We start from the raw sequence: 65596 nt of genomic DNA on the forward strand, positions 1-65596 counted from the left end.
TTATTTCTGTTCAATAGTAATGCCTGGGATGTCAATGGAGAGGGATTCAGTGATGGTAATGTAATTAAATGTCAAATGAAGATTGTTAGATTCTCCCTTGTTGGAGATGGTAATTGCCTGGCACTTGTGAGGCACAAACTTGCCTCTTATTAACTAAAGCAGGTGTTCTCCTGGTCTTGCAGCATAGGCAGCTTCAGAGGATTTTTAAATTGAACTGATCATTGAGAAAAAATCCTCATCATGTCCTGGATTTGAATTGATTAGCTTCCAACTGCCACAATCATTTTCTTCGGTGTTAGGTATGACTGTAACCAAAGATGAGTTTTCCTTCTTTTCCGATTTATTTCAATCTTCCTAGGACTCCTTGCTACTATATTAATTTAAATACTGCCTTACTGATGAGGGCAAGATGATTAGGGGGTTAGATAGGGTTGACAGTGTGAACCTTTTCCCGCGTATGGAGTCGGGTATTACAAGGGGGCATAGCTTTAAATTAAGGGGTGGTAGGTATAGGACAGACGTTAGGGGTAGGTTCTTTACTCAGCGAGTCGTGAGTTCATGGAATGCCCTGCCAGTAGCAGTGGTGGACTCTCCCTCTTTATGGGCATTTAAGTGGGCATTGGATAGGCATATGGAAGATAGTGGGCTAGTGTAGGTTAGGTGGGCTTGGATCGGCGCAACATCGAGGGCCAAAGGGCCTGTACTGCGCTGTATTCTTCTATGTTCTATCTATGTACTATGTTCTAAATCATCTCGCAGACAGACAATCACTTATGGTGGGAATGCAAAATTGCATCGAATGCATCCTACTGAATCTCAGCATCTTTTCAAACTAGGAGCCTAAGATCTAATTAAGACCTAGGAATTCTCTTGTGAGCAGCATTAAATCTTGTTGATGGATTGGCATCTCCTATACACTTACGGTGTCAATAAACCAGGCTTTGCATTTGCATTATGGAACTTTCTATCTCTCATATCCATTAAGTGATGACTTAGTCACAGTAAAGTGGTAAACGTGTGTTATAACTTACGCAGTCTTAATGGCTCGATTTCTGTTATCCCACTACCAGGATACAGGAAAACTAGCAAAGCAGCATTCTATTTAAATGACAGGAGATTGCAGAGTCTGATGTAGAGAGGTTTAGGTGTCCTGATACATAAAAGTATGCAGGTGCAGCAGGTAATTGGGAAGGCAAATTGAAAGATCAGTGTTTATTAGAAGGGGAATTGAATATAAAGGTTGGAATGTTTTGCTACATTAGTCAAGCTATATCTGAAGTACTGTTTAGGTCTCCTCATTTGTAAAAAGTTGCAACTTGTTTGAAGTGGTTCAGAAAAGGTTTACGGGACTCATTCCTAGAGCGTAGGGCTTATCTCACGATGAAATGTTAAACGGACTGAACTGGAAACCATTTGGCGTTTGGAGAAATGATCTATTGAAACAAACAAGAACTTCATTTGAGGGGATATGATAATTGGGTACGGGACAATGTTTTCTCTTGTGAAAGAGGCAAGAGGTTGGGGGCACTGTTAGAAGCTCTTCCCTTTAAAGATAAGACATTTCTTTCTCTCAGAAGGTTGTGAATCAGCAGTAGGTTCTTTCCAGTAAGTAATGGAGATCAGGCCTTTGATCTTATTCAAGTCTGAGGGAGTGAAGAATTATGTCGATTAGAGAGTAGATCAGAGTTGAGGCCCCAAACAGAATAGTCATGATCTTTTCAAAAATAGTGGACAGGTTCAAAGGGTCAAAAGCCCTACTCCTAAATCAAATATTCCCATGTAACAATGGTCAGAAATTGAATCTTAGACATGGTCAGGGTTTGGGCAGTCCTAATATTTCAGCAGGTGAAAACATTAATAAGAATTTTAACTTGTAAATATTTGTTCTTGCTTTAGATGGTTTGGTTAAACTTTTAGTTGTGGCATTTAACCAGTTTAACTTTGTTGAACTTTTAACTCACGTGAAAGCTTAATATTGCCTTCTATGGTTTGCTTTAATTGTGATGATTGAATTTGATTGTTCCCTGCTAATTTTGTGTTTAATTCTACATTAGCATAATACAATTAACAAGGGCAGTGTGAATGCCTGATTGTATTTTATAGTTAACATGCGTGAATTAGAAAGAATCAGGACAACGTTTATCTGTTAATTTACACATAGGTACAGACACAAAACTTATTAGTAAGATAACGGATGGGTTGGAGGAAATCTTAAGGCAGTAATGCAATTAGTCAATTCCATTGATTTCAAAACTAACACAAAAATAAAAATTTGAGTTTATAAAAATTTGGAAAGTCTAACTGAGTTTGAATGTTTGCATTCCCCTCCTACGTATGTTTTGGTTTATACAACATTGTCTTCTTGGAAATTAAAAGTGACTCATCAATCTAAAGCTCCTCCAAGCTCAATGTGCAACGGAAAGTGCACATTGTAATTATTCTTATATTGGCAAGCATAATTTATCAATCAGAAATCAGCCAAAGGGTTTTACTGTGCAAGTGCTTTTTTTTGTAGAGATTTAGTTGGTAGCTCTGGGGTCATACTGAATACCATAAGTATTGAAAGAAACCTGATGTCATATTTAGGTGAGATTCCAAACACACTTTCATATCATCAAATAGATTGTGTATTTTTATTTCCAAAACATCACCCGACTGACCTTACCTCAGCTCATAAGCTGCATACACTCTCATCCACGCCTTTGTTAATTCTAGATTTTGAACTAGATTACACCAATGGATTCTCAGCCAGTCTTCCATGTTCTGCACCCCCTCTGCCACCATACATTTGAGGTAATACAATACTCTCCTGTCTATCTCCTATCTCTCGTTAAATACCAATCACTCATTGCTGCTATGCTCCCAATTACGATTGGGTGGCATGGTCACTCAGTGGTTAGCACTGCAACCTCACAGTGCCAGGAACCTGGGTTTGATTCCAGTCTTAGGTAATTGTGTGAGGTTTGCACATTCTCCCATATCTGTGTGCGTTTCTGCCAGGTGCTCTGGTTCCCTCCCACAGTCCAAAGCTGTGCAGCTTAGATTAGACAGTGTGGAAACAGGCCGTTCGGCCCAACAAGTCCACACTGACCCTTCGAAGAGCAACCTACCCAGACCCATTCCCCTACATTTACCCTGACTAATGCACCTAACATTACAGGCAATTTAGTATGGCCAATTCACCTGACCTGCATATCTTTGGACTGTGGGAGGAAACCCACGCAGACACAGGGAGAATGTGCAAACTCCACACAGACAGTTGTCCAAGGCGGGAATTGAACCCAGGTCCCTCACGCTGTGAGGCAGCAGTGCTAACCATTGAGCCACCGTGCCAGCTAAATTGCCTTGAGAGTGTTTGGGAATGTGTAGCCCAGGTGGATTAGTTATGGTAATGCAAGTTTAAGGGGCTAGGGTGGAATGGTCTTTGGAGGGTTGGTGTAGACTTGATGGGCTGCATGGCCTCTTTTCACATTGTAGGGAATCTATGATTCTAAGTGTTATCTCAATTTCCAAATTTTCATCCTTGATTTCAAATCCCTCTGTGGCTTGGTGCCTTCCTGTTCTGCAATCTCTTTCAGACCCACAATCTCTGGGACAACTGGATTCCTTTAATACTGCATCTTCCGACTTCTCTGATTTTAAATACTGCATTATTGGTTTCTGTGCTTTCAACTTCCTGGGTCCTTTCCACATCACTGGGCCTACAAAATGGGAAAAATAATTCTGGAAGAAATATAAATGTAAATAGGATTGATAGGTCAGGGTTTTGAGAAGTCAAAACTATAGGCTGGACACTGCTGACTCAAGTAAGTGCAGAGGTAGAAATTTTGATGCATGTATTTATCAATTCTGCTGTAAGCCACCCTGTGACCTCTCAGCAATGATTTCACATGCAGGGGGATCTGTACTTATCCTGAGCCCATCCAGAGTAAAAAGTGATCACTGCCAGATCCATAATGCCCTGAAATACTTGCCCTCTTCCAATTCTGCTTTCTAAAGCATTGGCAATTTCTTTACTCAACTATTGGTGGCTATGTCTTCAGCTGCTGAGGTGTGCTAAAGTTCTGGAATTCCCTCGCTAAATACTCTCTAACTCTTTATCCCTCCCCACTCCTTCAAAGTCATGCTTTGGCTGTCCTTTTTGATACCTATTCTGATGAAAAGCCTTCGATTTGTCTGTCTCCACAGATGCTGCTGAGCATTTCTAGCATTTTTTTTTAATGTCAGATTTCCAGCATCTGCAGTTTGGAAAATTTAAATCTTCTAAATTACATGGTTTGCTTTGCTTTTTCTGTTTCTAACAGCTGTTCTCTTGGTCATCCAGGTGGAACAAATATAGAAAAGCAGAAACGTATATCCTCAGTGAATGGCTTTCTCCAATACTAAAGGTAAATTCACACCAGATCACAGAGCCACTTCATCATTAGAGGAGGTGAATGATGGTGGTTTAACCTGAGAATCACCATGCTTCAGATGGAGGGGTGGTTAAGAAGGAGAGCCCTTCATAATAATCTCAGTGGGAATGGGAATTGAACCCATGGTGTTGGCAATACTTTGCATTGTAAACCAACAAAAATGGCCAAAAAGGATGGCACTGACAAAGCACAGCCAGTCAGGCAGCATCTGAGGAGCAGGAGATTCGACGTTTTGGGCATAAGCCCTTTATCAGGAATATGGTGGGTGGGTGTAAGAAGGATGAGAGATAAATAGGAAGATGGGGATGGGGTGGGGGGGAGGTACCTGGGAAGGCAATAGCTAGATGGAGGTAGGGAGTGATGGTGTTAGGTTGGAGGGGAGGGTGGAGCAGATAGATGGGAAGGAAGATGGACAGTTCAAGAGGGCGGTCTGAGTTGGAGAGTTGGATTTGGGATCTCTCATTGCACCCCCTCAGGTCGTCTCCTCTGCCTTGAAACTCTTCAGCCATGTCCTGAAGCAGACTCACTACCACAGCCATGTCTCCTTCCTCAACACCTGCTGACACAACCCCCACCTCATCCCAGATCTAACCCTCCAACTTGGCACCGCCTTCTTAAACTGTCCTACCAGTCCATCTTCCTTCCCACCTGTCTGTTCTACCCTGGGAAGAGGGGGAGGGGGTTGGGGGGGGGGGAAAGTAGCTGGAAGACAATAGGTGGATGGAGGTGGGGGCTAATATTGTTAGCGTTGGCGAGGGTAGAGCGGATGGGTGGGAAGGAAGATGGACAGGTAGGACAGGTCAAGAGGGCGGTGCCAAGTTGGAGGGTTGGATCTGGGATGAGGTGGCAGGAGGGGAGATTTGGAAACTAGTGAAGTCGATGTTGATGCTGTGTGGTTGAAGGGTCCAAAGGCAGAAGTGAGGCTTTCTTCTTCCAATTGTCAGGTGGCTTAGATTTGGCAGTGGAGGAAACCAACTGAGCTAACCAAACCCCCTCCAATTCTACAACAATTGAGTTTGATATTTCTTCTACACTTGGAATATTTCTGTACTGCTCAATCCCAATTGTAAAGAGGTGACAGCATACAACAACCTTTTAAACAGTATGATAAAATTGATAACTAGTCGGTTGTCCGCATTAAACTTTCTTTGAAATTGCATTTGATTAAAGAAACAAACCATAATGGTTTGAAACGTTAATTATACTGTAAAAATGGCTAAGTATATAGAGGGTAGGATCTTACTTAAATATCATACATCTATTATTGTTCGGATTAGATTGACCTGAAATCTGATGACCCAGATTGTCATTCTCTTCCAGGCCTACACATGGGACAATGTCAGGGCACTATATTGAGTGTTCCTGACCCCAAGTCACAACATTGCAAGGGATAGACAGGAGCAGACAAAACAGCGACTGAGCCTGCCCTATCATTCCATTACATTAGGTCTTAGCTGATCTTAGGATCAACTTTCCCACCTGCTTCCTATAGCATCTGATTCCCTGAAAGACCAAAGATTTGTCTATCCCAGCCTTAGATATATTCAGTGATGGAGCATCCACAGCATTGGGAATTCCAAAGACACACAGCCCATTGAGTGAAGAAAATCTTCCTTATTTCAATCCTTTCTTTTAGAACATAGAGAGTAGAATATGGAAAGGACCCCTCAGCCAAAGATGTTGTGCTGAACATGAAGCCAAATGAAACTAATACTTTCTGCCAGCCCTTGGTCCATATCCCTCCTTTCCTTGCATATTCAAATACTGATCTAAAAGTCCCTTAAACACCCCTATTGTATCTGCCTCCTCCACCATCTCTGGCTGTGCGTTCCAGACTCTTGCTACTTTGTGTAGAAACATCTCCTCTGAACTTTTTCCCTCTCACCTTAAAGGCATGTTCCCTAGTTTTAGACATTTCAACTCTAGGAATAAAGATTCTGACTGTCAACTCTATGTATCTCATAATTTTATAGACTTCTATTAAGTCTCCTATCAGCCTCTGGTGCTCCAGAAAAAACAATCAAAGATTTTCTTGCCTCTCTTTACAGCTCATACCCTCTCATCCAGGCAGTATCTTGCACACTCTCCAAAGGCCCCCTATCCTTCCTGTGATGTAGTGACCAGAATTGAATACAATACTCTAAGTATGGCTTAACCAAATACTTAAAAAGCTGCAACATGACATCTTGACTCTTGTACTCAATTCCCTGACCAAGAAAGGCAAGCATATCATGATTGTCCCCTTATCCTGAGTATATGTCACCATGTTGTGGATTCCCAAGCATGTGGAAGCAACCTCTACCCTTTCCGACTCCTTCAGTTAAGTTTCAATGTAATCACCTCCCGTTCTTCTAAAGTCCAGAGACCCAATTTACTCTCATCAGCCAACCCTCGCGTGATAGGGACCAGTCTGGTGAGCCTACACTGTCCTTCCTCTAATGCAGGTACATTCTTTCTGAACTATGGAGACAAAACTGTATGCAGTATTTCAGGTGTCACCTCACATAAGCAATTTACAGGTGTGGCAAGATTTCTTTATTTCTGTACTCTGGCAATAAAGACCAACGCGTTACTATGCTGTGGTTGCATGCTTCTTTCCTTTGTTCATCAAGTCTTTCAAAACAGCAACACTTGCAACTTACATGACTTTTAAAAATATTTAGCTTTTCTATTCTTACAACCAAAGTACATAATCACACTCTCCCACATTATACACATCTGGCTACATGCTGCCCCATTCACTTAACCCATCTTCGTCTCGCAGCCACTCTATCTCCTTTTCACAGCCTACACTTCTCCCTCATTTCGTATTGTCAGCAAACCTACCTGCAATACTTATGTTCTCCTGTCACAGTGTAAGTAAATAGATTGTCAATAGCAGAGTCATAAATGAATTAGGCAAAACGGAGAACTGCAGATGCTGGAAATCAGAAGCCTTCATTCCTGATGAAGGGCTTTTGCCCAAAATGTCGATTTTTCCTGCTCCTCATATGCTGCCTGACCTGCTGGGCTTTTCCAGCACTACTCTAATCTAGAGTCATAAATGAGTACTCATTCTAGACTAACAACTTTGATTGACATTTCTGAGTCATCATCAAAGAATCCCTACAGTGTAGAAACAAGACATTTGGCTCAACAAGTCCACACCAACACTCCAAAGAGTAACCCACCCAGACCTAGTCCCCTACCCTATTACTCTACATTTTTCCCTGATTAATGCACGTATCCTACACATCCTTGAACACAATGGGCAATTTAGCATGGTCAATTCACCTAAACTGCACATCTTTGGATTGTGGGAGGAAACCGGAGCACCTGGAAGAAACCCCTGCAGACGCGGAGAGACTGTACAAACTCCACAAAGACAGTTGCCCAAGGCTGGAAAAGAACCCAGGTCCCTGGTGCTGTGAGGCAGCAGTGCTAACCACTGAGGAAAACAACAGGCTACTGGCTGGCAGAGAGTCACTGTGATTGACAGCTACGTGGATAGAGACTGCATCTCTTAGATTTAAAGAGCTGAGCAACTCACAGAGGGCCAATAAGTCTTTCTTCGTCACAGAGCTGCCGGTGATTTATCTCCCTATTTGTATTTTTAAAGCCTGAACCAGTTTACCTCCACTAAGTGGACTTTGAGTCCACATTTAGAGAGAAATCAAGTTTCATTTGTTTTGCCCTGAATACCTAGCCTACATGTGAGAATACATAATCTCATTGTGTCACAACGCATACAGTTTATTTGTGTATTTTCAGATCCAGAGTCTGTTCCTCATCTCACTGAAACAATTGTTTAGTTTTCTTTCCACAGAGACAGAAGAATTCAATTGGACCAAGCTATTCTTTAACTAAATATTTGACAACTTAAGGTACACTTTGGAATGTAGGGGACAAGAGGTCACTAACCGGCAATGAAAAGCTCGATAGAATGTCTACAAGGCCAAGAATTGTGACGATCTGAGTGAATTTAGTGTCTGTAGATATTGGGACTGGGTAGATCATGTTAACTTTCCTTTATTGATCAGAGTATTGAGTACAGGAGTTGGGAGGTCTGTTGCAGCTGTACAGGACATTGGTTAGGCCACTGTTGGAATATTGCGTGCAATTCTGGACTCCTTCCTATCAGAATGATGTTGTGAAACTTGAATGGGTTCAGAAAAGATTTACAAGGATGTTGCCAGGTTGGAGGATTTGAGCTACAGGGAGAGGTTGAATAGGCTAAGGCTGTTTTCCCTAGAGTGTCAGAGGCCCTGGGGTGACCTTACAGAGGTTTATAAAATCATGAGGGGCATGGATAGGATAAATAGACAAAGTCTTTTCCCTGGGGGCGAAGAGTCCAGAACTAGAGGGCATAGGTTTAGGGTGAGAGGGGGAAGATATAAAAGAGATCTAAGGGGCAACCTTTTCACGCAGAGGGTGGTACGGGTATGGAATGAGCTGTGGTGGAGGCTGGTATAATTGCAACATTTAAGGGGCATTTAGATGGGTATATGAATAGGAAGGGTTTGGAGGGATGTGGGCCGGGTGCTGGCAGGTGGGACTAGATTGGATTGGGATATCTGGTCGGCATGGACGAGTTGGACCAAAGGGTCTGTTTCCGTGTTGTACATCTCTATGACTCTATGACTATGACTCTAACTATGAGGTTCTTTATTGGGGTTGTTAAACTAGGCCAATCAGGAAAGTGTTGGCTGACCAATGTAAGCAGGGGATTTAGAATGTCCTCAGCTGAGGACTGACTCCGAGCTGGTTGGCCACAGCCAATGTATTGTACACAAGTAAATAAAGTATGACTTGGTGACAAGACCCAGCCTCTCTGCAGTTACTTCAGTGTCCAACAACATTAGCACCACTTCTTTTTTGGGGCCATCTTTGGATCTTGACTTTGTTGTGCTAAAAGTCTAGTTTCCCAGATCCTCACATTTCTTAGCAAACCACAAGTCTTGGTTTCCAGGGTTGAACTAGCCCTATCAGTTATAGGTGGAGTGTATGACTTTTGGAAAACAAGTCCCATTTCCCACCTGACGATTTACATCAAGAATGCACACAGTTCTTTGCAAGTGCAAATTAAAAATGTATCTGTTTAGCAGAATTTTGACATTTACAGTTCAATGACAAAATGTTGTAGACATTACAAAATCTTTATACACCTACACATTGTGAAATGCCACAGGAAATTTGCAGGTAACAATAAGAAAAATAAAAACTTGTTTTGAATTCATGAGTCACTCTTATTCAACAACAGAGGCCTAAACAGACCACCGGACCATATATCCAGGAGCATAATTGCGTTTGTTCAAAGAAATATAAAATAATGATGCAAAAACTAAAGTGAAAACTATCAAAGCAATTAAATTCCATGCATTATTTTAACTTGCTTTCAAAGTTGGAAATAGCTTATTAATATTCTTGGAAAATGTTGCTGCTCACTGAGCTCTCTCTTCTGGATTCAATCTTAATAGAATCTGTAGACGCTCATCAACATTACATTGAAAAGGCTGGAGTTATTTCCTCCAGAGAAGAAAAAGCTGAGAGGTGTTGAAAAAACATGAAAAGACTCAGTATAGATGTAGCAAAGATGTTTTTACTTGTGAGGGAGCCCAAAGCTAAGCCTCATACATAAAAAAAAACACACTAAGAAATTCAGGAGAAATGTCTTTACTCTGAGATGAGCTGCTAAGTGAGACCTGCTGTCTCAAGAAGAGGCTGAGATAAAGAGAAATGCTCAGGAGTCAGCAATCTTTTTTTACCTGAAGAGACTGTTCAAAAACATTTGCCTCATGTAAAACCGATTGGGAGCTGCAAGCTGTAGCATTTCTGAAACAAATCCTCGGCAAATTGTCAATCTTTCTGGTTAAGATGTATAAATCGCATTGATAGTAAAAAAAATCAGATCGACCTAACTATGAACTATTGTGCCTTTTGTTTTTTTCCTTTATTTCAGTAGTTACCATTAAAAAAAATTGAGATGTGTAGAATCCCATTTTTAGCTGTTGATTCTCATGAAAAAATAATTTCTAAAAGCACATTCAGAATAATTTATCATCTACAACTATATTGAAAACAATAATACTTGACACTACATAAGGTATTATCTATAACCACAGTGTAGCTATATAACTCAAAGTAGGTTTATTTAAAATATCATAATGCTTCCATTAAAATGATTTGATTGTACAATGCAGCATAATGATTAACCTTTCATCCCGACAATGATAAAACAGCTTTTACTTTTTTGACTATTTTTATGCTAACGTAATCCAATTGGAAAAGATTGGAAGCTGCAAATTGAATGTTAAAGAACCACATGCAATGCTTGTGTCACAAGTTGCAGACTTGGGGGAAGCTAGATAATTACATGAGGGAGGAATAAATAGAGAAGCTATGATGAGAAGCAGACTCTTGCATAATATATAGTTTATCACTAGCATTACCTGAGTGACTAACTAAGAGTAGAGGAGATGATAGTATTATGCAGTGCAATGGGATTTTATGAGCGATGTGTGAAGTTAAGATTTCTTACATTCATCATTACACAAATTATAAGTTGAACAATACTTTGGAAGGACTGCACTGTCAAAAGAGCTATCTTTGAGGTATCAAACTATCTACCCTGAGGTGGACATATTTCAAAGAACAGAAGTGGAGTTCTCCCTAGTTTTCTGGCTAACAGCCATCAATCAACACCACAGAAACAGATTACTTTATAATTTAATATGTTGTTTTTGTGGAATCTGAAATGAATTGTGGGTGGTAGGGTGCCGCAGTGGTTGGCACTGCTGCCTCACAGTGCAAAGGACCTGGGTTTGATTCTAGCCTCGGGCAACTGTCTGTATGTTCTCCCCGTGTCTGTGTGGGTTTCCTCTGGGTGCTCCAGTTTCCTCCCACAGTGCAAAGCTGTGCAGGTCAGGTGAATTGGCCATGCTAAATTGCTCATAGAGTTCAGGGATGTGTGGGTTAGGTGCATTAGTCAAGGTAAATGTCGAGTAATAAGGTAAGGGAATGGTCTGGGTGGGTTACTCTTCGGAGGGTCAGTGTGGACTTGTTGGGCCAAAAGGCTTGTTTCCACATTGTAGGGATTCTGTGATTAATTCAAATTAACTACTCTGTTTCCTGCAGTAAGACAGGTTCTCAACTTCAAAACTGTCAAATTGGTTGGAATGTCCTACAGCGATGAAAGGCACTATTTAATTATCATTTCACGGTGTGGCAGTAATTCTCAGTTGAATTATGTAGGTAATAAATGGGGCACATTCAGTAACACCTTTATTATTGTGCCACACTGGTGATTGGTCCCCAGGAGAGGACAGAGGGGAATCAGAGACACATTTTTGAAAGCAATTGAAAGTTGACTGAGCTAGAAAGAAGAAGAGGCTTGCTATCAGCACATGTATCCCATGAGAGAATTTTTTTTAAAAAGGTGATTACAAATGGAATGGGGTGTGTCAATGTAATAAAACAAATGATCTCCACCAGAGTGCTCCATAGAATATTGCTCTTCCCATTTACAACCTAGGTAAATGAACTAATGTTCCTTCCAAACTACATAACTGTTAACCAACCTGAAAGCTCCTTTGCAAGCCAAGCATGAATTAGCTGCAATGAATGATAGTGTTTAAGACATCATAGAAATCCTACAGTGCAGAAAGAGGCTATTCAGCCCACACCTACTCTCCCAAGAACATTCTCCCACCCCCACCCCACCCTACATTTTGCTAGGGTTAATCCACCTAATCTGTCCATCTTTGGACTGTGGTAGGGAAACCAGTGCAACTAGAGGAAACCCGCACAGACACAGGGAGAATGTGCAAACCCCACTCAGACAGTCACCTGAGGCTGGATTTGAACCTGGGTCCCAGGCACCGTGAGGCAGCAGTGCAACCTACCACTCACACATGCTGTAGTAATAATTAGTAGCCACATTGGAAAAAAAATTGGAGGCCAGTTGTAAGGACAATGGTTTAGGTTAGAAATAACATTTGAATATTAGCAAGGGTTCCCTCAACAGGAATAGAGCAAACAAAACCAAAACGGATCTGAAAGGGTTAGAGCTTCCAAATGTCAAATGACATAAATGAGAATAGTGAATAGAAATAATCAATGTCAACAGAAAAAATGTGATTCTGCTATAGGACTTAAAAGAAAAAGAGATTATTGTGGGTTTTTGTAAGATTTCTCACTGCAGCTGACAGCAGAGTTCGTAACAGAAGGAGGTAATTCGATTTTAGGGCACACAGTAAAATCTTTGTTATCTGGCATGCTCAGGGAAAGGGTGATGCTGGTTAATCAAAACAATGCCAGTTAACAGGGAGTTATATTATTCTGCACACAAAGCAAGGTACTACTCTGTCTTTGAAGGATTGAAAGGGCAGAAGAAGCAGCTGGCCCGACCCTCCTTCTCATTTATCTCTCCACTCTGCAGGCACCCTGCCTCTATTCCTGATAAAGGGCTTTTGCCTGAAACGTCGATTTTCATGCTCCTCAGATGCTGCCTGACCTGCTGTGCTTTTCCAGCGTCACTCCAATCTAGACTTAAAGGTTCCAGCACAACAATAGGACATCCCAGTAGAATTGCCCAAACTGAAGACCAGACTGGTACAACTGACACCTCAACCTCCAGACCTCCTTTTCATAAAAAATACAGCTGGGATAGTTTTATTGAGACACAACTGACCTGATATTTAGTGATTTCAATGAAAAGCCTAACAATCTCTACAGAGTTACAATCTGCCATTATTATTATTATTACTATTATTATGCATTATATGAACACTGAAAGTAATCAACTTTTAAAAATTAATAGAGTTGTCAGAAATTCGGGTTCCTGGAAAATTCCGACAGTAGAGTGGCAGATAACGCAAAGTTTACTGTATAAGTCGTAGGAGGTGATAACGAGTCTGTGTAGACAATGCTACAAGGACGGTTTGAGTGCTGAATCCTATTTTGATCATGAATTCTGTGCCTATAATGCTAGGCAGCACAGAAAGAGGCCAAACTGATAGCTGTTTAAGGCATCTGAATTTGGGAGACAAATTTAAGAGGCTGGACTATTTTCCTCTGGAGATGGGATGGCTTAAATTCCTCTTGCAATTGTGAAAGAGAACCTGAACACTATGTTGTAGATGGACGTAATCTCCAGAACCTGGGTTCAAGCTTATAAGCAGGAAGACAGATAAAATTATTTGATGTACTTAACTCCTTAATCCAGAGAAAGAATTTGGAATTATATCACACTTTATCTCATACCCAAAGTATCCAAATAACCTTCACATATAATTTAAGTAAACATGGCAGCTAAACCCTGTACAGTCAAAATGCATGAAAATTATTCTCATATTATTGATTGATGTGGGATTATAAATTTTTTAAAAATGGAATCGCTAAAATGTGGAAGCAGGCCATTCAGCCTGAGTCCACACCAACCTTCTAAAGAGCATCCCACCCAGACATCACCCCCAACCATCCCTGCAAGTCTTCCCAGGGCTAATCCACCCAGCCTGAACATCCCTGGACACTATGGGCAATTTAGCATGGCCAATCCACCTAGTCTATGCATCTTTGTACTGTGGAATGAAACTGGAGCACCCAGAGGAAATCCATGCAGACACGAGGAGAATGTTGTGGTTCTGTTTGCCGAGCTGGAAGTTTTTGTTGCAAACGTTTCGTCCCCTGGCTAGGCGACATCATCAGTGCTTGGGAGCCTCCTGCGAAGCGCTTCTTTGATGTTTCCTCCGGTGTTTATAGTGGTCTGTCCTTGCCGCTTCCGGTTGTCAGTTTCAGCTGTCCGCTGTAGTGGTTGGTATATTGGGTCCAGGTCGATGTGTTTTGAACGAGGAGAATATACTAATTCCACAGAGGCAGTCACCTGAGGCTGGAATTGAACCCAGGTCCCTGGTGCTATGAGGCAGCAGTGTTAACGAATGAGCCACCATACCACCCTCATGCCTGTCCACTGATTAGAGGAGATCTTTATTGTTCTGAACTGCATGTTTTGCATTGATTTGAATAGGAAGTTAAGGCTTTGGTTTAACTCCATATCTGAAAGATGTTAATACTATTCTATTGCTCCCTTCAAAAACCAGCTTTGAAAGTGTGGAAGGGAGTGGAAGCAAGAAGTGTGGATAAATCTGAGAGAGAAATGAATAGTTATTTAAGAGACGAGGTTGCTTGAGGTATTATTGAATGCGAAAGCTAGTGTGATGGACTCATAGAAAAGTCAATGACCCTGATGTTAAATGAAGAATGACCACTTGAATAGGAGAAAGCAGCTACATCCAAAGCCTTCCTTCGAGCTTGAGATTAAAGTATGCTCTTGACAACACAGCCTTGCATACCAAATGTATAATTCAATATTCTTTAATCAAAAACCAGATAACAAGGACTAAACATTCCCAGCACTTCATATTTCCCATTTGTCCAATTAAATTCAACAATAGAAGTGAGATGTGAAAAATAAATTTCTGTGGCATTATGGTAAACTGTGCCAAGCACCATATTAAAATATACTTAATTTTTTTTGTAAGTTGACTCAAGCCTCAGTGTAAAGTGAAATCTTTGTTACAGCCCAACAAATTGGTAGCTGTAAAAGGTATGGCTTTGGACAGTAAAAAAGGTAGCATAGTCATTTGTTTCATCCATTGTTTATCATGCCTTTCAGGATCTGTACAATTAGTTATTTTTTCCACTCTTTAAAATGATACAACATGGCAAATAGAATTTTGTTTAAAAATTGTTTAAACAACAAATCTTCTTATTTACTGCTGAATATAAACTCTGACTTTCTTTACCAAATCAATTAGACATTCGCTGTAGCACGTGGTCAAACTCCAAATGCTGTCATGATAAACCTGCACAGTATAAGTGCCCAAAATATGTCCTCTGGCAGATAAAGTGCTTGAGCTAAGTTGTGTTCGAAGCTACCCATTATGAAATCTCAAATATATCATCAGATAAAGTTTTTCAGAGCTTGATTCCAGGTTCATATGTGAATATGTATTCACATTTAAATTCAAATTTTGTCTCCTGAACTTGGAGACAGGATGGAATGATGCACCAAGTGCACTATACTTTTAGCAGACTTGTGGTACATAGCAAGGAAGTGAATTGCTGTGATTACATAAATAATTAATGTTAAACATATAGATTTATTCTGGATGTAGGTTTGCTCACTCAGCAAGGTTTGTTTTCAGACATTTCGTCACCATACTAGGTAACATCATCAGCGAGCCTCCGAGTGAAGCACTGATGGGATGGCCCGCTTTCTATTTATGTGTTTAGGTTTCCTTGGGTTGGTGATGTCATTTCCTGTGGTGGTCATTTCCTGTTCTTTTTTCAGGGGTGGTAAATGGGATCCAAGTCAATGTGTTTGTTGATAGAATTCCAGTTAGAATGCCATGCTTCTAGGAATTCTCATGTGTGTCTCTGTTTGGCTTGTCCTAGGATGGATGTGTTGTCCCAGTCAAAGTGCTGTCCTTCCTCATCTGTATGTACATTGAGAAAGCAAGCACCCTTGCAGATACCAACATTAACCAACAAGTGGTGAAAGACCCCATAATTAGAGAATCGAATCACAGCCCTACTAAAAAAATCTTCAGAAATCTGGAGAAACAAATAAGGTGGACTTCCAAAAAATGAAACCAGATGGATCCAACACACCACACTTTTATGGATTGCCCAAAATTCACAAATCAGGTGCCTCCCTCAGACCTGTAGTCTTGCTACCTGGAACACTAAAATACAGATTGGCAGAGGAGCTACACCAAAGACTAAAACACTTAGTAGAAGAGTCACGCCACTCCATCCACTCCACCCAAGAATTCCTGAAGACTAAAGACACCAAGATAGAAGAGGATGAAATAATGGTCTCCTTTGATGTAACAGCCCTGTTTACATCCATCAACATCAACCTGGCCAAGGAAACACTGACTACTTTATTACAAGAACCAAAGACACATAAACTAAACACCACCAACTTCATCAGCATTGACAATGTCATCAACCACTTTGCCTTCAACAACAAAACCTACAGACAAACTAACGGAACACCCATGGGATCTCCGATATCAGGATTCTTAGCAGAGACAATAATGCAGAGACTTGAATAAACAGCTCTGCCAACTATTCAACCCAAACTTTGGGTCCACAACATGCATAACACCTTTGTCATCACTAAATGAAACAAATTAGAGGAAATCTTCAAGACGATCAATAATATGCTTACTGGCATAAAATTCACTAAATAGGAGGAAAACAGCAACAAACTGCCATTCTTAGATGTTGCAGTAGAGCGAACAGCCAATGGGGAACTTCAAACCTGCATCTACAGGAAAGCAACACATACGGACCAAATACTGAACTACTGAAACAATCATCTCAATACCCACAAACGAAGCTGTATTAGAACATTATTTCAATGAGCCAACACATACTGCAGCACAGAGGAACTATAAAGAATAGAGGAAAATCATCTATATAGTTTATTCAAAAGAACGGGTACCCAATGAACACAATCTGCCAATTTCACAGCAACAAACCCAAACAAACAGACAAAACATGTCCAGAAACCTTAACCACTCTACATACATCAAAGACATCTCAGAAATGACTGCCAGACTACTCAGACCTCTTGGCATTTTGGTAGCCCACAAACCCACCAAAACACTAAAACAGCAGCTAATGAACTTGAAAGACGCCATACAGACAACTAGCAAAACTAATGTCATTTACAAAATACCTTACAAGAACTGCAACAAACACAACATTGGACAAATAGGCAGAAAACTAGCCACTAGGATACATGAACATCAACTAGCCACAAAAAGTCATGACCCACTCTCACTAGTATCCTTACATACAGATGAGGAAGGACACCACTTCGACTGAGACAACACAACCATCCTAGGACAAACCAAACAGAGATATGCACCAGAATTCCTAGAAGCATGGCATTCCAACCAGAACTCTATCAACCCACACATTGACTTGGATCCCATTTACCACCCCTGAGAAAAAGAACAGGAAATGACATTACCACAAGAAATGACATCACTAACCCAAAGAAACCTAAGCACATAAATAGAAAGTGGGCCATACCACCACTGCTTCACTCGGAGGCTCACTGAAGATGTTACCTAGTATGGTGACGAAATGTCTGAAAACAAATCTTCTAGCTCAGCGAGCAAACCGACATCCAGAACTTCAACCTGAGCTACAAATCTTCTCAAAACTCATTTATTTTTATTGTTTTCTGGCCATCTGAAAAGTTGGGCACATGTTGTTCATCCCTAGTAGTCCTTGCGCTGAGTGGTTACTAGGTCATTTCAGAGGACAGGAGTTAATCATATTCTTGTGAGTTTGATGTTACACTGGATAAGGATTGCAGATTGAAGGACATTGATAAACCTGAGTGCTTTTTTTAATGACAATTGATGAAGTTTCATCATGGCGATAATTGAGATTAGGGCCTTGGTTTTCCCAATAATGGAGTACCTCTCAATCATTACAGAAGTGGCAGATAAAGCCAATATTCAGGAAACTTGACCCTAAAGAAAGTACCTCTCATTTTTAACAGAGGCAGGAATGGGAAGTGTTATAATTTGTGTAAGTGCAATTCCTGCAACTCCATAGAAATTAACAATTGCTTCCACTGGTGTCTAATTTTTGGAGTATAGGTGAAAGTTTAAAGGTGCAGATTAGATCTGAGTTTTGTAGATTTGTTTAGATTGCCAGGGAACCCTTTGAAGAGACATTACCCCTTTTGATATGGTCCTCGGACACTTTTGGAAGAGGTAAGGTGGTCTTTTGGAGCGATCAGGTGCTCTTTGAAATTGTTAAAAGTCGCCATAAATGTGTGGGAAAGTGTGTGTCAAGTTAATTAGAACTGTTAAAATTACTTATCAAAACCACTAATCCAGACATGTAAGGGGAACTATCACAACCACCAGTCAAAAACAGCGGTCAACAGGAGTTGCTAAACTGTGAAAGTGTTTTAAAAATTTTGAGATAATTATTTGGAATGTTAATAAAATCATTGTTTGCTATTTTATGCTGCCTGTTGGTGTACGCCAGAGGCTTACTGTTACTGGATTAATACTGAATGACCGATTTCACAACCTTCCATTATCATAATTGATGCCTACCATTTCACTTTTTTTAAATTGATAGCTCCAAATGGTTCTCAACTCTTTAAAGAGAAACCATCAGTACCAATATTTGATTTTGTGAAGGTGTTTGTTTTTCAGGAAATAAAGTGTATGGAATGTTTTCTTCATAAATCAGAAGTTAAAAAGTGATAAAATCTGACATAGATACTTTAAACTTCATTTTAGTTCATTTCAGCATGGATTTTGACATTTGCTCATGGTTTATATTGGGTGAGTGAGTACAATATATACAAAACGCAACTGTTGTAGTTAGGGAATGGGTTGGTATAAATTGGCACGAAATAGACATGGGAGATATAATGATCCATGAGGAGTACATTGGATGCAGACTTTAGCAGACAGGGTATGGGGGCCATGGGAGTGCGTAGAGGGGCACATGTTATCATGGAAAGTTTGAGATCTGAAACGTATTGGTTCAGTGAATAAGCTAGCAGGGGTTGGCATGAATGAACCATGGGGCATTTAAAAGGAATGAGATTAAGGACAAAGGATGGAGGGCTGAGATTTTTTTTGCAACTGGGAGAGAGTGCCAGAGTGTGAATTTTTCCCACAGCCCACCTCCATACCCGACTGCTCCTGTGGCTGCCTCGGAGGGTGGTGGACCTGACACTTTCTGAAAGCTCCTCCTCTCACCCTTATCTCCCACAACACAACTCTGCAGCAAAGAAAAAGCTTCAACTCTCTGGGTATTTCTGGGAATTTCCACAACTCAGTGTTTCTGACTCAGCAATGAAATTTCAGGCCTGAATGTCAGGGGGTTAATCCAATACAAGGATGAATGAGAAGGGAGAATTAATTCAGAGTCAAAGTTAAGCTGTAATTAAGTCAATGAAAAGTGTGTTTTTTTTAAACTGGGTGAGAAAATGTAACCCTTCATTTTGAGAATGTGGGTGTTGCAGTTTTGGCCTTCAAAAACCATGGAACGTGCCTTTCAATCCAGAACAAGAGGGTGAAAATAAGCCTTTCTTCTCGATCTGAAGGTGCTGCGGATAATTGAATTTGCATTGTCTCAAATCTTTGATTGGTGTCCAAAGCACAAAACAGTCCACAACTGAACAAAGACCATTGAGCTACAAAGAACCAATAGAATCTGAAAGGAATGGCAGATTAACAATAATTGACATTTATGACTGATGATGACTTATTGTCACTTGGACTCTACAATGAACAACACACTAAAATACAGTGAAAAGCTCCAACTATCACAACAGTCCAATGCCATTTGAATATTTAAAAAAGGAATAAAAAGATAAGGCTGAAAGAATGTCCATCTTCGTTTTGCTGCCTCTACTATGAGTCGCGACCCCTGACCCTGAATCTGATCCCTGATCCCAGAGCTCACCAACCAATAACATCTGCACTGCCACATCTCTGCTGCCTGTGCCATACCTATCAATGTCGGCGAGGTCACTGTTCAGCTGCCACTTCTTCATTGCTGAGACCACCTTGCCAATGGGCTACTGGGTGCTGGGTTCTAGGCTGGACCCACACCCACTCTGCAACTAGGAGCCTCTGGCTCCATTGTTGCCGCCACCTTGTCAATAACCAGGAGACCCTTGCTCTGGGCCTACCACAACCAGGAGACGCAAATGAAAGTGGTTGAAATAATAAAAGCATTTCCTCTCCAGAAAGTCGCATTTCAGGCAGAGACATTTAACAAAACTGTTGACTAAACATGGCAGTTCTAACAATTTTGAAAGGAAAGCCATGTATTTTTGGTATGGTTTCTTTTTATTTGGAATCTTCTTGCAGAGTGTACCTTTTGGGTTTTCAATTATTTGGCAGTCTCAGCTTTAATATAGAATGGGCTGGGATTGGGAATGAAAATATTGTGTTTGTGCACTTCCAATGTGAGGAAAATGGGTGTTTTGAGCCTAAGTCTATGTTTTTGAACTCATCACAGGAATGGGAATCTGAGGGGTGAACACCCATTACGGTACATTTCAGATAAGTGCAGCTATTACTGAAGATGCCATTGAATTATATTAAAGGACAAGGGGTAAAATGAGCCAAAAGTAGTGTCACTGTGATTTTTGTTGATGTGAAAACCATGTTGCTTCTGTTGAGAGTGAATCTTGCTGTGTCCCCATTATTGTGCAGCACACAAAGTAAAAAACAGTTGTGCTGCTCTAGACCAATTAACAGCGATACATCATTACAAATCCATGGAAACTGGTAGAGGAATTTATTTCATTACCAGAATCTGAACTCCTCCACAAACCTGAATAGAATGACAGCCAACCTCAGAAGAAAGAGTGATTTTGCATGTCATGGCAGTACTTTTTGTCTTAATTTTGACAATATTCACAAAAACAGCATTATATTTTCAAAACGAAATGGAAATTATGAAGTTCTTTACCGCCTTCAACCTTGTTTTATTATTCCTTTAACAATTTTGGGCGGCACGGTGGCATAGTGGTTAGCACTGCTGCCTCACAGCGCCAGTGACGTCGGTTCAATTCCTGCCTCCAGCAACTGTCTGTGTGGAGTTTGCACATTTTGCGTGGGTTTCCTTTGGGTGCTCCAGCTTCCTCCCACAGTCCAAAGATGTGCAGGTTAGGTGAACTGGCCATGCTAAATTGCACGTAGTGTTAGGTGAAGGGGTAAATGTAGGGGAATGCTTCTGGGTGGGTTGCTCTTTGGAGGATCGGTATGGACTTGTTGGGCCGAAGGGCCTGTTGCCACACTGTAAGTAATCTAATCTAAGATTTGTTTTAGAGAATCCTGGTAGCCATGACTTAAGACCAATTTTAATTCAATAAATGTGGTTAAAGGGCAAGTGCATGAAGGGTATACCTGATTGGTCTGGCCAACATTAATTCTGAGCTATATGAGATGAATGTTGGAGGGTGGGGCAGTGGAAAAGTCTAAAATAGGCTGGATAATTTCATGGGCCAGAGAGAGGTAAAAACCAGATCCTCCTTGTCACAACAAAATAGAAGAAGATGTTTCTTATTCTATGTTCTGAGCATGCTCCAGTGGATATTTTAAGAACTCTAGTTTAGCCACTTGTCCTATCTTCCCTGGTTACTTCTCCTGGTGTCTTGGGGCATTCGCTACGTCTACTTGGATGTGGTAGTGGATATAGGTTTTCTGGCACATTTCACTACCTTGCATACTTCTTTATAATTGCTTTGTCTTAGGCCATTTAATGCATAGTGGTAAAGGATACACCACTATATGCAAAATTGGCATTGTTCTTACTGAAGAGGATGGTCTGTTATTAGTCAGCTCGCCAACTGGGCAGAGCAATGGTGGATAGAATTTAGTCCTGATAAGTGTGAGGTGTTGCATTTTGGAGGTTTAATAATGGAAGGATGTACACAATGAATGGTAGATCCCTTGGGAATACTGAAGAACTAAGGGACCTTGGCAAACAAGTCAATTAGTCCCTGAATGCATTAGCATAGGTAATATAGGGTGGTGAAGAGGGCATATGGAACGCTTGACTTCAGGGCATAGAATATAGGAGCAGGGAAGTCTTTATGAAACACTGGTTAGGCCACAGATGAAATTTCTCTGCAGTTCTGGTCACCACACTTCAGAAGGACACAATTGCATCAGAAAGAGTGCAGAGGAGATTCACCAGGATATTGCCTAGCATGAAAAGTCTAAGTCATGAGGAGAGAGACTGGGTGGGCTGGGCTTCTTTTCCTTGGAGCAGAGGAGGTTGAGGGGGAATCTGATTGAGGCATTCAAAATGATGTGAGGCCAAGACAGAATAGATTGTGAGAATCTCATCCTCGTGGAAGACCTATGAAAGGGCAGAAGACATATGTTTAAGGTGAGGAGCAGGGGGTTTAGTGGAGACAGGAGAAGGAATTTTTCATCCAGAGATTGATAGATAAATGGAAACTGTTGTCTGAGGCAGATACACTTGCAACATTTTAGAAGCATCTGGATGAGTATTTAAAATCAAGATTAGACTGGTGCTGGAAAAGCACAGCAGGTCAGGCAGTATCCGAGGAACAGGAAAATCTACGTTTAGGGCAAAAGCTCTAATCTCCAGCATCTTCAGTACCCACTTCTGCCTAAGTACTTAAAATGCCAGGAGTGCAGGTAAATGATATTAGTGTAGATTGGTGTTTGTTGGTCATCATAGACATTGTGAACTAAAAGGCCTCTTTCTGCACTGTCTGACTGTATGACAGCATGAATGGAACAGCTAGTATCCCACATTGTTATTGTTCGTTTTCTTTAGATAGAGGGAGTTACAATTTACCCCACTTGAGCTTTTTATTCCACTCTTTACAATTTCTGAGCTGTGAACTTTAATCTTCAAACTGCATTTAGGTTACACAATGAAATGAAAGTTTGCGTTTTTATTGTCTAAGATAGGCCTAACCTTGAAAGGAAGTTGTTGGCATGAATTACAATCTAATGCACACTTTGCAAAAGGATTTAAAGTGTTATAAAACACAGTTTAGTTAGTACAATCCTAATTTTTTTAATGAATTTGATTTCTTATTGCAAAAATATAAAAGTGTGTGGGAATGAATCTAATATTTGTTGATTTTATCAGCCATAGTATTATGATTATGCTACTTTATAATTATCACTGTGGGAGGGGGGATGCAGCTGGTACAATTATCATGGGATTTAACTATCACCATATTCCACTATGTGGCAACATTGTGACACCTCCAAACTGGATTAAAACTACATGAATAGCGGTGATATCACTGGATTGATAATCCAGAGGCCCAGGATTGCTCAATTCATGTCCTGGTGATAAATGTGCAAATCCCACAGTAGCAGCTCGTAGAATTTAAATTGGTGTGAGGAAGCATCAGGACATTTCTCAGTTTCATTAAAAAAAACCTGAAAAGTGACCCAGAAGCTAATATTTTTATTCTAGGGTAGCGGGATTCCTTGCTCTGAAGAAGGGTCACTCCACCTGAAAGAGCTTTTCTCTCCACTGACGCTGCCAGAACTTTTTCCACCAATTTCCGTTTTTGTTTTTTGATTTTCATTATCGGCAGTTCTTTGGGATTCCTTGGGTATTGGACTGGCCAGCGTCAGAATGAGTGTGAATGATACCAGTGCTGTGTCGAAGACCTTTTAAAAGGAAGACACCAGACTAGCCATCATGCCTCATACTCCCTCACTCCCATACATACCTCATGTCCTATCCATACACCTCTTATCCTTCATTTGAACCGATTCTCCCCCCCAATCATCCCCATATTCCTTCATAAACTCCATGCCAAACTATGCCCTTCTGACTACCTACTTGGCTCTTTATAGCCAAATGAAATAAGATTTAAATAAAATATGATAGCGCTTTATGCGTCTATTGAGGAACTTGGTATTTCATAAAATAAAACTTTGCTTTGTAAAGATCTTATTCACTAGATTTAGAAAATGTGGATTTGAATATTTACTGCATCTATTTAATCTCTTCAAGAAACTGCATTTGTATTTATAGACCCATTTAAAGGATTCATAAGCACTTGGAACTGTCAATCAAACTGAACTGGCAGGCAATGCACTGTGATACTGATGTGTTGCAAAGTTGATCATGCAGCACAAATCCTTTACAGTCTGCTCTGATACAACACGATAGTTCCGTTCTCGTGCGATCCGCGTTATAAGAAAATCACGCAATAGCAGAGCTACTTAAACCAATGGGGCCGGAATCGCATGAGAACCAAGACAGGTAAAAAAAGTTTGCATTCTAAAAAACAATGGTCTAAATTTTTCAATCGCGTTATAGACAATTTGTGTTGAAGAAATGTCATTAAAACAGAACCAAATGTACTTATAGTCCTCAGGCCTCCAGTCAATAGATAAAATGGAATGGCAAACATACAATTATTAAACCCAGTATTGAGTTCTGAAGGCTGCATGGTCCCCAAGCAGAGACCTAATCAAGTTCAGTATGTTTAGGGCCTGAGCACCTTCTCCCATTTCCTTACCCAACGCCCACACATCAGGCCTTGTCATCGCATGGGCTGCTACCACAAAAGACATTGTCAGATACTAATGGTCCCAATTAGCAGCTATTGATTCTCCCAGCTGACCTTTACTCATTTCTCTGTCTGCCTAACTGTTTTTCTTTCTCTCTGGGCACCTGGAAGTACTCAGGGATGCCCTCATAAGAACGGGGTATAATGCTCAACTCATCAACCGCCAGTTCCGACATGCCACAGCAAGGAACCATAATGACCTCCTCAGGAGACTGACACGTGCTGCAACAGAGTACCCTTCGTTGTCCAGTACTTCCCAGGAGCTGAAAAACTAAGCCATGTTCTTCGTGACCTTCAACACATTATCAATGAGGATGAGCAGCTCGCCAAGACCTTCCCCACTCCCCCACTGCTTTAAACAACCACCAAACCTCAAACGGATCATTGGTCATAGCAAGCTGCCTGGCTTTCAGGACAACTCCATACAACGCAGTCACGGTAGGCGCTGCAAGACGTGTCAGAGTGTGGACATGGATACCACCATTACATGTGGTGACACCTTTCACCATGTATGTGGCAGGTACTCATGTGACTCAGCCAACGTTGTCTATCTTATACGTTGCGGGCAAGGATGCCCTGAGGCATGGTACATTGGGGAAACTGAGCAAAGGCTACAGCAACGGATGAATGGGAACCGCACAACAATCAACAGACAGGAGTGTTCCCTCCCATTGGGGAAAACACTTCAGCGGTCCAGGACATTCGACCTTGGACCTTCCGGTGCCCATCCTCCAAGGCGGACTTCGGGACAGGCAGCAGCGAAAAGTGGCTGAGCAGAGGTTGATAGCTAAGTTATGTACCCAGAGGGAGGGCCTCAACCGGGTTTATGTCACACTGCAGGTGACCACCAATGCACTACAAACACACACACACTCACAGACTTAGACCACTCTACACTCATGCACATACATATATACTCTCTCTCAGACACTCAACCCCCCCACCCCAGACAGACACATACACACACTCCCATACTCACACATTCACCCCCTCACAGACTTAGACTCTCAACACTCACATACACATAGATATACACTCTCTCTCACACTCACAACCCCCCCACCGCAGACAGACAGGCAGACACACACACACGTTTGTGGGGTGAATTTGTACTTGCAGAGTCATATTGTACTTTGCTCAAAAACTGCATGAATTCATGTAAAACTCTTATCTCACTTTTTAGATTAGAATCAGTCGAAACATTATGGCACAGACAGAACACGAGGGCTAACACCTTCAACATATTGTCTAGCTAACACCAATTGTTTCAGTTAACCTGAGAATGTAACTTATTTAAAAAAAAAAGTTTTGTGATTTACACATGAAAGAAGTGAAACTATCATGGTATTCGAACAGATGAAAGACTCAACAAACAATCAAGGTGTTTGTCAATGTATAATTACAGTTGAATCACACTGTAAACTTTTGCTATAAATTCTGTGCCTTACAATTGTGTCCTCCACAACCACCTGATGAAGGAGCGGTGCTCCGAAAGCTAGTGCTTCCAATTAAACCTGTTGGACTATAACCTGGTATTGTGTTTTTTTTAAAACTTCTTTCTCTCTGGCATCCATCTCCATCTACTGTTTAACTCCATCTCCTTCCCCCACCCGGTCTTCAGCATATACATTAACCTTTACCCAGCAATAATCAATTCTGAAGAAGGGTTCCTGGACTCGAAATTTAACTCTACTTTCTCTCCACAGATGCTGTCCAACCTGCTGAGGTTTTTCCAGTAATTTCTGTTTTTGTTTCTGATTTCCAGCATCTGCAGTTCTTTGTTTTTTTAATGAAAAGTTGGATTCTGGGAATTTCCTGTGTGTAGCATTGCCTGCCATGTTTCCTACATTATAAAAGTTTTTACACTTGGTAAGTAATTTGTTGGCTGTGAAGCATCTTGAGACATTCAGTAATCATTAAAATCGCCATATTTTCAAACCTTTCTTTGCAAATATTGTGATAATTCAAAGCTTATTGCTTCAGGAGAACTTTGAGACCAATTCAGACTTGCCCATTCCCAATAAAGCACAGAATAGAATCCCTATAGTGTGGAAGCAGGCCATTCAGCCCACCTAGTCCACACCAACCCTCCAAAGAGCATCCCATCCAGACCCAGCCCTCTATCCTATCCCTGCATTTGCTATGGCTAACCCACCTAGCCGGCACATCCACGAACACTATGGGTAATTTAGCATGGCCAACCTACCTAACCTGCACAACTTGGACTGTGGGAGGAAACCCACACAGACACGGGGAGATTGTGCAAACTCCACACAGTCACTTGAGGGTGGAATTGAACCCGGGTCCCTGGTGCTGTGAGGTAGCAGTGCAAACCACTGAGCCATCATACTGCCATCCCTGCAAAGCTATTGAGTCCAAGCCAGGTAATGTGACTGAGGGACTACATCACAGACAAATCCTGTGGAGGAGGAGGAAGGGAGATAATGCCCATTGTTAGATTATTAATCCAGAGACTCAGGTAACTCCAGGTTCACACTCGGCCATGTCAGGTGGTGGAATTTGAACTCATTGCAAAATTTGAAATTAAGAGGCTAATGATGACCATGAAACTGCTATTAATTGGTGGAAAAACCCATCTTGTAGTGATTGTATAGAAGTCAGCCAGTTGGACCTCATAGAATGAGTTTCTGATTGGACCAGATTAACAGCCCCAATCAGGGAGACCTGGCTTAACATCAGGGATATTGGGATGTTGAATCCATGACTGAATAAGAAGCAGTGCTATTGTCAAACGCTATGCAGTTGTAAATAAAGGGTAATTGGTAATGGGATACTGGTCTCTAAAACGTTATTTAAATCTAATTCACTAATGTCCTTTAGGGAAGGAAATCTGCCATCCTTACCTGGTCTGGCCTACATGTGACTCCAGATCAACAGCAACATGGTTGATTTGTAGCTGCAATGTGGGCAACCAAGAATGGGCAATAAATGGCCTAGCCAGTGATAAACAAATCCTGTGTATGAAGTTTTAAAAAATGCTGCACACCCATTGATGTTGTATTGATTGAAAAACATCAAGAATATACAAAATAACCCTAATAATTAAGAAAAGACATTTTGTGATGTGCCTGTAAGAACTACAAAGTGAAACATTGCAAAATGTCTTCATTCTCTTTGTTTTCAGTTGTGGTTACTTGTTCCCGAAAGGATGCGATGGTCCTAAAGGGTTAAAGAAGCAATCCATATCTATGTATCTATTATATATGCACACACAATATATATATAAAATATATCAGCAAATTTGCATTTTTCTGGTGTAAAAACTTCATGCAACTTAACCATGAAGTACACATTTTGAGAAAAATCAAAGTAAACAAACATGAGGAATACCATGAAATTAGTATTTTTCTTCAGAGTGATTTAAAGCTTCAACCTGCCACTTCCACTTTTCTTCTGAATAAATTTGCATCTTTCCCACTCCCACAACATATGCAAATTCATTTCTAAAATAAAGCTATCGGAAACAAACAAGCAGGTAGCAGCAATGGCATAGTTTGATATTTTTATTGTCCTTTTTTGTTCAACCTCTGTCTGAAATTCCCCATTGAGCCTTCTGTCAAATTAACCTGGCATCAATGATGTGATGCAATGAGTGAGAAATACAGACTGCGGCACAACAAATTACCCTAACAGTAGCAGAGCACTAGATCTTCACGGATGGATTGTGGCTAGCAGAAAAGGACCTGTTTAATAAGTCAATCCACGGCCTAATGCAGTAGACTCTGGCTGTAACTCGGCAACAGGGAACTGACAGTACTGGGATGCGTGATAGATGCCCTCATTTATAGCAGCTTCAACAATCAAAGAATACCACTCCATAAATAAAGAAAAAAAACTCCCTGCAGTGCAAACCTTCAATCTTTCTTTTACATTTGCTAGTTTGCCTACTGAAGCAATGAATTTGAAATAATTTCCAATGACCTTACAGTCATGTGAAAAGAGTACAGCATCCATGTACTGCAGTAATTTTGGAGACTGATTTGGAAAAATAATTCAACAGCATCTTAACTACACAATAATTATTGAAAACTCATGTATTGTCTATTATAAATGCCCACAAAAAAGAAATTAAGGAATGTAATTGTTATTTAGATTGATGTAGTATATGTTATATTTTTAAGATCAGATGACAAAGTTTATATTATGAAGTTAAAGTTCTCCTCTGTACTGAATAATTTGAAGATGAAGAAATGGCAAGGCGACCACAAAATTGTTTCTGAAATTAAGTGTAACACATCAAGCTTGACCTAAATTATATTTTGCAGGCGCTACCGGTGCTGGTGTATTAAAGGTTGCCATCAGTCAATGTCAAAGTCAATACTTGGATATTTCACATATCCGTTTTCGCACCAAGAGATTTCAACTTTAAGAGCTCAGTCATCTGGAATGTGGGTGGAAGGTGAGACATAAAAGTTGGCATTAAAAGGGGAGAACCACAAACTAGCAAAACTGAAAAATCTGTGAATCTAATTTATTTTCTGGTGTAGTCTGGATATAATATAATATAATATAATATAAGCACCTAAATCATACAATACAGCTAGTCTATAATACAAGCATTAAGATGCTGCAGGATAGACACATACAATAATTAAAGCACACAAGTCATATAGTACATGTTGTAAAGTTCAAGCATGAAAACTGTGCACTACTGGGGTATTTTAGCTTCAACAAATAGAACGATGCAGTACCAGCACAAGCACTAAGACTAATGCAATATTGCAATATTTTAGACAGTGATAAATGCAGCATGGAGTGATTTCATGATACTGAATAATTGGGGATGATTCTGTAGTTCTACAAATGGCACCAATGCTCTGATATAGTCTCAGCCCAATTATTTGATCTCTTTAGTTTACAAGGAAAACTACAAGACATTGGTCTCATAGAATCATGAAGTCATACAGCATATGATGATAGCATCAGGCGAAGTGATGGGGCTTACTTTTAAGAACAATACCATTAATCCCATTAAAATGCTCTTTCCCCATTGCTTTGTAAATACTGGCTTATACATTAAATCAAATAAAAGCATTTCCTATTCATAAAATTGAGTTGGAGGATACACTACATTCTGATAGCAACCTAAGTAGAATTCTTCTGTGATGCTAAATTACTTTCAAGCAAGCCTCTCCCATTTTGTCATTTTACTCTTTATTTCCACATGATGTCATGGCTGGGTGAAGAGGGGCAAATTGGCTTCCCTCTTTTCAATCTCTCTAGTTGTTCACAGCAAAGGTTTAAGCTATTGTTCAGCTCTTGGCTATGCTTTCCCCCATTTCTTCAGTAGCAATGAGAGGCCAGTCACCAAGGGTTTTCTGGAGGTAAAAAGGACCAAGTTTTAATTCCAAGAAAAATAATGAAAGATGCAACATGAAGCATATGGGTTTTGGACAGAAACACGTGCACACTTAAAATGAGACAGTGAGAGCAGTGTTTGTTCTTTGATTTCTTGATGGTCAGCAGTAGAGAATATTGTAATTATCCTTTCAGCTCTCAATCTCTTAGTGTTTCCGTCCAGTCAGCGGGAAGTCAGTTGTCACAAGGATTTTTCCCTTTGAGAAAGAGAGACAGCTTTTCCAGACTGTTTCAGTTTTTGCAGTTAAAAATCCATCTCCTCTCAATCCATCTGCCACAGAAAAGGCCTCTTCAAATAGCAGATTGTTTTTATATTCTCATTGCCATTTCATTTCATTTCCAACATGTGAATATTCTCATTTTGGTACAAATCAGATAAGAGACAAAAACCTTGTCATGGCTTTCTGGTTGGCTTCAATAATTTTAGGGGAATTGTTAATCTTAGCTCAAGTTGTCTTTTAATGAAACCATATTAGTGTGGTTTATGGGGTCACATGATGCCTTTGACCATTTTAAACTCAGTTTTTTCTTTACCTTTAAAAATCATTTTTGTCCATGAAAGTCCCAGGTTTTAAATTGGATGAAGGTATTGAAAAGTCCATATTTTATATTACCGTGTGAGAGGAAATAATAATTTTCTAGGTATTTGGTTATATTGGGACATCTCTAAAATTGTTATTATGTTGTAAAATAATGCCAAAGTGATAGAAACTTCTAATCCACTTGAAGCCTGAAAAAGCCTAACACAAGAACTGCTGCAGTAACTTAGAGCAATTAGATTAGATTTAGATTACTTACAGTGTGGAAACAGGCCCTTCGGCCCAACAAGTCCACACCGCCCCGCCGAAGCGCAACCCACCCATACCACTACATTTACCCCTTACCTAACACTACGGGCAATTTAGCATAGCCAATTCACCTGACCTGCACATCTTTGGACTGTGGGAGGAAACCGGAGCACCCGGAGGAAACCCACGCAGACACGGGGAGAACGTTCAAACTCCACACAGTCAGTCGCCTGAGTCAGGAATTGAACCCGGGTCTCTAGCGCTGTGAGGCAGCAGTGCTAACCACTGTGCCACCGTGCCGCCCTCTGCCACCGTGCAGAGGTATCACTGGTTTCTAAGCATGCAACAGGTTTATTTAAAATTTATTTACAATATTGCTAAGTCATAACATGTCTACAGTCATGGTTCTGCGACTAATTGCTTCTGTGGAGTCCATTTTCTTCACTGAGAGTCTACACCCAGACATAATGAAATCAGCACAGGGAGCATAGATTACATTGAGCCACATAATCTAAAACGGGGCAATTGAATACAACACACACTGATGATGTTTTATGGAAAACTCTGCCATTGGTCTCCAATAAATTGGCATTCTAACTAAGTCAACTAAGACTTGGCACTTGTTGAGCTTTAATTTTAAATTTACCCCATCCCTGAAGGCGCCTTCCTTCTGTGGTGTCCTTGAGGTCTGTAACATGTTTCGGAATCACCGAAGCAAGCACCTTGTCACTGCCCTGGTAGGAAGAATGCTGATAATCAAGCTCCGCTATTCCACAAACCATCACAATGCATAAATGACCAATTGGTGGGTGGGCAAACAGTAGCAGGAACCCACTTGCCATTCTTAATTATACTACAAACTCAAAGGCACACTGTTAGGAATTTCCCTCTCGGAATATTCCTGTGCCTTACTCCTGGCAACAACAGGATTAACCCATTGTCTTCATGCTAAAGCTCTGAGATGTTGGGAAATGTCAGTCTCATACATCAAGATTCCATTCTTGCTCTTAGGTGAACATGAACTATTCCTGATGAGGAGATGCCAGTGTTGGGACTGGGGTGGATAAAGTTAAAAATCACACAACACCAGGTTAGAGCCCAACAGGTTTATTAAGAAGTATATGCTTTCGAAGTAGCTTCTAAATAAACCTGTTGGACTATAACCTGGTGTTGTGTAATTTTTAACTATGAAATATTCCATGGAACTACTCAAGAGGAGCAAGGGAGTTCACACAGTCTGCTGGAAATAATGTTTCCTCAATCAGCATCACTAAAGCAGACAAGCAGGTCATTATCTATTATCTGAGGTGTACTTGCTGTTTACTCTGTGTTGCACCCTAGGAGATGCTGTACTACATTTCTTAGACACTAAAAGAGCAGATGATAATGGGATAGGGCAAGAAAGTGGAGCTGGTGTCACAGTTCAGTAATGATTTTAGTGAATGATAAGGCAAGCTCAAAAGGTTGTATGTCCCATTCCTGCAATCTATCCTGATGTCCTTCTATGTAAAAGGTCTAACATAGAGACAAATTGTGAAGTACATGCTCTCTTGGGAGACCAGATCACAGCTCCACAACTAACGACTATTACTGCACCTGAGAAATCATTTAGACATGGTGCAATATTTGAAAAAAAAACCTTTCATTTCATTGCTATTTTAGATAAAGATTCAGGACAGAGACCAGGATAAAAAGATTATCCCTGAGCTCTCATATATTTAACTTATTCTGCCATATGATACAGGGTGACAAGCTTCATTTATATTTGGAGGGGCTTGTCACAAATGACGTTAGGGGAGAAATTTCCACAAAGTATCATCCGACTAAACAATTCAAAAGAAAAATTAGAAGATTTTCACCATGAAAAATAAGAATGTCTGTTTTCTCTGGATAAGTCAGTCGTATAACTTACTGAGTTACACGTTTAAACAGAACAACAACACTTCTTGTCAAGTCATGAAGTTTGCTAGCAGGGAATTGTCACGTTTCACTGCCTGCCACAACACCTTCAGCAGCAAAAGGAAGAAGCCAATGGTGAGCAATCATTAAGTTTTATTACAGTAAATAACATGCTGTTATAACATATGTGTTCCAAGACAGTGATGCGTCTGGTAATAAGGCAGCAGTAATAAAACTCTCACCCTTCAATGTGCTATTCTATGATAAAATGGTGTAAAATCCAAAATGTACATTGTTGTTCACCACTGAAATGAGGGCTGGGAACTTCAACAACAAAGTATCTTTGTAAAAGTCTTTAAAAAAAAATACCCAAAGTGCTTCACAGACACATTAATGACAAAATGTGAATGACATAATGATAAATAAGTTGAAGGAACTAAAATGGATACATTTTTAAGAAGCACCTTGTCACAATCCTGATAAGAAAAATGATTGGAAATCAACTATTCCACCAACTATCACAAGGTGTAAATGACCAACTGAATTGCCAAAATGGTTAATTTGTTTGACTTTAGCTGTCATCTGAACAAAAGGGATTCACTGTTGGCCTCATCAGTAAGTAAAAAGAATTTTTTTTTATTATCGAGTAGTGTATCTTTTCACAAGTTGCATTAAGACAAGAGATGTAACAGTCAGGTGTTACATCAGGAGTGGAAACCATAAGCTAAAAGGAACGAATTCCATCGATTGAGAGTCTAGTCGACATGAATGAAATGAGGTAACTTTCTCACAGTTGTTTGGTGTTTTGGTGATGTTATCACACTGTTGTCAACCACTGAGCAATAGCAGATCCTCAATTTGGCAGCCGATCACTTGGACCTAGGCCTTTGCTAAAGTGAGAATTCTCCTTTTCAGAGTCTTTGTGTATTGTTTTTATTTCCCATTCACATATTATGACAAAGTGAGAATTTGCTTTGCTTGTAAGCTTTCTGGAGGCCCATGTCCAACTCTCCTCTTCTCAGGTCTGTAACAGGTTCCAACTTAAAAATGCAGGAACTGTTGTTAGGCAGCTTTTCAAGATAAAGGCAACTTGTGCTAGTTTGTATCACCATTGATAGCATTATAGGCAGACCATGAAAACCTTACAGTTGCTGTATGATCCATTCCTCTCACGATGATTCATCCCCTGAACAGAATTTGCAGGATACCCCTGACTGACCATGGTCTAACCTTCAGTCTGAATTTCAGCTCATCCCCTACTTACCAACCAGCAAGGTCCAAACTGATTTTGCTCGACTTCCAGGACTGATGTGGTCCAATCTCCTGACTGAAATGGTGCTGATACCCAGAGATACTTTGCACCAACTGCCTGGCTGACTGTGCCCAACTCCACTCCATGGATTAAATATAGTAGTATCCCTAGGACTGACAGGAGCATCCCGTTGCCCTACTAATCACACCTGCCCTTTCCATTCACACATCGCCACACACGTACCTTGCAGGCACATGCACTGGTGCAGCCCCATGTTATTCAGACCTTCCCATGTCAATGAGTCACTGTGTCCCACCATCACAAGCTGGGTTAGGCCACTGTTGGAATATTGCGTGCAATTCTGGTCTCCTTCCTATCGAAAAGATGTTGTGAAACTTGAAAGAGTTCAGAAAAGATTTACAAGGATGTTGCCAGGGTTGGAGGATCTGAGCTAAAGGGAGAGGCTGAACAGGCTGGGGCTGTTTTCCCTGGAGCGTCGGAGGCTGAGGGGTGACCTTATAGGGGTTTACAAAATTATATGGGGCATGGATAGGGTAAATAGACAAAGTCTTTTCCCTGGGGTCGGGGAGTTCAGAACTAGAGGGCATAGGTTTAGGGTGAGAGGGGAAAGATATAAAAGAGACCTAAGGGGCAAATTTTTCACGTAGAGGGTGGTACGTGTATGGAATGAGCTGCCAGAGGATGTGGTGGAGGCTGGTAAAATTGCAACATTTAAGAGGAATTTGGATGGGTGTATGAATAGAAAGGGTTTGGAGGGGTATGGGCTGGGTACTGGCAGGTGGGACTAGATTGGGTTGGGATATCTGGTTGGCATGGATGGGTTGGACCGAAGGGTCTGTTTCCATGCTGTACATCTCTATGACTCTATGACTGTATGGTGTCTTTCTCTCTGCTAACCTCTCTCTCTGACACACAACCTATTCCACTAAGTTGCCACCTTCTGACACAAGCTGCTGGCTGATCTTTTGTATTGAATTGCTGCTCCGAGACACAGGTTGCTGTGTTGCCATTCTCAAGTAGCGATCTATGACGGTCCAAGGACTTGTTCTGCCTGGAGCTCCTTGAATGCACCAACCGCAGCTGTAGAGGTTAGTGCAGAAACATTTACAACATGAGAGGCAGAAAAGGCAGAGGGATTACCCAAACTGGAGGTCAAAGTTCAAGTCACTAGGTATATGCTTTCAAAATATGGGCAGGCATTTGAAGAGTGGAGTATCTCAATTGGGCAAAGGTTAATTGGGAAGATGAAGTTAATTCCAGTGATTTGTGCAATTATTGTGATACAAATACATGTACATTAGGCTCTTGTCCCCTGATGGTAAGAAGGTCGGCTCACTTTTTGAGTAGAACATTTATCTCAATGACAAGAACATGATATTTGGGGCCTTGTCCTATTATACATCATACCCACCATTACTCTTGCCTCCACTAAGAGCAATAAATCATATCGATTTCTCTAATCAAAATGAACTTTCATGTAAATGTGTTTCCAAACTGACTTTGTTGTCCAAGCCCTGCTATAGTGTTTCAGTGAAGACTAACAGGAGGCTGGCAGAACACTGCAAGCCAGGCAGCATCAGGAGGTGGAGAAGTCAATGTTTTGGGTGTAACTCTTCTTCAGGACCTGACAGTCAAAGTGATCAGACCGCGATTTGCATTTTTATAGGACTTCCTATTCTGAGTCAAATGATACTTCAACCACCCAAAAAACTGTTGAAATCGAACAGCTGTAGGATAGGAAATGGACAGTAACTTACAAAACATTAATTGCTAGAAATACTCAGCAAATTTCTGTTTTTTGGGTGGTTGAGGTGATATTTGACTCAGGTTAGGACGTCCTACAAAAATGCAAATTGTAGCGCTCTGTTGGGCACCAGGAAAAGAATTGGGCAGCTCCTACGACAGACTTGGCTCTGGCTTCTCAGCCACAAACTGTCCCATGACTTGCCTGGCTACAGACTGGAAGCCTCCTTTCCTATTTGTCACCCAAAGCTAAGGAGTTTTCCCTGGGATCTTAGCTTTTAGGAGGAGAGATAGCCAGACAGCACATTAATGATATTTGCATGTTAAGATAGTGCAGGTCACCTCCTGGCTTGTGTGACTGCATGGCAAGCAGGAGGAGTCAATGGCTTCTTGGTGTTATTGCCAGTCTATTAATCCAGAGACTGAGGTAATGTTCTCAGGGAACCATGGCAATAGCGAAATTTGAACTTAATTAAAAACAATTCTGGAATTATGAGTCGAATGATGACCATGAAGCCATTATAGATTGTCAAGAAAAACCCAACTGGTTCACCAATGTCCTTTATGGAAGTCTTTATCTGGTCTGACCTACGCCTGGCTTCAGACCCACAGTAATGTTGTGACTTGTAACTGTCCCCTGGGCAATCAGAGATGGACAATAAATGCTCAGCTAGCCAGCGGCACCCACATCCTGTAAATGAATAGCAGAATTGAAACTAACCGTGAACACAAATTGTTTTGCTTTGTGCTGTAGTTTGGTTAAAATATCCTCTTCGTTTTTTCGCCTGTACTCCAATATTAATAGATAATTGCATTAATATTTTGCAAGAAGAAATGTGAAGATTGGCAGGAAGTCAGACAGTACCCTGTCGCTTGGCAACCATTGGGCACACAAGCCTTCAGCATCTTTCAATTCATTGATATCTTCATGTGCTCATGGTCAACTACACTTTACACTTACTAATGTTTGATGTTACGTGCCTTCATGTTTAGATTAAGTTGTGTCTCTTGCATTTCAGGCATTTCATTTTGGTGTGTTTAGAAATTTCTCTCACAAATTTGATAAAGTATAATAAAAGAAAACTAATCATTCTTCACTTTCAGAAAAAAATCGTCCATAAAAGATAAGGCTTCTAGTCCATTTTAAGAGTCAGTTTTAACAAAAATGTTTTGAAAAAGATAACATTACCTGAAAATTTGACCAAGAACAATTGGTTTTAAACTGACTTCAGGGCTGTATAATCTGAGAATTTAGGAGAATGTATGAAGTTTCATACATCACCATTTTAGCAGCAAGATGCATTATACATCATGTACTATAATGCTTCTATCTTTATAAAACGATCTATCCTTTAGTCTTTTTTCCAGGATCAAAGCCAGAGGAAATATGAGTCATGTAACAAGTGTATGATCCTACTTGCAAGATATTATACTTTGGTAGGAATGCAAATCAATTACAAAATATAGAAAGCCTACTGTTTTTTGGTGGGACTTTCTGATCTGAAACCAAATTTATGTCAATCCAAGCAATCTCAATGGCTTTCTAAGTGGTATTAGAATTTATAAACAGTCATAGTTGGCTAGAGTTTACTTCTTCAGAGTATTCCCACTCAGTGCTTTTGTTTTCACAAAAGGCCTTGAAAGACACCTAAGCCAAGTTAAATGCACCTGTATCTTAGGAGGTAAACACTTTACAACAGTTAAGTAGAAGTTTGCTGTTCAATTCTCAATTCTACAACCTGACCATAAAATCTCGGCTAACATTTAAATGCATCACTGACTGAGGAGGAAGTTATGGTTACTCTCTATCAATAGAGACATCACACTGTGCCACTGTCTGCTCTCTGTGGTAGAAATAAATTCTCTGTCATTATTGCAAAGAAGAGGAAAGTTGCACAGCCTTGTTTGACTGACATTTGTTCCTCAACCAATATAAGTGAAGTAGATTTGGTCATTGCCTTACTGTTGTTTGCAGGAGCTGGTGTATCAGATAACAATTCTGAAAGGGCTAATGTTAGAGACTGCAGTAAGCTGCATCCAATCTGATAATGTCATAAGGACTTGCGTGGGGAATATGATCTTGGATCTTCTAGCATAAAGACCTATATTTACAGGTTTCACCAATAGTTTTATTAACATTGTTTCATGCTAACCTAACTGTACCTGGTAGCTATCATATAATATTATCTTGTTTAATGCAAAAGCCTCTTATTAAGGCTCACTTGTGTTTTTTTGCCTATCACTGAAAAAAATGGGTGGGCTGCTAGAACCAACCAAGGAAAGGGGATGGTGGTCACAAAATAAGCCAACTACAATGTGGTAAATGGCTGGTATCATACTCCAAAAATAGGAGCTTTCTGTGAGCAAATTGGCTGTTGCCCTTCCAATGTGACTCTACGTGACAAAATGGACTCTGTATAAATGCAAGATTTTTTATTTTTTTAACCATGATTCAGGTTACATATACGCATTGCTCCTAGAAACCTGCTCTAATTTATGAATCACAAAATATTACTCAGGGAATGAGAACAACTAATATTTTGTGAAGAGCTTCCAACGTACTTTATCCATTAGGAAAAGCAGCATGGACTGCTCTGCTCCAGGTGAGCTACTCCTGGAGTACTGTGTCTAGTTTTGGTCTCCTTACTTGAGGAAGGAAGTACTGGCACTAGAAGGGCTGCAGGGGAGGTTCACTGGATTAAATCCAGAGTTGAGGGGGTTGGCTTATAAGTATAGATTGAGTAGACTGGGATTGTACTCACTGGAATTTAGAAGAATGAGGGGCAATCTTATAGAAACATATCAAATCATGAAAGGAATAGATAAGATAAAAGCAGGGAGGTTGTTTTCACTGGTGGGTGAAACTAGAACTTGGGGGCATGGCCTCAAAATAAGGGGAAGCAGATTTAGGACTGATTCTGTGGATTTTCCTGCTCAGTGAAAAAGGCTACCTTGTTGAATGTTTTTATGGCAAAGACACATTTTTGAACAGTAGAGAGATGAAGGGTTCTGGTGAGTGGGCGGGTAAGTGGAGCTGAATTCATGAAAATAATCAGCCATGATCTTATTGAACAGTGGAGCAGATGGCCTATTCATGATCCTATTTCTTATGTTCTTATTATTTTATTATGAGAGTTTCTTTTGCAAGTTACTTGGGCTAACTCATGATTATTCTTTAAATATTTAACTATAACTGTTTAGCCAGATCTAGCTGCAGATAACAAGCAGTTTCCTTGACTCCTGCCACCATACCTCCCCCTACCTCTTGAGACTGAACTCATGTACATGGACATCTGTTGCTTTCCCCTGTTTATAGTGAGCTGGGAACCAGCTAAGAGTCTGTAGCCCGATGTGAAGCACCTGTTTGTATCGGTGTGCCAGGATGCTGTGGACATACAAGGCGGGAGGCTTGCTGAGATGTCTGCTGCTTTAACGTAAGCAATCAATAAAATACAGACAAAGCCAAGAAAGGTCACCTTGAGATGGTATCTCAGTGTGTGCAGCTGAGGTTAGAGATCATCATGAGCATCATCTGACAGCTGCTTTGTAAACACTTCTTCAGGTTAGTCAGGATCAAGGAACACCAGAAGTGACGTTTTTAAAAAAGCATCCAAGCATTTTGTATTCTGATTACTGAGTCTGTATTTCTATGTAAATCAAGCTGTCTATGTACTTTAGAAACAGTGATGTTTGCCTGATCATCAGCTAATCCTTGCACTGATATGGATTTCAAAATGACCTAAAGTACTGAATGGTTATTGAGTGCAACAACAAAAATAAACAGACCACTGACACCAGAAAATGTTTTAACTGCTTCCAGTCACATGCAGAAGCACTTACTGATCCAGCGATAAAAATTATTCAACTCTGACTTGATAGAAAACTAGTTTCTACAGGAACTGACATTGAGTGATCAATCAAATAGGAGGTCCCTATCATAAATGATCAATCAGGCAGGTCCAGAAAAATTATGCAAATAGTTTCAATATTCAGCTTCTATTTGTTAGGACTGGAACAGATCAGCTGTTCTCTTACAAGGTTCCATATTACATCCATCTTGTGCCTGATTAATTTGTCTTGTCTAAGTTGAGTGGGGGTGGTGGCGGGGACGGGTATGGAGGATGAAGGAAGAGGTGGCTCATGGTCGTATTGATGTCATTGTTGTGTTAACTGCATCAAATCTACCAGCAAGTTTCTAGGCTGTTATTTTAATTTAAAAGATATATTACAAAATGCCTTGCCTATTGTGTTACTGAGTCATACATTAATTTAGTCTTTAAATTAGCTCAGCACAATAGGAGTATTTGCAAGGAATGTATTAGTGGATTCAGCATTTCTGGGCTAAAGAGAGGTGAAAAGACATAGTTAATCTTCTTGCTCTTGATCACTATAAAATTCTCTGTTGGAAAGTACGTTTTGTGTGTAGGATGCTAAAAGTCCATGACATTTCCATACTTCTGGGAAGGTAGTGAGAGGCTGGAAACCTTACAATCTTCAAAAAAAATATTTGGATGAGTACTTCAAATATTATAACATCCAAAGATGACACAAGTGCAGGAAATTGGGATTAGCACAATTTTAGTTATGTCAGTGCAGATTGATGGGCCAAAAGGCCTTTACTGTACTGTGTGAATCCCTTCACATATGTTTTGAAGAATTAATACTGGAGAATAGAAGCACAAAGAGCAATAGGTATTCAGTGTTTTGCTTAGTTATGTGTGAACTTTTTTTAGATTAGATTACTTAGTGTGGAAACAGGCCCTTTGGCCCAACCAACCCTCCAAAGAGCAACCCACCCAGACCCATTCCCCTACATTTACTCCTAACACTACGGGCAATTTAGCATGGCCAATTCACCTAACCTGCACATTTTTGGACTGTGGGAGGAAACCGGAGTACCCGGAGGAAACCCACGCAGACACGGGGAGAATGTGCAAACTCCACACCGACAGTTGCCCGAGGCAGGAATTGAACCCAGGTCCCTGGTGCTGCGAAGGAGCAGTGCTAACCACTGTGCCACTGTGCTGCCCCACACTTGTTTGGAGGGCAGGTAAATCTCATGGGAACAAAACAGCCAAAGGCAGCCAAAACTAAAATTGCACAAGCATTGTGGCTTAATGCATGAAACTGCTTCTGAGAACTCCAGAAAACTCCCTCTGCTGGAAAAACTGTATAGATGATTTCACAGAAACAGGACTTACATTGCACATTTCAAAACACTACACACTGCAGAACTGTTGCAAACTCAAACCCTGAGTTCAGCATTGAATACACAATCAGCCTTTCTGTCCTGCTTTGATGATAATACTCACATCTTTCAGGTACTTGACATACATGAGTAGCTTTCATTTTGCCGGGAATGTTCACAATTCCTGATGAGACAACAATCTCCATTATACCAGGCTGTGATGCTTGCATCCTCTACAGGTCAAACTTTGGATTCAAATAAAAAGTAAGCAGCCTTCATTGTGAGAATATAGATGTTAACTGTAATGTTAAAGCAACTTTAAATTTGGCAGCACGTTCCATTAGAAAATGAGAATGAAAATAATAAATCTTAGTAACTTACAGCTAGAAAAGAAAAGAAATCTGCAGTTCTTTACACTTTTGCTCAAAGCAGAAGGGAAATAGGTGTGAAAAATCTTAGGCTGAACTAATTATTCTCTAATACTATCCCAGATCCTTTGACATGGAAAGAAAACCCCTGACTCTACTTGCAAAGAAGCGTGAGGAAACTGTAACTTAAACATATATGTGGTATGCATTCGTGCCCAGAGTCGGGCGTGTGGTGCTGGAAAAGCACAGCAGGTCAGGCAGCATCTAAGGAGCAGGAGAATTGACGTTTCGGGCATAAGCCCTTCACCAGGAATGAGGCTTGTGGGTTGGGGGGGCTGAGATATAAATGGGAGGGGTGAGGGGTTAGTGGGGGGGAGGTAGCCTAAAGTATGGGTCCCTACGGGAAACGTGGCTAAAATCCCAGAACTGCAGCGGACCTTCCCTTTTACCCTGCCCAGTTTGCTTCATGTTTGGCCAGAACTACTGAGATTTCTTGGCTAAGAGTTATTTAGAATTTTTCAATGTGGGTCTAAAGCCTGCTCAGGGGCGTACGCCTAAACAAATCAGCTGGAGTGCAATTCTTCATGTTGCCCCCTCCTACCAGCCAAAACGCTCCACAATGGACAGTGCCCCCCATCGCCATTCCCCTCTGCAGAAAGGACAGTACTAATCTCCCACTAAACCTCCATGACAGTGCTCATCCCTCTCCTGACTCACCCTGAGAATCTCTGGCTCCAGCCTGTCTGATTTCAGAAGGTCCAATATAGTTACAGCGTGAAGGTGTGTAAGGATGGGAGGCAGTGTTAGGGACTGAGGGAGGGAAGTGAACACATTTGGAAGTGTGAGGTGTCACCATGAAGCCTCAAAATGTCAGCCATGGGATAATTAATAATGTTTTTTAAAATAGTTGAAGCAGAGTTGGAAATAGAAAACCTTTCAAGCTTTGGAGCTTGAAAGCTTTGGAGGATTTCAGTTCCTTACAGAGCACCATAGAAAGGGGATATGCTGTGTTTTCTCCCAAAACTCCTTTACCAAGAAGGTTTCAGGTACACTCGTCATTCCTGAAGAAGCAGGATTTGGAAATCTGAGCCGGGAATGCAGTGCTCAGTGGTCGCACAAAAAAAAAATACGAGTGGACCTGCAATCTGACAGTGTTTCTCACTCTTGAGAAGATTCAGGCCAATATTTCCTACCTGAATGAAAATGTGTAACTAACATTTATATTAAATGGCAGAACAATACCAAGATAATTGCTTCAGGGATTTCCAATTTTTAGCTTTGTAATTCCCAATCAAAAACTTTAAGCAGAATTTTATCTACTGTTAGGACACAGTTCAGTCCCAGTGTTAGTGTCTTTGACAGATAGCTCATGTCAGGAGAGTTGATCTGCCCCAGTCAGGAGCCTATCAAACCTCACAGTTAATTATTGGGAAAATGTAAATGATGAAATTCCCACAGTAATCAGGAAGCAGGAAAAGCACATTGGCAACATTTGTGAGGATTACTGTCTGCCCTATTTCAACTGTTTTTTATAATAATCTAACCATCCCCTGACCTCGAAATGTGATCAGGATGAATACTGCATTAAAAAGGTTGATGTGATGTTGCCCGTTGACTTCCAATATTCTGACAGAGGACTGAAGAAAGAATTCCAGTTAGAAATGGATTTTCCTGTTTATCTTCATGACCTCTGTCGAACTCCAGACTTCCCTGTACAAATCTAACCTTTTCCAAACTATTGCTATTGAACAGAAAGAAAACTACAAAGCTAGAAGTTTGAGAGCACATGAAAGTGCCATCAACAGTGGAGTGGTCAGCAAGAGCAAAATTTCCAGCTGAGTGGATGTATTAAAATCAACTGTTTGTGATGTGCTGAACTTTGATCCCAGCAAGAAACAATAAACACTCTGCAGCAAGGTCTCACATTAAATTTTAAACTCGTCGTAATGGCTAGGAAAACACAGCAACCATTAAATTCAGTCTGTCAATTTCTGTGCTAGAGGAGTCTCTGATTTCAATGAAAGGCTGGTTAATTGTTACATTGCAGATAGACAGAAACCAAGCTCTGTAACAATTAACCAGCCTTTCATTGAAATCAGAGACTCTAGCACAGAAATTGACAGACTGATTATAATTGTTGCTGTGGTTTCCTGGATTTTACAGCTAGTTTAAAATTTAATGTTGTAATGCTGTTAAAGCACAGATTGCAGCAGTAGAGTGCTGATAGGTGGCAGCAGCCATTTTTGCATTGGGAACATTGACTTGAATGTGAAACTGGGCATGAGTGATGGTGTGGTGGAGAGAGGATGCAAGGAGAAATAGGGGCAGAATGAGAAGACCTAGTGTGGGAGGGAGGGAGGGTGTGCAGTGATTTGAAATAGGTGCAGTTGGCTCACTATAACAAGTCTGGCCTGCTCTACTTACTGTCCGTCCTCCAGTTTAAAAGAATTGGAAAATTGTACTTCACTAATGCCACTTAAAAGATAACCTCACCTCTTAAGGTGGGGGGAGCACATTCTGACCGCAGGCAAGTTTCAGGGAAATATGCACTTTGAGAGATAGCTGCAAGTTATCTAGACAATTCATTCAGCTTCATTGGAGGTCCTGGTTCAGGCAATGGGTAGGAGGAAGGGAATCCTGCTAAACTCCCGAGAAGAAACTGAAAACCCTCAATGGAGCATCTTTTCCAATAGCAGAAGAGATCACTGGAAAGCTTCACTTCTCAGAGTTTAGCTCCAAGGGTATGGCTGTAAGGTTTGAGAAAGATCAATGACCAAGCCAGACATATGAAGATAAAAACATTGCTGCCTACATGAATTACTCTCTCCCGACACCTACACCCACCTTCAGCCTTCCGACTCACAACAGTCCCTGTTAGGGAAGGATATTATTAAACTGGAGAAAGTTCAGAAAATATTTACCAGGATGTTGCTAGAAATGGAAGGTTTGAGTTATAAAAATAAACAGGAGAGGCTGGGATTTTTTCACTGAGGGGTGAACTTGTAGAAACTTAAAGTCATGAGGGGTATTGATAAGATGAATAGCAAGGCCTTTTCCCTAGCATGGTGGTGTTTAAAGCTCAGGGGCATGTTTTCAAATTGTAGAGAAAGTCTCAAAAAAGATGAGGGACAACTTGTTTACACAGAGAGGAGTTCATGCCACAAATACTGCCTGGCATGCTGCAGACTTGATTTCATTTATTGTAGTCATGTGTACCTAAGGACAGTGAAAAACTTTGTTTGCGAGCAATACAGGCAGATCATCATGTTATGGACCAGGCCAGACAGCCTCAAACCATTTCACGAAAGTAACGCAGACCCTAACTTTGCGAGTTGTTTTGAGCAGGTATAAAGTGGATATTCCGGGAGTAATGCAGCTGGCCCAACCACTTAGTTTTAAACAAAACAGAATTTATTTGCAATATTATTTAATGAAATACAAACAAAAGAGCACAGAGTATAGAATATAGAATAACTTAACCTATCTGAAAACCCAACAGACTATCCCAACTTAATGATGCTGTTCCAAATTCCTGCAGGAATCCCCATAAACACCCTCTTGACAAAAAGGTACAATCAAACACAGGGTCTTACAAGAGAGAGACAGAGAGATGGCAGAGGGATTCAGCTTGGAACACCTTCTTCCATGTAGCTGTTTCTTGGACCAGCAGCCTCAAACTGACTGACTACTTTTAGTGAATTGCCAAACTACTTTTAAAAAAAACCCAAACCAAACCAATCCAAAGAAAAGCCAAACTGGGAGAATAGGCCACTTACCTTTCATTGTACAATTTTTTAAAAACCTGAAAGCCTTTTCCTTGAGGCAGTATCTGTTAGCTACAATAACACTGGCCCTAAAACCCTCCAAACTTAGACTTTTTGGAATTGTTGCTTTTATGACCTCTCCGGGAAAAAAAAAGCCAGGGACAACATAACCTTGTTAAAGGAGCAATATTGTCACATTAGTAAGCAAGGACATATAAATCATAAGGTACTTAGACAGAGCGAGGCATCCGGATTACACTGCACAGGAGGTGCTTGAAGCAAGATCAACATTAACAAGATCAACATTATTTGAAGTTAGAGAGTCTGTTCAACAGTCTAATAACAGCAAGGAAAAAAGCTGTTCTTGACCCTGTTAGTGCATGCTTTCAAGCTTCTATCTCCTCTACCTGAGGGAGAGGTTGTAGGAGAGCATTACCAGGGTGGAAGGGGTATTTGATGATATTGGCTGCCTTTCTGTGGCAATGAGAAGGGTAGATGGAGTTCATGGATGGAAGGTTGTGATGGTCTGGGCTGTGCACACCACCTTCTGTAGTTTCTTTCAGCACCTGATATTTATTTCACTCAAATGTTGCTTGGCTTCTGAGGACAGACAAGTAAGAATACACTGAATCCACCAAGTTACATTTCAAAAACTCCCTGTTTATTTTCCACTGTTGGTTTCAGCACAGAAACCATTGTGTTCCTTGAAGGATTCAGCCCAGGTTTTCTTTAGTTTATATCATTCTGACTTCCTTTTGTAATCTTAAGCAAATATTTACCCAATGCTTTTTAAACATTGTTAACGGGCATGCTGGCAGACTGCTCAAAATATCCACTGCTGTGTGGAAAATAACTCTAGCTTCTTGTTTTAAGATACACTGATTAATATTTTAGTATATTCAAAAATACTTGAAATGCAAAATACTCATACTACTTCAGAAATCCATGGCATAGTTGACAGATTCTGTACTCCAATTGGTTTTTTTCTTTGCCATGTTTAAACCCAGGACTTATATAGCTACAAGGGACATGTTGTCTCATTCAGGAATTTCTGAGATGGTTCATGTTCTGTAATAATTTACTTTGAAAACTCAAACCTTATGTCATTGTCTCCTGATAAACGTAAAAAAAGACATTTGTATTGTATTTCCAGATGAGGACAGATTGACTGTGTTTTAAATATAGCTAGGGTTAAAATAGATTCAGTCTTTCCTGACAACATTTCAAAAATAGCAACCAAAAGGCTTGATTTCTTTGGGAAACTGGGTAGGTCATTTATATGTAAGTTAATGATGGGGTGGGGCAGTTCACTATCTCCTCAACACCTGATGAATTTAAAGAGCTAAAGTGATAAAGATATCATTTTAAGCTAAATTGCTGGTTTAGCCACATCTAGCACAAGGCATCACTCTTGCTAAAGGAATTGAAACCAATGTCATAGTCATGGAGTTTTACAAAATTGAAAAAGGCTTTTTGGCCCATCATTTCTACACCAATCATCAAGCACCTATTTACTTCTGTCCCAAATTCCAGCACTTGGCATATAGCCTTACATCCAATGGCACTCACTTCAAATGATAATCTAAATACTTTTAACTGTAGTGATGGTTTGTGTCTTTAACATTCTTTTAGATACATGAAAAGATTCTTCATTAATTTCCTTCTAAACCCTTTACTCTTCATTCTAAATCTATGCCCCCTCCTTTTCAAGGTCTACTATGGGGAAATGTTTTTCCTATTAGTCCTATCGATGTCCCTCACAACTTTGTACACCCTGATTAGGTACACCCTCAGCCTCTCTGCTCTTAGGAAAACAAAGAGCACCTTCCTAATGAAGGGCTTTTGCCTAAAACATTGATTTTCCTGCTTCTCAGATACTGCCTGACCTGCTGTGCTTTTCCAGTACCACTCTGATCTCCAGTCCTCACTTTCATCTAAGGAAAATAAACCCAGCCTATTTAGCCTCTCTTCATAGTTGAATCATTCCAGTCCATGCAAAAACCTAATAAATTTATTCTGCACCCTTTCTAGCACAAATATATTCTTTAATGCTCAAGATAGTGGCCAAGAGGCTTGTTAAACAATTGATTGCCCTTTAAAATACCTGCCAGTGCTCCTCAAACAGGCTGCAGGGTATATTGCCCACTTTCACTAGTTGTTGGAATTAAATGGAAAAAGTGCTAGTTAAGTGTATGCTTAGTACTTAAAGGGATAGTCACACTTTATTGTTAACATTTAAAATGGCACGAAGTAATGCCTTAGACCTCATGGGACGAGGGAACAGGTGAATGTTATATTAATTAAAAGTTAAATATTGGGTTTGAGTTGCTTGTATAAATGAAAGAAGTTAGTAATCAATGGGTTGAGTTTGAAGCAGTTTAGTTAATGGGAATAAAGCTCTCAGATAAAAGGGTGGACTTGAATTCTATTAGATGTAGCAATTTTTTGAAGTAAAAGAGAGGAGAAAAAAGTGAAGTGAAGTGAAGTGTTATGAAACACTAATTATAATTTTTTGATGATATCCTTAAAAATACCAAAACAAATATTGATAAACTCTTGACAAAATATTTCAAAAAATTAGGGCTGAACTACCCCAACCTGCAGAAACCACCAAGGGAAAGCAAGTACTTGCGATCAGCTTCTTAAGAGGGAACCCTCTTTGTCTGGAGGACAATGTTCCTTGGTGGATTAGGTAGCATCCATAGAGAGATAACAAGCTAATGTTTCAAACCTCGGTGATTCTTCATCAGAGCTGAAGTGAAGTAGGCAGGGACAGCATTTATGCTATAGTTTTGTGAGGTGGGGTGGGTATAAGGTGCTGGTGGAGAAAAAATGTTGATAGTTCAATTTAAGTGATCAGAATGTGAAAATGGCAGATCAATGGTGTGTCTCCTACCAGAATTGAAAGGACTGACAGTCCCACTGGGATGGGGGGGAAGAGGAGAGATGATATAGAAACAGAATGTAACAAGCTAAAAGAAAGGGGAGAAATGAGAGCTTGCTTGCATGTTTGAAGGTGTTGAGCTCAATATAAGGTCCAGAAGTCTGTAAAGAGAGCAGTCTGATGCCATGAAGCTGGTCCTTTCTCAATGTTACTTTGTCCTTGAGTTCTTTTTCAGAGAGGGGATAACTGACCAGGCTCCAACTAGACTGGGTTTGAAAAGTTTAGATTAGATTCCCTATGGTATGGAAACAGGCCCTTTGGCCCAAGCAGTCCACACCAACCCTCCGAAGAGTAACCCACTTAGACCCATTTCCCTCTGTCTAATGCACCTAACATGGCCAAATCATCTGACCTGCACATCTTTGTGACTGTAGGAGGAAACTGGAGCACTCTGAGGAAACCCACACAGACACAGGGAGAACGTGCAAACTCCACACACAGTCACCCGAGGCTGGAATCAAACCTGGGACCCTGGTGCTGTGAGGCAGCAGTGCTAACCACTGTGCCGCCCTTTATTGGGATTCTTTTTGTTTACCCTAACAGGTAATGTCTCTGGCCAAGGGCTTTCATGTCTTTAAAACAAACTGGTATAACCAAGGAGATGTGGCCAACTCTCTAGCTGTGCAGGTCAGTTCAGTTCGGGGGTGAGTTGAGTCAGGGTCACAGTTGAAATTGGAAGCTCTCTCCCTCCTTCTTTCCCTCTGACAACATAACATGTACGCTTTTTGTGTCATTTTTGCTTTTTGTGCTAAGGGATCTGTTTATCGGGATTGTTGCAAGTATTTTGGAAAAGCATCATTAAGTCAGGATAGCCTGTCAGCCTTGAATAGGACACATTATTCAGATATTCTAATTTTGGTTCATTGTGTTTCATTCTGTAATTTTGTAGATAAATTCTGTTTGTATAGAACTTGGCAGTCAGAACAGCTAATTCACTCTGAGAATATCCACTGTACACTTACCTGAAACAAATAGCAAAGTTATAGTCTGGGCTATCTGCTTAGAAATGTTTTGAAGAGTTGGGTCTGGTCCATAACACTGAAAATGAAATGTTGTTCCTCCAGTTTGCAATTCACTAGAACAGTACAGCATGCCAAGGATAGACAAATGGGCATGCGAACAGGACACTGTGTTTAAATGACCAGCAACAGGAAGGTCTGGGACTTGCTGGAGGTGTTCTGCAAAGTGCTCAATGTAGATTAGGCCACATTGGGTGCAGGCTGGAGGAGGTACAGGTGGAATGCTGCTTCATCTGGGAAGACTGTTTGTGGTGTAAAGGGAGGGGGTGAAGGAGCAGGTGTTACACCTTCTGTGGTTACATGGGAAGGTGCTGTGAATGGGTGGGGGATGGTGTTGGTGTGTGTCCTGGAGGGATAGATGCCTGTGAATTGCAGACGGGGGAGTGAGGGGAAGATGTATTTGATGGCGATGTTCTGCTGGAGTTGTCTGAAATGGCAGAAAATGAGCCTTTGAATGTGGAGCTTGGTGGGATGAAAAGTGAGGACAAGGGGGACCTGACCATGCTGTCGTGAGTGAAGGGAAGGGACAAGGGTGGAAGCGCGGGTGATAGGTGATATGTCCTCACTTTTCATCCCAACAGCCTCTGCATTCGAAAGATCATTCTTCGCTATTTCAATTAACTCCAGCAGGATGCCACCACTAAAGGCATCTTGCCCTTATTCCCACGGTCTGTGTTTTGCAGGCATCAGTCCCTCTGGGACGCCCCATCCATTCTACAACCGCTGCCCCCCACCCTCACTTCACAGCACCTTCACATCTAACCGCAGAATGTGCAACACCTGCCCCTTCCCCATCTCCCTGCTCACCATCCCAAGGCCTAAGCAGTTTTTCTGGGTGAAACAACATTTCATCTGTACCTCCTCCAATCTTGTGTATTGTTTTCTCTACACCCAATGTGACCTACCCAATACAAAGTTTATTTTATTGTTAGAACGTTGGAATTCCCTCTCTAACAGAGTGCTTCAACCTGGCAATACATCACCCCCTTCTCAAGAGCAATAAGGGATTGGCAAAAACACTGACCCAGCCAGTGGTGCCCACATCCCATGAATGAAAAAAATTGATTTTCTTTTCATTGCTCTGTTGATAATTCTGTAATTTATCATTCAGTCTGTCTGAATGTGTGTGTATATATAGGAGCCTTAAGATTGACAGAAATCTAATAGTACGTTTCAGCCACAATCCATCATTTGACCTGATATTTCTCTGTGTTCTGTGATCTCAAGGCAGCCACCCATTGGAGTTGTGGTTCCAATGTACATGCATATTTACTTATTTTCCAATTAAAGTGCAGACATTAATGTAATAATCTTCATATAGTCTGACAATTTGAAACAAATTCAACGAACTTTCTTTTGACCACTTCCATTAGTCTCAAAACTAATGGCAGCATGAAAACGCTTTCTCACTTTAACATATAATAATGTATAGCGCAATGCAACTCCAGGGATCAGCTCACTTTCATGTTAGATCTCTTGCAGTGTCTCATTCAAAGCCCTATTCCTTTGAGATATTTAAGGAACCTGTAAATATTTACATAAATTTGCTTTCTTGCTTTGCTCATTTTGTGAAAAGTTAAGGCTAGTTGGCTGTTTGCATTCATGGTAGTGTTTGGTGGAGTGCAAAGGAATTTTGTTTTATCCAGTAGGAGGAGAGGTGACATTAAAGTTATAGCAACTGCAGGAGAACCGATAAGAAGTAGAGGCATTGTGTAAAACAACTGCGATTGACACCCATGTAATTTGTTAACTTCAGTTCTTAACTAAATCTTAGTTCTGAGAACAATTGAGAATCAGAATAATCTTTTGCTGACAATTAACTGGAGACCCATTTCAAAATGCGGTGACACTGGGACAGTAGCTAACACTGCTGCCTCACAGCACCAGGGATATGGGTTTGATGCACATTCTCCCTGTGTTTGTGTGGGTTTCCGTCGAGTGCTCCGGTTTCCTCCCACAAAGATGTGCAGATTAAGTGGATTGGCCATGCTAAAGTGTCCCGTAGTGTTCAGGGATGTACAGTCTAGCCTTGGAAAATGCAGAGTTGCAGAGATTGGGTGGGATGCTGTTTGGGAGGGTCGGTGCAGGCTCAGTGGATTGAATGGCCTCTTTCCACACTGTAGGGATTCCAGGAAAATCCAGTGTGACACTCCCTCAGTGTTACATGCAAAAACTGCTACCAACAAAAGGGCACATTGTACAGGCATATTTGAGGAAGAAATATGAACAAATATACAGTTAAATTACAGAAACCAAACAGGAGGAAGAAAATACACACTTTACAAAAAAGGCATGAGTAAAACCCAGCCTCTCTGAGAAAGAGCTGTTACTATACATTCTGGCCAATGCTGGTAACACTAACTGATATTTGGTCATTCCCTTACTGAATGGCTAACCAGTAAGAATAATGGCGAATACTGGGAGCAGTGGTTTTAATGACAGCTGAAAATGTGTCTCACATTGTGTTACGATCCCCAAATTTTACTAACAACTTACACATGCAGAGCAGTGCCTTTTCAAGGGTTTTAGCAACCTGACGTTTAATGGTCAGTCTGAAGATTTATCCTTACCTGTTCCCAAAATAAATTTTTCCAGGTTTATTGGGAAGAATATGGTTGGAGAAAATCAAACTCAGCTGAAGTTGTTCCAGATTCTGAGACCAATCTATCACAAATCCTAAAGAAATCTGCCACTGTTTTCAGTGGGGATCTAGGAAGCATGGAAAAGATCTCTGCCACATCTAGCATACCAGTGATGAAGAAAGATAAATTGGTATGTATCTGTGGTGAGTTTAAGGTCACTATCAATCCAATATCATGTGTTCAGCAGTAATCTTTGTCTTTTAATCAATAACCAATTTACTGAAGGTCACTGTTTCAGTAAAATTGACCTTTAGTCATGTCTATCTCCAGATGAATCTTGAGTCACTAATACTTGCTGATGGTGGCAGAATTTCAAATGGAATCAGGTTAGATCATCCCTCCGAATGAGTGAATCCTTAATGATCATGCGATGATCAATGAGAGATTGTGAATAAGGCCATAATTGAGTTAAAGACACGTATCCTGTGGTTATGAAATTGGTTAACTGGTGTTTGAACATAACATAGAAATGAGGAGAGAAGTAGGCCATTTGGCTCTTTGAGCCTGCTACGCCATTCAGTAAGATCATGGCTGATCCTTTCATAGCCTCAGCTCCACTTACCCACCTTCTCACCATAACCCTTAATTCCTTCACTGTTCAAAGAATGATCTATGTTAGCTTTAAAAGCATTTACTGAGGAAGCCTCAACTACTTCACAAGGCAGGGAATTTCACAGATTTACAACCTCTGGGTGAAGACATTCCTTCTTGATTCATAATCTTATAGAGACATAATTTTATATGTCTCTGTAAGATTCCCACCCCCGACCAATTCTTCTTAATTCCAATGAATATAATCCCAGTCTACTCGTCTCTCCTTATAAGACAATCCCCTCAACTCTGGAATCAACCTAGTGAACCTCCTCTGCACCCCCTCCAGTTTCAGTACATCCTTCCTCAAGTGAGGAGACCAAAACTGCATGCAGTACTCCAGGTGTGGCCTCACCAGCACCCCTTATGCAGCTGCAACATAACCTTCCTGCTTTTAAACTCAATCCCTTTAGCAATGAAAGACAAAATTCCATTTGCCTTCCAAATTACCTGTTGTACCTCCAGACCAACGTTTTGTGATTCATGCACAAGGACACCCAAGTCCCTCTGCACAGCAGCATGTTACAATTTTTTACCGTTCAAGTAATAGCCTTTTTTACTGTTATTCCTACCAAAATGGATGACTTCACATTTTTTCACGTAAGCACTGCCCCTACTGGGCCTTGCATGTTACTGATTTCCTGGTCACATGGGTGTTTTTCCTGGCGGTGAAAATGCTTTCACTGTGATACAGCTTTGGAAGGAAGGAATGATTGAGCTTTAATTTTTGATCTGAAACCAGTAATTTAAATAACACATCAGCAGAAGCCAAAAGTTCACAAAACCTCATCAAAATTATCATTTCTCTTTTGTATTGCAATTCGCATTCTACTGTGGAAACTATTCTTGTAAAGACTGGCTATTTAAATCCTTTAGTTATGGAACATAGTAATTTATTCTAGCCATTAAAATATCTGTTGCGGCCTATTTATTTTGTTCAGGTAAATAATTAAGTCCAGGCAAATAATTAAATGTTTCCTGGCTATAATTGTTTTCGCTCATGTTTATTCATGCATTGAGTACTGGATTTAAAGCTTGAGTGATGACAATTTTTGAAAGAGGTCCTAAAACACAGAGGCATTGTTAAGCAGCCAAATGTTAGAGATACTTTGGGAAGATTAATATAATGTGTGACATATTTCCAATATGACTGGACCCTTAATGTTGTGACCTCCTTCTGACCTGCAAAATTAATGTATCTTAGTCCAATTTTGTCCTGCTTTGTTTCAAATTTAATGTCCGTGATTTCAGCCTACTTGAGCATTCAAGAGACAGTGTAGGGATAGTTGAAGGAAAAACAGAAATTGCTGATGAGATTCAGCAGGTCTCGCAGCAGCTGTAGAGAGAAAGCAGAGTCAATGTTTCTTTTCAGTGACTCCTCTTCAAATCACAGTTTCTCAAAATTTCTCCAGCCTCCCAAATGTAAGTTGATGAGGAGATTGTCCTGCAGGAAGAAACATCGCCTACAGCATCACTAAGATGTGGGTGGGACTTTTGCCTCCTGGGGGCAGGAAGTACTGCTCATACACTGCCAGCCAATCAAATTGGCCATCTGCTTTAGCCATGCTAGATCTCACTAATGGATGTTGCTGGGACTGCAAGAGGGCATTGGATCCCAGAGTGAGGTAAGGCGGAGATATTGGAGAGGGACCAGGCTAAAAGGAGTGAAGAGACATTGGGAGGCCCGGCAATGAATCAATACAGTGGATGAGGCTTGTGCCCCGAAGCACATGGACCAGCACTTCCCTTCAACCTCTACCAAAGGAAGTTCCCTCCCACCATCTGTTTTTAACCATTCATCCGTTTTTTTTTTAAAACAAAGCCTACACTCCTACCCACCATATGTCCACATCAACAATTACATTACTATTGCAGTGTAACATTGGGGTCAACTGACTTGTGCTAAACTCAATTAGCCATTAGCTGTTCATATCAAATAACAATAAAGCTACTGATTTTGGAGTCTGCCTAAATATCACAATGGGGACCAATCAGGAACGGGAAGGAAGGCAGTGTATTAATCACTATTTATATTTTACATGCCCTGCCATTGAAAACAGACTATTTACAAGATGATTAAAATACAACCCATTTACAGCTTTTCAGCTTCTACAGAATTACTAAGCAGTTTTAGGATTTCCCCTCTATTCTCACATGTTAATTTGTTTTAACCCTGAAACTAGCAGCCCTTTACTAAGCAGAGCTTCTGGTACTGATCCAGACAAATATGTTCCTGAATGTTGACAGGAAGAATAGGTTCCAATTTGCAGGGAGGTGATGGAGGGATGGCAAAACCAAAGCTGACAGTTCTAGAGTATGGAGAAAGTGAAGACTACAGATGCTGGAGATCAGAGCTGAAAATGTATTGCTGGAAAAGCTCAGCAGGTCAAGAAGCATCCAAGGAGCAGGAGACCTGAAGAAGGGCTCATGCCCGAAATGTCGATTCTCCTGCTCCTTGGATGCTGTCTGACATGCTGCGCTTTTCCAGCAATACATTTTCAGCTCAGTTCTAGAGTATGGGGAAGTAGCCCTTTTACCGACTCACCCAGACAGTAACTGTACAAACTATTGCAAGAAAATTCTTGTATCTGATTCCCAAATACTTTATGACAGGGTAGGTAGTATTAAAACAAATGAACAAGTTGTAAGTTTTTATCAGTTGAATAACAAAACGACTTTATTCAAAGTAAATTAAAACACGGTATAGCTGTATTTATATAGTGCCTTTAATGTCAGAATAAAATGCTGTCAATGTAATACAGGTAATGAAGGAGGAGGTAATTTCAACATGGATGCTTTATGCAGTGATTGAGAGGTGGCCTTAGAAAGGCTGGCTGCAAGTTGTTAAGTATATGCGATCAGACAGAATGCATCAAAGGATGCTAATGAAAGAAGGGTGGAAGACCATAAGACCTAGGTGTAGATATAGGCCATTCAGCCCATTGAGTCTGCTCCACTATTCAATCATGGCTGATAAGTTTCTCATGCCCATTCTCCCGCTTCTCTCCATAACTCTTGATCCTCAAGAACCTGTTTATCTCCGTCTTAAATATACTCAATGACCTGGCCTCCACAGCCTTCTGTGGCAATGAATTCCATAGATTCACTATTCTCTGGCTAGACACGTTTCTCTTTATCTCTGCTCTGAAAGGTTTTCCCTTTACTCTTAGGTTATGCCTTCAGTTTTTAGTCCCTCCTACTAAACATCTTCCTAACATCTACTCTGTCCAGGCCATTCAGTATTCTGTATGTTTCAATTAGATTGCCCCCCCCCCCACCCCTCCCCCCATCCTTCTAAACTCCATTGAGTATAGATCCAAAGTTCTCAAACATTCCTCATATCTTCAGCTTTTCATTTGTGAACCTCCTCTGAACACAGTCCAGGGCCAATACATCCTTCCTGAGGTATGGGGCCCAAAACTACACCCCATACTCCAAATATGGCATGACCAGATCACTATAGAGTCTCAGAAATACATCCCTGCTTTTGTAGAGTCATAGAGTCATAGAGATGTACAGCATGAAAACAGACTATTCGGTCCAACCCGTCCACGCCGACCAGATATCCCAACCCAATCTAGTCCCACCTGCCAGCGCCCGGCCCATATCCCTCCAAACCTTCCTATTCATATACCCATCCAAATGCCTCTTAAATGTTGCAATTGTACCAGCCTCCACCACATCCTCTGGTAGCTCATTCCAAAAACGTACCACCCTCTGCGTGAAAAAGTTGCCCCTTCGGTCTCTTTTATATTCTAGTCCTCTCAAAATAAATGCCATCATTGCATTTGCCTTCCTAACTACTGACTCAACCTGCAAGTTTACCTTGAGAGAATCCTGGACTAGAACTCCCAAGTGTTTTTGCACTTCAGACTTCTGAATTTTCTCCTCATTTAGAAAATAATCCATGCCCCTACTCTTCCTCCAAAAGTGCATGGCCCCACTCTTTCACACATTATACTCCATCTGCCATTTCTTTACCAACTCTCCTAACCTGTCCAAATCCTTCTGCAGCCTGCCCGTCTTCTCAATGCTACCTGTCCCTCTATCTATCTTTGTATCATCTGCAAACTTAGTTCCTTCAATTAGATAGTTAGTGTATAAAATGAAAGTTGTGGTCCTAACACTGAGTCTTGTGGAACACCACTTGTCATCAGCTGCCATCCTGAGAAGGACCCTTTTATCCCCACTTTTTGTTTTCTGCCAGACAGCCAAGCTTCTGCCCATGCTAGCACCTTGTCTCTAACATCATGGGCCCTTAACTTACTCAGTAGCCTCCTGTGCGGCACCTTGTCAAAGGCCTTCTTGGAGTCCAGGTAGATAACAACATATGTTGGCTCTCCTTGGTCATTCCTTCCTCAAAGAATTCTAGAAGATTTGTCAGGCATGACCTCCCCTTGATGAAACCATGCTGACTTTTTGCCCTATTTTACCATACAATTCAAATTATTCAGAAATCTCATCCTTCAAAATGAATTCCTGGATCTTACCCACGACCAAGGTTAGGCTAATTGGTTTGTAATTTTCCATCTTTTGCCTTACTCCCTTTTTAAACAGGGTGTTATGTTAGCAATTTTCCAGTCCTCTAGGACCCTTCCTGATTCTAGCTATTCCTGAAAGATCACCACTAATTGTTGCACCATCTCTTCAGCTGTCTGCCTTAGAACTCTGTGTTGTAGTCCATCTGGTGCAGGTGATTTGTCCAACTTCTGGCCATTCAGTTTTTCTAGCACCTCCTCCTTTGTGATGGCCACCATACTCAGCTCTGCCCCCTCACTCTCTTGAATTTTTGGGATATTACTCATGTCTTCCAAGACTGATGCAAAGTAATTATTCATTTCCTTGGCTATTTCTCTGTTCCCCACTACTATCCTTCCAGGATCATTTTCCAGCAGTCCAATGTCCACATTTGACCCTCTTTTGACCTTTATACATCTAAAGGAACTCTTACAGTCTTCCTTTTATATTACTGGCTAGCTTACCTTCATATTTATTCTTCTCCCTCCTTATTTCTTTTTTTGTTGCCCTCTGTTGGTCTTTGAGAAAGTGAGGACTGCAGATGCTGGAGACCAGAGTCGAAAAGTGTGGCAAAAGAAAAGCACAGCAGGTCAAGCAGCATCCGAGGAGCAGGAGTGTCAATGTTTCGGGGATAAGCCCTTAATCAGGAATGGTTTATGCCTGAATTGTCGACTCCCTTGCTCCTTGGATGCTGTCTGACCTACTATGCATTTCCAGCGCCACAGTTTGACTTTGGTCTTTGTAAACCCAATCCTCTGGTTTCCCATTGCCCTTCACCACAATTATATGCTTTCTGTTTTGCCTTTATGCTGTCCCTGACTTCCCTTGTCAGCCGTAGTTGCCTCATCCTCCCTGTACCACGCTTCTTTTTCCTCAGGATGAATCTCTGCTGTGTCTCCTGAATTATCCCACAATCCCCTTCCATTGCTGTTCCACTGTCTTTCCTGCTAGGCTCCTCGCCCAGTCAATTCTACCCAGCTCCTCCCTCATGCCTTTGTAGTCATCTTTACTCAGCTGTAATTCTGTTACCTCTGATTCTATCTTTTCCCAGAGTAAATTCAATCATATTATGATCACTACCTCCAAAGGGTTCCTTCAACTTAAGCTACCTTATCAAGTCTGCCTCATTGCACAACACTATTGCCTGTTCCGTAATGACCTCCACCACAAGCTGCTCCAAAAAGCCATCTTGTAGACATTCCACAAATTCTTTTTCTTACGAACCGCTACCCACCGATTTTCCCAGTCCACCTGCATACTGAAATCCTCTATGAACATTGTAACTTCGCCTTTCCTCCACATCCTTTCTATCTCTTGGTGTATCATGCACCCCAGCTCCCAACTAGTGTTTGTAGGCCTGTACATAACCCCAACTATGGTTTTATAACCTTTGTGCTTCCTCAATTCTACCCTCACAGATTCTACACTATCTGACCCTAATTCACTTCTTACTGTTGATTTAATTTCATTTCTTACTAATAAGGCAACCCCACCCCATCTGCCTATCTTTTCAATAGGGTGGATATCCTTGAATATTCAGCTCCCAATCCTGATCCATTTGTAGCCATGTCTCCGTGATGCCCACCACGTCGCACCTGCCAATTTCAACCTGCGCCACAAGCTCAATTACCTTATTCCTTATATTGTGTGCATTCAGATATAACACCTTCAGTCCTGTATTGACCATCCCTCTTCTCATTGTCCAGCTTGCTTGAAGTTTGATTGTTCAGCTTTTCCATGCACTGTGTCCTATTTGTGCCTGTTGTAAAGATTCTAGCCATAATCGTCTGTTTCTGCTGAGAGATTCAGGGCTGGTGACAGATAACTGAAGAATTGAAAATGTTACAACTTTTTTCAAAATGATGTAAAGGGAAACACCGCAGCTACAAGCCTGTCAATATTGTCTCAAGAATGAGGGGTCACAGTCTATGAAGCCCATTTAGGACTGAGACGAGGAGAAATGTCTTCACCCAGAAAGCGGTGAGACTGTGGAATTCTCTGCCACAGAATGTGGTTGAACCAAAACTTTGAATGTTTTCAAGAAGGACTTTGATATTGTTCTTAGAGCTAAAGGGATCAAAGGGAGAAAATGGGACCAGGGGACTAAGTTGGATGATCAGCCTTGATCATAATGAATGGCAGAACAGGCTCAAGGGGCTGAATGGCCTATTCCTGTTCTTATTATCTATGTATTAGCAACAAACAAGGTGCTTATCACTATTATTAAAATTAAAATAACCATTAAAATACTTCTAAAACCTTTTACTTCACTTGCCATGCCTCCGTTGTTTCTCTTTTTCCATTCAGTGTCATATGTTTACTTCTTCAACATTGTCATTGAACATTCTAACTTTATTTATTTTGTGCCATTTGTGTATAACTTGAAACATCTTTGCATGTCATGGTGCTACCTCCCAGGGATATGAGAAAGTGAAATAAAGGCAGGTTTTTGTTTCTTTCTCAAAAGGGTTGTGATCTAATCAACATTAGCACCAGATGAGAGTAACCTCTGAGAGAATATACCAAGTTGAGTTCACTCATATTTCATTATTATCATTTAAATCCAGAGGTGTTTTGCTTCTTTGAAAGTCATACTAATTTGATAATAAATAAGAATTACCTTGGCATACTAGTAATGTTACTGAACTAAGAATCTGGAGGTCTGGATGATGATCCAGAGAAATGAGATCAAATTCTTCCACATTCATCGTTACCTGGTGTGACCTATGCATGACACCAGATCCATGGAATTGTGATTCACTGTTAACTGCATGCCAATTGGACCAGGTATTAAGAGGATGTTTGTGAACCCTTCGTCCTCAAGGGCATGATGGGCTGTAAATGGTTGCTTTGCCGTAACAGCCACATCCTGTGAATAAAAAGCATATTCAGCTGTAATTTATGGAGAATCTTTATTCTATCTTGTGTAAGTCTCTTTTTGCTGGTAGGAGAGGAGAAGGGGTTGTCATGGGAGATAGAAAGGAATGTCAGGCTCTGGTGGACAAATTATGTGATTTGAACTGGTGCGCTGCTGAACCAGATGATTTGAACTGCGTGACACCGGATTTCATTTGGCTGTACGTTAAAGAAGAATGGCAAGTGTGTGGTATAGCAGGAACATTTTCTGCAATGTACAATGCACTTCAATCTCAAATGCTGTCACTGGAATTTTCCAGCAAGTCATCATTTCTTATTCACTATTAATCATTAATTAATTCATGAACAAGCAAAACTGACTTAGAAAGGTTACTGATTGTTGTTAATAACTGCTCCTTTTTCCATGCCACAGGTTTGGAATGTTTTATTGTTGTTAGCTTCACTGCTGGCAAGTCACTTGGTTGTTTTAATGTAAGTCAATGCTTGTAATTAAACTGATGTATAAACTGATGTAGAGCTATGAAGTGAGCAGAATTCATGTCAGTCAGTCCTGTTGTAGAAAATGAAAATAGAAGTGGCTTTATACTTCATGTGATTCGCACCTTTCTTGTAATGAATAGTATGACAAGTCTCTATGCTGTCTTTTAAACATAGGAGCAGAATTAGGTCATTCAGCCCACCCAGTCAGCTCTCATTTCATCATGGCTAATATGTTTCTCAACTCCATTCTCCTGCTTTCTCCCCATTAAAAACCCTTGATCCCCTTTTCCATTCACGAACCTATCTATCTCTGTCATAAACATACTCAATGACTTGGCCTCCACAGCCCTCTGTGGCAATGAGTTACACAGATTATCTACCATTTGGCTGAAGAAATTCTTCCTCATCTTAGTTCGAAAAGGTCATCCCTTCGCTCTGAGGCTGTGCCCTCAGGTCCTAATCTCTCCTACTAGTGGAAACGTCTTCTCCACATCCACTCCAACTGGGACTCTGTATTCTATAAGTTTTCAGTCAGATTCCCTCCTCATCCAGCTAAGCCCCATTTGAGTACAGACCTAGCATTCTCAACCACTCCTCATAGGACAAGACTTCAACCTTGAGATCATTCTTGTAAACCACCTCTGGCTCCCCTCCCAACACCAGCATATCCTTCCTTAGATATGGGGCCAAAGATAAATTTTATACATGGTCAATTAATTAATTGATTTCCAATGTATCTTTAAGAAAGCTAATGGAAAGCTGGCCTTTATATATATAGGGGACTGGAATATAAGGATGCAGGCGTTATGTTGTGGTTATAAAAAAAATCCTAGTTAGACTCCACTTTGAATTCTGTGAGCAGATCTGGGCACCACACCACATGAAGGATATTTTGACCTTGGAGAAGGACAACGTAGGTTTACAAGTATGACACCTGGTTAAGTTATGAGGAAAGGTTATATAAATTAGGTCTGGATGCCGTTAATGGATGTGGTATCATAGAAACCCTACAGTGTGAAAGCAGGCCATTCAGCCTATCGAGTTCACACCAACCATTTGGGCAGCATAGTGGCTAAGTGGTTAGCACTGTTGTCTCACAGCACCAGGGACCTGGGTTCGATTGTCTGTGTGGAGTTCGCACATTCTCCCTGTGTCTGCAGGTGTTTCCTCCAGGTGCTCTGGTTTCCTCCCACAATCCAAAGATATGCAAGTTAGGTGAATTGGTCATGCTAAAATTGCCCATAGTGTTCAGGAATGTGTAGGTTAGGTGCATTTTTGATGGGTTAAAATGTAGAGTAGTAGGGTAATGAGTGTAGGTGGGTTACTCTTCGGAGGGTCAGTGTGGACTTGTAGGGCTGACTGACCTGTTTCCACACTGTAGGGATTCTATGATTCTATGAATCAGCCCTCCAAAGAGCACCGACCCAGAATCAACCCCCTACCCAGCCCCTGTACCTCTGCATTTCCCATGGCTAAGCCAGCCAGTCTATGTAACCCTTAACTCTGTGGACAACTTAGCATGGTCAATCCACCTCACCTGCACGTCATTGGACCATCGGAGGAAACCCATACAGACGCAGAGAGAATGTTCAAACTCCACAGAGACAGTTGCCCGAGGGTGGAATCAAACCCAGGTCCCTAGCACTCGTGAGGCACAGTGCTAACCACTGAGGTTCAAGAAGGTAGCTCATCTTCTCAAGGGTGATTGGGAATGGGCAATAAATGTTGGTTCATAATTTTTGTTGCATTGATCTTGAAACTGGGCCACATTATGCAGCTTACTAAAGACCCAAAACAGCAGGTTTAAAGTTAGCATATGTTCCTGGCCAGAAGTGTACCAACCACCATATGGTGTAAGAAGCATCAAGGAATGTCTTTTCACTATATCTGAAGCAAGACTTGTTGTAATAAGGGGACCAGTGACTGTTTGAGATTTCTGCTTCCAAACTGACCTTCCCTGGGGCAGAAAATGTCATCACAGGCTGTACTCCGTGAAACTCGACCTAATTAATTCAACTGAACGTAGACCTTGGAGGAGTAAGAGTCAAAATGACTTCATGCCAAACAAATGTACAGTTTAACTGTTTGATTTATGAATGTACCTTCAAGCATTTCTGTTAAATTTTACTCTAACTGCATCAGTCAAAGTGTTCCATTTCACAACTGGTAAACTGTGATCAATATTAGAGAGTTACTATGAACACACAGTTTAAATGTTGAAATAGTTTTGGTCACATACCCATAAAACAATGATTTCTTCAAAGATATTTCACTAAAGGATTCCAATTTCCAATTGAAGGTCGCATTTTGCAAGCTTTTAGGCCTTTTTGCACATCTGTCTGTTGCTATGGGGGAAATAGTCTTGAGCTTTTACTTAGGTCCTGCCTGCTTCTGTCAGCTTCAGTGAAGTGCCTGTGGGGTCAGCAGTTTAATCACACCTGCTACACTTCTACTGACGTCCACAGAACATTTTCATGACAGATTACCCTGAATTTCAGCATGAGATGTTGAGAATTTCTCTTCTGACTTGTAGGCTCACTCAACTGGTTACTAATTTTCTAATGTTTTGCCTCATTAGCATATACTACAACATGAACATGAACATGGACTGCAGTGGTTCAAGAAGGCAATTCACCACCTTCTCAAGGACAGCTAGGGATGGGTAATAAATGCTGGACTCGCCAGCAATGCCCAGATCCCTAAGTGATTCTTTTTAAAAGTGACTTTGTTGGTAGCCCACATCAGAGGAAGATAAAAAACTCTCACAATTTACTTCATTTCACTCCGATAAGCTAAATTAATCCTTCATTTGGATTCATTCCAGAATTATAGAGGTTTGATATTAACTTTACTGTCTTTAAATCCAATCTATATGGTTTGCCATAATGTAAATTATTGGCTTCGGGATATTCTGCACTGGACTTCCTGGGTAATGAGTTCCTGCATCTGTAAGGTTGATCTGATTGCAGTTATCTGTAAGGTCACTTTTCTTTATTATGTAGAAACCTGTGCTGGAATAACTCTGAAGAATAGATTTTCCATTTGTTTTTATTAGTTTTGCAAACATATTCCAGCAGAGTTATCAGAAACCGTACAAAAGGTAGTGGACTACTAAATGTTTGTGGGAAAAAGTGAGGACTGCAGATGCTGGAGATCAGGGTCGAGAGTGGGGTGCTGGAAAAGCACATCAAGTCAGGCAGCATCCGAGGAGCAGGAGAATTGATGTTTCCGGCATAAGCCCTTCTTCTGCTCCTCGGCTGCTGCCTGACCTGCTATGCTTTCCCAGCACCACACTTTTGACTATTAAATGTTTGTGACTTGTATTTAAAACTACTTAAGTGGAACTTTCCATGATATTTTCCATAGTTCAAGATCTAATTTGTATGGATGACAATGTGGAAGCAGATTGGGAAATACTAGTTAAACCTATGGAAATGTATAGTTTTTCATTTCTCCCTTTTTTCTCCGTGACTTTAATTCAAGAGGTGCACCGATTGAAATACTGGATACCGAAGTTAAAAACTTTTGATGACAAAGTATTTTCAATGGTATTAATGCAACAGCACCTGTTTGCCACATTTAAATACAGCAAGGAATAACACACATGAAAAGTAAAATTAAATAATCACCCCGGCTGATAATGCAGGTGCATGCAAGATTTTACGTTTCTGATTGTCAAAATTCACTTACCCACAAACGTGAAGAGCAAGCTCACTGGGGCAGTTTCAAATATGTTTTTGGCACAAATTCCTGAATGAAGAAACTCTATCTCTGTCATTTTTAGTTTTAATCGCCATATTTTCTTCTGAAGGGTTTGATTCACATTGTGATGCAACTCCATTAACCAGCCAGTTCCCAATCACTCCGCATAGTGAGGAAGCTTCAAATGTCTAATTAGACATTGGACAATCTAAGCAAACAACTGAAGGAGGTGTGGGGACGGTGTTATCTAAACTGATGCTTAGTGCCCATGATATACCTGTCCATGATCATTTGACAATAAATCAGATGCAGGATCCTTGCTGCTTTTGCTCCTTCCAAATTTGGATTACAACTTCTCTAAGTTCAATTTGATCTCATAACAAGGATTCTTCATGTCAGCTAGGTTTATTATTAGCCTTGGGACTTACTCAGTGTCATACACACAAGTACGTTACTGCCATTATTACACAGGAATTATCTTGGTGGTAATTCACAAAGCTATGACTGTAAACTATCAAGAATAATCATAAGATTATTTTAATATCCCTATGGTGAATGCATTTTCCTAATAAGTTTAGGTGTGATTCAAATTCAACTTAAGGGTGAAATATAGGTCAGAATCTTTTCAGATGGTGGCTCTCAATGTGCTAACACTTAAATCTGCTTTTGCCAGAGGTGGTTACATTTGAAAGCAAGTATATACCAACTGGGTTCAATTAAGGTCCTATTTAGGGCCAAGATGCAGACTTGGCCTGACTAAGGAAGATTGTAACATCTGGAGAGGTAGTCACCCAGTGGCTGGCTAGAGGACCTGTGGTTCCTTATCTTTCTGGCCTCATTGAGTTGTATGAGTCCATGGCCACAGCATAGCTGTGACAAGTCCTCTGAAGGAGTTGGTGATGGAAAGAGCCAGGGGCTTTCCTTATATTTAACTCACAAAGGCATGAATTGACTGCTTTTATCATGTTTCCCATTGGGAGAATCCAACCGCCATCTCTAACTGGATGATCAATGTTGGACTGCCTAGTCATTGGTTACTTCTTGGAGGAGTCAAGTGCTTGGTATGTTCCTGACTTCGGTGGGTTTGCGACCTTGAAATGGTCCTGATGCTTGAAATGTTTCAAAGTGCATTAAAATTCCACCCAGAGTGAGTGATACCATTGCCATAACCATTTCTCAAACATATCTTAACACAGTTAAAAATCACACAACACCAGGTTGTAGTCCAACAGGTTTAATTGGAAGCACACTAGCTTTCGGTGCGACGCTCCTTCATCAGGTGATAGTGGAGGGCTCGATCGTAACACAGAATTTATAGCAAAAATTTGCAGAGTGTGATGTAACTGAAATTATACATTGAAAAATTGATTGTCTGTTAAGCCTTTCATCTGTTAGAATACAGTGATAGTTTCACTTCTTTGGAGCAAGGAGGGGACATGAAAGGTCCTTAGTTGGTAGGATTAGGGAAAACCCTAAGGCTTTCTATAGGTATGTCAGGAATAAAAGAATGACTAGGGTAGGAATAGGTCCAGTCAAGGATAGTAGTGGGAAGTTGCGTGTGGAGGCTGAAGAGATTGGGGAGACACTGAATGAATACTTTACATCAGTATTCAATCAGGAACAGGACATTGTTGTCAATGTGAGTACTGAGTCACAAATAAGTAGAATGGATGGCTTTGAGGTATGTAGAGAAGAGGTGTTGGAAATCCTGGAAAAGGTGAAAATAGATAAGTCCCCTGGGCCTGATGGCATTTATCCTAGGATTCTCTGGGAAGCAAGGGAGGAGAATGCAGAGCCATTGGCCTTGATTTTTATGTCCTCTTTGTCTACAGGAGTAGTCCCAGAAGACTGGAGGATAGCAAATGTGGTCCCCTTGTTCAA

The 65596-nt window shown here is 40.8% G+C and overlaps 1 long non-coding RNA gene across 1 annotated transcript; it reads right to left on the minus strand.

The window, feature by feature from the left end:
* Window positions 1-29047: 29047 nt before the first annotated feature.
* Window positions 29048-51563, minus strand: LOC122563120. Its single transcript, XR_006315488.1, has 3 exons — window positions 51476-51563; window positions 40935-41055; window positions 29048-29879 (listed from the first exon to the last, which is right to left on the minus strand). It is a non-coding gene; the product is annotated as an uncharacterized LOC122563120 (long non-coding RNA).
* Between the last annotated feature and the right edge of the window lie 14033 nt (window positions 51564-65596).

Source organism: Chiloscyllium plagiosum, chromosome 26, assembly GCF_004010195.1.
Source record: "Chiloscyllium plagiosum isolate BGI_BamShark_2017 chromosome 26, ASM401019v2, whole genome shotgun sequence".
Classification (NCBI taxonomy): Eukaryota; Metazoa; Chordata; class Chondrichthyes; order Orectolobiformes; family Hemiscylliidae; genus Chiloscyllium; species Chiloscyllium plagiosum.